This window comes from Lycorma delicatula, chromosome 1 (genome assembly GCF_047948215.1).
Source record: "Lycorma delicatula isolate Av1 chromosome 1, ASM4794821v1, whole genome shotgun sequence".
Classification (NCBI taxonomy): Eukaryota; Metazoa; Arthropoda; class Insecta; order Hemiptera; family Fulgoridae; genus Lycorma; species Lycorma delicatula.
Window position 1 is genome coordinate 226845489 of NC_134455.1, and position 72089 is coordinate 226917577.

Here is a 72089-nt window from a genome sequence, read left to right on the forward strand (position 1 = left end):
ATTAATGCTTTGTGAAAAATTTGAATCTTAATGCAAACATTATATGTAGTCTTTATTAAGCTATAATTTATTATTTAAAGCAGGAATAAAAAGTGTAAATATTTTTTTTTATACAGTTCAGTATTTTGCTGTGCAAATTTAGTAAAAAATATTAGTAAATGTAAATTTACACAGAACTACCACCTTTTTTGATTTAATCCATTCATACAATATTCCTGATATGTGAACCCTTCTATCTGTAGCCTCTTTTTTCTTAATTAAAATTATTCTATCTGAGATGAATTTTTAAACTTAAGTACCTACTTTCCTTTTCTTCTCTTTATTTGGGTACAAACCTTTTTTTACCTAATATATAAAAAAAAATAATAATAAATATGTAATAGAAAAAGGCGTTACAACTTTTCTAAACACACTGGTGTAAACATGTTATGAATGCCAAAACTAATCATTTTCTCTGATTACCAATTCTTATTTTACATCAATTTACAACACATTATAATGGATAAAAGGAAATCCAAGTTGTTTCAGTTTTTATCATATTTACAAGTATTTCATTATTACAAGATTTTGGCCAAAAAAAACTGATGTGGACATCACATGACTTCCTTGTACACCTATTAAATTGCATATACATTTTTTTTTTTTTAAGTGAAAAGTACATAAAATTCTATTTCATGAATAACTTCTGATATTTTTTAATATTTTTTTTTTATTGTTATTATTGAATTATTTATTGTAAAGATTTTTTTATAAACAGAGGTTAATAATTATTAATAAATTAATATATTTAAAGTTAAAAAAAAAGATGAAGTCAGATTTGAACTGATTTACCTTCTCCTTGTAAGATCCAGATACTTCATTTATAAAAGTTTATTTGGCTATAACCTTGGAACCAATAAAAATAATACCACTTATGATATATCATTGAGGGGTTAAGAAAAAGCCCACATTTTTTGGATTTGGGCTCTTTTTAGACACTTTTGGTCGATTGCAATGAAAAGGGGAGTTGCACAACTAGATTTTACAAGTCCTAAATCCAAAATTTCACTATCCTACGCCTAATCGTTTTTGAGTTATGTGAGATGTATACATATTTACGTACGTACGTACAGACGTCATGCTGAAACTAGTCAAAATGAATTCAGGGATGGTCAGAATGGATATTTCCATTGAAAGCTGAAAACCAAAATTTTTTGCGATCACAATAATTTCTTTTTTTTGTACAAGGAAGTAAAAACAAAATGAAGATATGTACTAACAAAAAAGGGAATAATATATATATATATATATATAAATATATATATATATATATATATATATATTTTAAAATTAATTTAAATGTTAACTGAAAATTATGAAGAAAAATAAATATTCATCTGATTAAAAATTAGTAATCTTTACTAAAATTAAAAGGTTTGTAGAAAAACCACAAACCTTTATTTATAAAAACTGGATTTGTCTGAATGCTTTAATGTAACAATTAAAGCATTTGTAATGTATCCTTACATTTCACACTGGAAAGAACAAAGGATAACTATGATCATTTTTTATGCATACGAAATGGGAAGAATTTCGTACAACTTAAGTTAAGGCATAGCAGCAGATGTATTTAGAAAAAAGTTAATCTACAGGAGAAGTTAAACATTTAATTTTGTCAAAATATACATTTCTTATTTTCTCTTTACTTTCTTTTTAATGCATCTAAAACCCTTATTTTTTTTACAAATGTTGCAGGATGAGATTACTAGTTTTACTAGTTTGCTTATTAACTTCTATAAATTAGAGAAACTCCCTCAGGACTACGTATTGGGTGTGTTGGGATGTGTATGTGTACGCCATGTTGAGTTAATGCAGGACCCCTCATTGGTCAATATATTTAAGCAGTCTCTACAGAATGAACAATCACATATGAGTGTAACTCGTCAGGTGCAAGAGATGTTATAATTTATTGCTAATTTTTGTTATATTTTTTTCAGTAGTGTCCTAATTTATTTTACAACCCTTTTTTTTTTAAATTCTGTTGTATCTTCTAAAAACTTTGAAGAGCAAAGCAGAGGATACTGGATTGCAGAACAAAGATACCAATCAGAATAAAAGTAATGATGACCTTTAAGGCCTGTAGTGATGATGGTAGGTCTTTTCTCGTCATGTGTGCAAGTAAAGAACAGGATGACACAAAACTTTTGTAGCAGATACAAAAATTTCTTCAGCTTAAAACAGTAAAATAATTTTTGAAAACTGTGTTTAAGAAATTAAAAAAAAAACATGAAATTTAGAGGAAATAAAATATATAACTGAATATTTTATTTCAGTTTATGTAGTTTTGCAATTCTGATTTAAAATGTTTGAACTTCAATAACTAGACTCTACATTACAATTTGTTTAAATCTTAACGTTTTGTAATGTTTGTAAATTAATTAAGAGATTGCAGTATCTTAATACAAACAAATTTTCTTAAAAATAATTGGTAATCAGTGGTGGCGCCTGATTACACCATGCGACCTTTCACATTGACAAAGGTAGGATGACTACTGGAGTGCTACAGAACAGTTTTTAAACATTGTTCCAGGCATTTGATATTAGACATCAGGATACTCCCGCAATATAAATTAGTTTATAACAATACTACATATCTTTGATTTTCAATGTACTGTAACTACTTTGAAAAAAAGTAAAAATGCAGACATTTAGTAAATTTGCCTTCTTTTTTTACCATGAAGATTTTAAGGCAGAGAAGAGTGAAACCTGAGGTTCAAACACAGCCCCAACCGAGGCACTGTGCTTGAACCTCAGGTTTTTTTTCATGAGACCGACCCCCTCTTTCTAGTTAAATTTTCACCATGAAAGAGTGTATCTACTACAAAAAGCACAGCAAAACATGACTCTGTCTCCTTCAATAAATCAATACATCAAACAGCAATTAAAGATTGTGCTTGAACCTCAGGTTTTTTTTTATAAGAATGAGCTCCTCTTTCTGGTTAAATTTTCACCATGAAAGAGTGTAGTAAGCACAATTCTGTATCCTTCATAAAATAATACTCATTAATTACAAAAGAATAAAAATAATTGACGTCAATGGGGAATCCCCAATCTTTTACATGTCATATATATATATATATATATATATATATATATATATATATATATATAGAGTGAATGTTAACATCAATAATACATAATTATTTAAATTTTAATAAGAATGCAAAAAACCATGACATTTGAGCGAATTGATAATGCTAGTAATATAGTATTTTGTTATAAAAATCTATCTGACAAGTATGATTTAATTACATTTTTAGATGCATCTGTAGATGAAAAATAAATTAACAATTTAATAATAAAATTGACCGATGAAAAAGATCAGTTATTAAATTTACGTAGCGAACGAGTAAGCATGTCGTTGGTATTGAGAATGTAAATAAATTATTACAATTTGATTTTTTTCTTTTTATTAGAAATGCCATGTAACTGATGATGAGTTTTTGGTTGTTAAAAACTTATAAATTGATAGAGGAAAGCATTAAGAAATTAAAATCTCTAGGATTTGAAATCGTTGAGGGAGATTAGAAAGCGTCAATAACTTATTGAAATAAAAAAAAAAAATAATTTTTTTTTATATAGATTGAAAGATAAATTATTTAAATGTTAAAAAAGTTGCATCTACAGATGAATCATTAACATATAAGCAAGTCCATAAACACACTCCATTTGAAAATAGCTTTAAAACGGGTGATAAGATTATAAGAAGAATAAATCAACAAGATGAGTATACAGTTCCGGGTGATAGTTGTATACGTATTTGTGGGAAACTTGCAGATAAAAACAATAAAAATTAATAACATCAGAATTTATAAAATAAATGGCCAAGAGGTGGCCAGCATGAGAAAGTAGGTGTGACCTCTATTATGAAAAATGTGATTTCAATAACAAACAATTCGATTCTATTGTTGGAACAAATAAAATTAATATGGACGATGATGGTGCCTTTACACTATACGAGGTGTGTGAGAAAAGTAATGAGACTGACATTTTATTTACCAAAGTTTTTATATTTTTCAAACAACATTATCCCCTTCAAAGTAGTTCTCTTGGGTAGCTGTACACCGGCGGAGTCGTTGTTCCCACTCCTGGTAGCAGTGCTGGAAGGCTTCAACTGGTAGGGCTTTGAAGTGGTCGGTCACAATTTTGAATGTTTTCCAGAATGACATCCTATTAAGACATGTTTCAATTTCGGGAAAAGGAAAAAGTCACAAGGACTCAAATCAGGTGAACAGGGAGGGGGTTGAGGAACCGTAGGAATGCGTTTTGAGGTCAAAAATTCCCTGATTGAAATGGCCGTGTGATGGGGCATTGTCATGATGAAGCATCCACTTGTCTGCAATGTCTGGTCTCACGCGAATCACTCTTTTCCTGAGCCGGTAGAGCACAGCGGTTTTCCCAAACCAGTGTAGCACAGACCGGTAGATACAGCGTTGCCATATCACTCGTAGTGTTACCAATCTAATTACTTTTCTCACACACTTGGTACATATTATTATTAATGTTGTTAGGTTTCGTTAAAGAGTATAAAAAAATAATTATAAACAACAGACAAGAATTATTATTGAAACTTACTAATGATGATATGAACACAATACTGACCACAGTTTCAGATCATAAATCTAAACTAGAAATTACAGATATTGCATGGCTTGTACCATATTTAAAGATGTCGAGTCAATATCAATTGGAATTGGCTAAATTGAGAAAAAAAATGAAGAGTTGCATATACCGTTTAAAAGTTGGGAACTTCATCAGAATCTAACAGTCCCACAAACAAAATTTATGACTTGGAACGTAAAAACATCATGATAATTAGACAAACCTCGATACATTATTGTAGGCTTTCAAATCAATAGATTAAATAAAGCTACAAAGAATGCGTCAGTATTTGATTCGTGTAATGTTAAAAATATTAATGTATTCATAAATTCAAACTGTTATCCATATGAGGATTTAGAGGGGGATCGAATGTTGATGTACAAGATGTTTGTGGAGTTTAAACAATCGTATTATAAATTGATTGATTCACCATACATATATTCAGATTATAAAATCAAATATCCCTTATATGTGATTGAATGTTCACGACAGGATGAATCGATAAAAATGGGTGTTTTTCATTTGAAAATTAATATTGAAGTTGAAGAGAATTTTAAACCCAATGCAATCACGTATTGTTTGTTAATATATGAAAATATAGCGACTTGCTCACCATTAACCAGCAAAGTAATAAAACAACCTTCATAATTAGTTTATTTTATTTTTATTATTATTTCATGAAATTTTTAATTATTTATTTATTTTTATTATTATTTTTTATTTATCTATTTTTATTTTTTTTGTAATACAGAATTGTGTATACTACACTCTTTCATGGTGAAAATTTAACTAGAAATAGGGGCTGACTCTCGTAAAAAAAAACCTTAGGTTCTAGCACAATCTTTAATTGTTGTTTAATGTATTGATTTATTGAAGGAGACAAGTCGTGTTTTGCTGTGCTTTTTGTAGTAGATACACTCTGTCATGGTGAAAATTGAACTAGAAAGAGGGGGTCGCTCTTGTGAAAAAACCTGAGGTTAAAGCACAGTCGCTCGGTTAGGGCTGTGTTTGAACCTCAGGTTTCTATACTACTGAGAAGTAAAGAATAATGCTCGAGTTATTTCATCATGATATGACCCTTGTTACTCTCAATATTTAATACTTTTTAAATAGAAGAACTTTCATGTCCCACCTGCCTTATATGCTTTGTTGTTTTTTTTCTTTTATAATGAAGACTACAATAAAAGGGTAATAATTAGACAGTCTTTTGCATAAGAAAAAATAAAAATATTTGGTGTTCTGAACAAATGAGTTTTCAAAAGTGTGTAAGCGTTTTGCATTTTTACTTTTTCAGTGAAATGAAAAAAATTGCTATGTTTTATGAAAGGTATGGTGATGCTGCATTAAGTCATTTATGTATGGCCTAATTTGAATTTGCTCATATAATCAGCTATCTCTGTGGTGAAAACACTAATACATAGCATTGTGCATGAAAGTATATATATATATATTTTTTAAATTGGAACTACATGAGAGCAGAAAAAATCAAAGTTGTGCCTTTTACATAAATATAGATTTACAACAAAAAGAGATGTTTTAATTAGGCAAAGAGAAAGAAAATAATTCTTACCTGATTGCAGCTGAAATGCTCTATAATTTTTTTTAGTAGAAAATTAATGCATATTGCAATTGTTATTTCAAATAACTTCATTTAACATCATAACTTTAAATAACATAATTTCAATTAACTTCGTATTTTATATTTCTGTCTGTAGTAATATAATATTAGAAAAAATGACAGGCTAATATTGTTTGTCTACAGAGTAACATCCATTGATATCATTAAAGTGCATTAACTATAACTGCATTATAAATTAAATTACACATTTTATGTTAAAGCTGTTATATAAAATTAATTATAATATTTCTACTTAGTTTTGATATTCTCTTTTAAGATTTAGAGAGTATCATATACGGTTACTGATATTTTCTAGGTTTTGAACATATTTACAAAAGTTTTGAATGAGGGAGAGGAAGAGGTGTCTCACATAATCAGTGAAAATGGTAATTTTATAAAATAACATTTATATTTAATTAAATGTTGTAATTTCAGCTTTGTGGATTTTTTTTGATCTTGAAGTATTAGAACAAAAGAAAGCCCAAATTAAGGTAACATTATTATGCTACTTTGTTTGGTTTTTTTAATATTATTATGTTATATTACTTTTTATATATTATTTAATTATTTTGAGTTTGTCATTATATTTAATGATTGTGTTAACTTACCTACCATTCAAATTAAATACAGGGTTTCAAAAAAGGATTTCAATATTTCTGTGTTGGTATCTTTTTAGTGAGTAGGATTTATTTTTATAAAAGTACTCAGAACAGTTTTTTACCTGTAATATGTGTGCACCAATTGTGGCATGGCAGATGTAAAAATGAGAATCTGTTTCTATTCATGGTTGCTGCATCATTTTTTGTCTGATTGTGCCAAAAACATTCATCATCATTTATGTTTTGCAAGTGGTCTAAATCATAAATTTTCAGAAAATAAATGGTATTTTTTTATATATTGGATTTTTAAAATCCAATATACTTGATTGATGGTCAGGAAATAGTCATGTAATGCCCACATCAATTTTTTGTATTGTTATTATTGAATTATTATTTATTTTACATTTTTATTATAATCAGATGTTAATAATTATTAATAAATCAATATATTTAAATTAAAAATAAAGTTAAAAAAAAAAAGAAAAGGAGATGAGTCTTGATTCAAATCAATGTGCCTTCCCCTTGAAAGATCCAAATATTTCATTAATTAAACTTTTATTTGGCTATAACTGAAACCAATAAAAATAAGTACCACTTATATTATATTGTTGAAAAGCTCTCAATGAGAGCTTATTAATAAAGTTAAAAAAAGTTCAAAATCCTTTTTTAGATTTTGGGCTCTTTGGGACACTTTTGGTTCAGCTGATTGCAATCAAAAGTTAAGGTGCACAACTAGATATTACAACAGTCCTAAATCCAAAATTTCAACATCGTATGGCTAATCGTTTTTGAGTTATACGAGATACATACACGTATGTTCAGATATCATGCCAAACTAGTCAAAATGGTTCCAGGGGTGGTCAAAATGGTTATTTCCACTGAAATCTGAAATTTTTTGTGATCACATTACTTCCGTTACTTCGTAAAAGGAAGTAAAAAGAGCTAACTCTTGATAATGTAGTTCAAGTTGGACAATTTTGTATGAAGAATATTTATAGTGTTGATTTTAAATAAAAAGAATCTAGTGTTATGCTGTGATACATTAACTGACTTGTATGATCACTGCTCATTGACATTTATTACACTAAATGGAAACATTTTTCTTGAGTATTTTTTATGAATTTATCAAAACTTTGAAGTGTGACAGTACTGGGTGTTAAGAAATAAAATAAATTTATTATTTCTGCCTATTAAATTGTCCTATGGAAACGGGAATTATGTAACATCTAAGAGTACTGTGAATTTTATCAGAAAATTTGAACTTCAGTCTTTTTGAGTGAATGCCTAAATTCATTAAAGTTGAGCTAATAGCAGACTCACAGTAAATAATTATAGTGTGTGTTGTCTTAACTAAATATTTACCAGGCTCTGGGGCATCATTTAACTACTGTGCACAATATTCAACTTTACTTTAAATCATGATAAAATCCTCCTGCAGAAAAGACAGAAGGCTGAAATGGAAGAAAGGCGGGTTCATCTTTCATCACATGTCCTCAGAATCAAAAAACAAATTATCCTGCAAATATTAGTTACAGTAGTTCTGTTGTTCAAAAATTGAACCATTTTGATAAAAAAATTGGATATATAGAATTGAGAGGAGAGTGGAAGAAGTGTTAGGAGAAGACCAATTTGGTTTCAGGAAAAGTATAGGGACAAGGGAAGCAATTTTAGGCCTCAGATTAATAGTAGAAGGAAGATTAAAGAAAAACAAACCAACATACTTGGCGTTTATAGACCTAGAAAAGGCTTTCGATAACGTAGATTGGAATAAAATGTTCAGCATTTTAAAAAAATTAGGGTTCAAATACAGAGATAGAAGAACAATTGCTAACATGTACAGGAACCAAACAGCAACAATAACAATTGAAGAACATAAGAAAGAAGCCCTAATAAGAAAGGGAGTCCGACAAGGATGTTCCCTATCTCCGTTACTTTTTAATCTTTACATGGAACTAGCAGTTAATGATGTCAAAGAACAATTTAGATTCGGAGTAACAGTACAAGGTGAAAAGATAAAGATGCTACGATTTGCTGATGATATAGTAATTCTAGCCGAGAGTAAAAAGGATTTAGAAGAAACAATGAACGGCATAGATGAAGTCCTACGCAAGAACTATCGCATGAAAATAAACAAGAACAAAACAAAAGTAATGAAATGTAGTAGAAATAACAAAGATGGACCACTGAATGTGAAAATAGGAGGAGAAAAGATTATGGAGGTAGAAGAATTTTGTTATTTGGGAAGTAAAATTACTAAAGATGGACGAAGCAGGAGCGATATAAAATGCCGAATAGCACAAGCGAAACGAGCCTTCAGTAAGAAATATAATTTGTTTACATCAAAAATTAATTTAAATCTCAGGAAAAGATTTTTGAAAGTGTATGTTTGGAGTGTCGCTTTATATGGAAGTGAAACTTGGACAATCGGAGTATCTGAGAAGAAAAGATTAGAAGCTTTTGAAATGTGGTGCTATAGGAGAATGTTAAAAATCAGATGGGTGGATAAAGTGACAAATGAAGAGGTATTGCGGCAAATAGATGAAGAAAGAAGCGTTTGGAAAAATATAGTTAAAAGAAGAGACAGACTTATAGGCCACATACTAAGGCATCCTGGAATAGTCGCTTTAATATTGGAAGGACAGGTAGAAGGGAAAAATTGTGTAGGCAGGCCACGTTTGGAGTATGTAAAACAAATTGTTGGGGATGTAGGATGTAGAGGGTATACTGAAATGAAAGGACTAGCACTAGATAGGGAATCTTGGAGAGCTGCATCAAACCAGTCAAATGACTGAAGACAAAAAAAAAAAAAAAAAAAAAAAAATATAGTATTCAGGTAAAATATTAAAGTTAGAGATAGTGTCAATGAGTCTAACTTTCCATTTTAATTCTGTAAGCTTATTACTAGTTTTTCATTCTTTTGAAACTGTGATTACTACTTAAGGTTGTTTGTATTACTCTACAATGTCTATTTTCTTGTGATTAGTTAAATTACATCTATAAAAAACACACTATTAAAATTCACAGTTAAGAAATTTGTTGTAAAGTATTGTTAATTTGTATTTGTTTTTTCTATTTATTGGTTAATGCTAGGCCAGGGTGACAAATCATATTATTGAGGTGTAGTAGTCAGTTAACAGTGTAATATTACTGAAGTGGAGGAAGAAGAGCTGCATGATTGTAATTAGTTTTTTAATGAAGTTACTAGATTAATTGCAATAGATGTCATTAGCCTCACTTATAAAAAGTATGTGGTCTTCATTGTTATAATTGGATCATTCTTTTACAGTTTGGTTAGACTTATTACATTTTTAACCTGGTTAGGTAAATCAAAATTTCTTACTTTTCAATAATTGATTAGCTTAATTGCTAGTCTACATTTTGCATTGGGAATATAGAAATAAATATTAATTTGTGTAAGGGTTTTGAAGCACACATTATTTTACTAATAGAATTTGATACTTTATTCAACCCATCTTTATTCATTATAACACTTTTGTCTGTGCTCATATTGTTTATTTAACATTAATCAACTCTAATTGCCGTTTGATGTTATTGTTTTACTTCTGGAAGTTACATAATTATGATTATTTTTTAATATTTTTAAATATAGCTGTGATTAAATTTTTTTAATATTATTTACCATGAACCCTACCCAAATCAATAGCTCTTCAATACACATGTATGTAAATATTTAATATGTAATATAATTTGATTTAAAATTAACAATACAATAATGTTTAACATTTCCAGCATCATAGTATTAAAAAAATATATTCCAGTAAACCTTAAGTTTAATTCAACTAAACATTATCATTTATATATATATATATATATATATAAAGAACAAAAAGTCACTTTATGCGACAGGTTATCCCTTATTGTTGCTTCATTCTCCTATCACTAATATTCCAAAACTTGTTGACATATGCCCATTATTTTCTGCCAGTTGCTATTGTTTTGGGAGTCAAGTATATCTGTAATATCAGCTTGTCTAAAACTATGTGCAGCGATTGAATTTTTAACAGCAGAAAAAGTGAATTCTAATGACACTCAAAGTAAACACTGGTGTATGTACATTAGAAACTAGTAAAGACAATGTTGAGGAAGAACAGATCTTTGACTGATGAGAGAAGCACTAGAAGGAGATGGATAAATGAATTCAAAAGGAACATCACATCATATAACATTGCATTGCCATCCAGATTAGTATATCAAGAGAACAAGTAGGATTCGTTATTGCACAACTGGCTATCGTAAAATCTGTTCACAATGGGTGCCATTCAAACTCACATCAAAGAACAAACAATGAAAGAAATCAGAGTCTGAAACATTATTTTGGTGAGGGAACTGCGGTGCGTCATTATGACCTAGAAGAAAAACAGAAGAGCATGGAATACCGGACTAAGGTTTTCCACAATTAGAAAAATTGAAAAAATACTCTGAAAAAAAATTTCTTGACAGTGTTCTGGGATTCCAAACATGTATATGTGATGGACTATTCAGTAGCTGGGTTTACTATAAATTCTCCAGATATATAGAACCATTAAAACATCTTAGGAGATGTGTATGACATGCTCAAAAATCCACAAAGCTGATAATTCTGCTATACAATAGTGCTCACACACATCACATGCAACTGTTGAGTCACTTATGAAGTTAAAATTTGGAACTATTCCACACCAGCTTTGGCATCCTGCCATTTTCACCTCTTTTCGCAAGTAATGAGGAATATTAAAGGTATTCATTTCACCACAGATGATGATTTGTAGGACATAGTGAAATCATGGATCAGTGAAAAACTACAAGAATGCTTCATTGATGGAACAAGAAAACTGGTTCGCTATTTTAAGAAATTTTTAAATGATGACTTCGTGGAAAAATGTAAATTTCTACACCAAATAATTTTTTTTTTTTGTACCAAATGTGTTTCATGTGACTATCTCTTTTCATTTACAAGTTATGAGAGCAATTGTGCATTATATTTCAGCCACCGTCTTGTATGTAGACGTTTAATAATCAACAATATTTTGGAAATATTATCTTCATTTACAATAATTTTTTATTATTGTAATTCCAGTTTGCATATTACATGATTATTCAATCATCATTCTCATATAATTATTACATGTTCTTCTAAATTCTATAATACTAATTACATTCTTTACTTTTCTTGGCATACGATTAAATAATTTAACCCCATTATAAGATAATGATCTTGATCTTTGTGTTGTTATTTTTTTCATTCTTTCAATCCTCAAATTTGTTTTATTCCTTAAAGATAACTGCTAACATTTTCAACTAATGTGATATATTTCATTAAGTACCCAGGAAAACCTTTCCATTTCTTACTCTAAATATTAACATTAAACTTAAGTACGATATCCTTTGCTTAATATTCATCCAACATAATATTCTCAACATTAAATTAATACTTGTAAACTGATTAATTCCAAAATTACTCGCATTGCTCTATTTTGTAACTTCTGCATTTTGTCAGTTTGGCCATCATTAGATATGTATTCAATATGATTTTTACTTAACATGTTTTTTACCTAAACTACATTTCATGGCTTGATTTAGTGCACTTTGGAATCAGATTTCTTTTTTACTGGAATGGGCATTCAGTTATTGGAAGGAATTTTATTATGAGTATTAAATGTATTTCACTTTATAAAGCCTAAGAGTTTATTTAAATAAAATATTACACATTGCTTATCTTTAATATTTTAATGTATATATATATATTTTTTTTTTTTTTCATTTCGAGACCTTAAGAATAAATAAAAGTAAGATATTGCAAAATTCTAACTTAAGATATTTTAATTTTTGACTGCTTACTCGGCTATCTAATCAAAATGTTTCTCTAACTTTTGTAAACAGTAAAATGTATCCATGAAGAACAGATGTAATAAATAAACAACATTGGGAAAGTAATTCAAAACATTTGGTCAGTTTTCTCCAGATACTGATTGAAGTGAAAAATTATAGCTATTGCTAACTTCCCTTGCAGGCACTATCATTCTAAAATATTCCTGTTGTAATAGAAGTTCCCATTGTATTCAGTGTCTAATAACCTTTTATTTAGTTAAACCTGAATATCTTCTTTATGTTAGAACTTGCTTCATGAACAGTGAAGTTTTTTATGAGGCAAAATTTGAAAATAAGGTAAAGAAATCATGTACAGCTTAAAAGATCTTGTAATTAGTATACACTAAATTTGAACTCTACTTTTAACTTGATAATTTAACATGGATATTGAAATTGAAATTGAAATAATTAGCTATTTATTAAAATAACTAAAAGCGACTTGCGTGTTTACATTCTTACTATCTATATTCTTGTTCTTGGTTTTTGAAGGTGCTTTGGGAATACTTATATGATTCAATTTACGTAACATAATATTTATTGGTAAATAATATACTGCTATTGGTCTCTGAATATAGGTTATGTTACTCAACATATGATATCAGTGTGAATTTCATTTTTTTTAATTATTGCTTAACTTATAAACTGGGATTTTTACAAACCACTTGGATCTACGTTCCTGTAAGTACAGCTGTATAATAATAATTAAAAAGTATACAAGCAATTCGCATACTTTACTTCATGTTTGATATATCTCTATTACCAGATCCTTTATATTGTATTGTGTGCATGAAGAATGTTTTGCAATCTTATAACGGCTTCAGTGCTTGATTAAATGTAGGAGATGGTTGAGTCAGCATCCGTATGGGCATTACTGATGGTGATAATTGTAGGTCTTCAGCTGATGACAAGATCATCATGTTCTGTAACAGAGTTGATTGCATTCAATTCAATTTACACCCTTTCAATAAGATAATGAATAAATTTGTTGTTATCTCCTCACAAATGTCACTTGTGTTATCCAAACTTAATGAACTGGCTACCATATCTTCTGATGTAGATCTATAAAAAACAGAGTTAGTCTCTATAAATGACAAGTTATCTAATCTTGAACCTCGAATTACTGGTTTGGAAGAGCGTCTTAGTTCCTTAGAGGACAAGATGACGGTCTTGAAATGACAAGGATGATACTGTTGAGTCCATTGCTGAAGCGACATCTGATCATCAGCGCCATTCCCATAACATTATTATGTACAATTTACCTGATGTAACAGCAAAATGCTTGCTACTAGTATTGATCATGACAACAATCTAATCTTACTGGTTGGGTCCTTCTGTATCCCTGGTTTAAACGGTACCTTCAGGTGTTTCTGAATTGGTAGGCCCTCAGCGAACAAACATAAGCCTCTTAAAGTTATCATTCAAAGTATTGTCATGGAATTTTCTATGAATTATGATCCTACTGTCCTGAATACTCTAGATCCCTTGTTTAGCAATTTTACCTTTTCAAGAGATCATATACTTGATGAGAGAAAGTGCCTGAATGATTTGTAATCTTTGAGGCAGAAATCTGATAGTGAGGAGAGTGATATCTCCATCAGATTTGTGAATAGAGTGCCTAAAATTATCAAGAAGACTTCAGTAAACGATTGACTCTTGGATACTGCAATCTACATATCTAAATGTATGTCAAACTTAAAGAAATTCAAAAAGCCATCTCTGCATATGTGTATGATGTATTGGTTCTTGTAGAGACAAATTTAACTCCCGCTTTAAATAATTCTGAGTTGGCCCTCACTAGTTTTGATGTCTGTTGGAAAGATAGATCTCTAATCTTTAGTTCTAAGAGTAGTAGTGGCAGAGTTCTTATCGCCACATTGCCTATGTTAAATGCTCAAGTTATTAAAACTTTGGCTCTTTGTACTGAATCTGTATTTGTATCAGTTGTTACCAACTCCTCTCCTATTTTAATTAGTGGCACCTCAACAACCTACTGATGAATGTAATTGCTTTTGTTGTGCTGTTGATGAAGTAATGTCTACCTGTCCCAGCCATAGTTCTGTACTTTTTATCAGCGACTTCATTCCATCCGAATTTGATTTGACTGCACCTATACTTACTACTATGAGTGGTAGATAACACAAATCATCATAGATATGGCTTCTACTTTTTAATTATCTCAAATTAATAAATCACGTAAAGCATTTAATGTTACCCTTTGGTATTCAGCTCTAACTCTCTTTGTGCTTTTCCTGCTTTGGATCCTGTCTTCCTGAAAAGCCTGCTCACCATGTGATCTACTGTGCCCTTTTGCTCCCTAAACCACAGCCTAATTTTCAGATTGCTGTAACTGATTTTCTTCATTGTGATGTCGACAAGATTTTCAGCTCACTGCATTCCACATATCCAATGTTTTGGAATATTTCGATTGCTTAATGAAAATTTTGCACAGTGCTGTACTTCAGTACATTCTTATGAAGAAGATTCATAAACCTTGATTTCCTTGCTGCTTCTCTACTGAACTTAGACATTTGGTGGTTAGGAAGAAAATCATCCATAAGAAGTTTAATATCTCATCTGATCCCATTCATTACTTTGAATTTCATCCGCTGTGATCATTGTGCAGAGAGCTGAGCTCTAAATGTTATGCTGATTACATCTCCATATTAATAGCACTATCCCTTTGAATTACAGCTATTTTTGGAGTTTTTTTAATAGAATAGAAACTTATTAATTCAAAAAGAGTCTCAAGTTTTCCTCTGCTTGATTCTGAAATTTTTTTTGATGACCATTTCTCTTTTATATACACTTGGAACAATGCTCCCATTCTTCATTATTTGTTTGAATCTTCTTTAAATCTCTCTAGATGTGTTAGTACACATCACATGATACTGATTTTGAGCGTAAACTGAGTGTAAATCGGACCTGATGAAATACCTCCACTGATTCTTAAGCACTGAAGTAGGCTACTTGCACCTCAACTCAGAATAGTTTTTAATACTTTTAGAACTCTGAATTTTACCTAATAGACTCAAGGCCAGTTAAGTAGTTTCTATGCATAAATCTTCTGATGTATGGAACTACCTACCCATTGTCATCCAGCCAGCCTTGGGTAAGGTTTTTGAGTCCCTTGTGCTTAATTACATTGGTTTCCATTGGGGTAATATCATGAAGCAAGAACAGCATGGTTTCAGTTGTGGCAGATCCATCACTACTAACCTTGTTCTTTATGAACACTACATTCATTCCTCTTTTAGAGAAGGTAAGCATGTTGATATTGTTTACACTGACTTGTCTAAAGCATTTGACACAGACAGTCTGCCATGCACATCTTGCTAAGTTAAAGGCTTATGGCATTTTGGGCAATCTTCTTCGGTGGTTTCATTCCTATCTTGCTGACTGAAACTTGTTAAATTTCTTGGTGCTTCTTGCTTCTTACATAGTTTTGTTGTAACATCCGGAATTCCTCAGGGCTTTCACATGGAACCCTTCTACTTTACCATCTTTTTGAATGATATTGTAGATCGCATCAATGTTGAATGCCTGTTGTTTGCTGACAACATCAAAATGTACTCTTCTGTTGATGATTGCAATTGGCTCCAGCTTTGTCTTGCTAAAAGTGATGAATGGTGTACACTTAATTGTATGATGGTTAATACTGGCAACTGCATTGTGGTCACTTTTCTGGTGCCCTTCTGTTAAATTACACACTATGGATCTACACTAAGGCGTGAGTTATCCATCTGTGACTTGGTGATTACTCTTTGCACAATCTCAACCCCGTAGACCACATCGATGTTGTTAATAGAGAGGCTGCTCAAGATCTGGGTCTTCTCATCAGAATGTCCAAAATGGGTGTGAGTGTGGAGCCTATGAGGATTGTTTACCCTGCTCTTGTCAGATCAGTTCTGGAGTTTGAAAGTGTTGTTTAGTCACTTCATCAGCTTGGACACATCCAGCGCCTCCAGAGGGTACAGGACAGATTTTTACCTGTTCTTGGAGTCAGGTTTGGCTTTGATTGCCGGTCTTGTGCCACTGTATGCTGTGGAGGAAGTCTTGGGGTTGGAACGATTGCTTAGGAGACTATGGATTTGAATACTAGATTGTGGATACCGGTGTTTTTTAGTGGTTGGGTTTCAATTAACTACACTTCTCAGGAGTGGTTGAACTGAGACTGTACAAGACTACACTTCATTCGCATTCATACATATCATCCTCATTCATCCTCTGAAGTAATACCTTGCGGTGGTTCCAGATACTAAACAGAAAAAGAGAGGAGATGGTGGCTGCATGATGTTATATTTCTCTGTAAAGTTCTTGTTGACAAAGTGGACTGTCTTGAATCATTTAAACTGCTTGATTTTAAAATTTCATGTCTGACTCGATCATCACATCTGTTCAACGGTCATCTGTATTCTACCAGATATGAGCTACATAGTACTATACCATGACTTCACAAGCTTTGCAACTTGATCTCTCTGCTCCATGACTCCTTTTATGATAGTGTTTATACCTCACCTTATTTTGTTGTGCATTTGCTTTTTCTATTACTATTATTGTTGCATTGCATTGTATCTTTTGTGAATTGGCATATGCTGTTGATAAATATAAATAAATAAATAGAAATAAAATAAAAATTAGCTCTGCCTTCAAAATAGTGGTGAAATAAATTTACACATTAATAAAGTTTAGGCATATTACTTATTGTGTTGACAATAATCAGGTTAATTTATTACCACTGGAATATGATTATTTACCAAGATTCCACTGTCCCAACAACCACCTCCATTTACTTATCCTCACTGTCTATTCAGTATAAAAGAGATGTTATTTAATTATGTATTTTAAATTAATGAAGGACAGTTTTATCCCTGTTTAAATTTGAAGAGAAGTTAATACTATAATGAGGAACAGTAAGGTGTTCTTTTACATTTTTCTGATCATTTTTTTTCAGCTAATGTACAAAAAAAATTAAAAGTCATGGAAGACAAGCGTGGTGAAAAAGTTAGTGAAATCATACAGGAGTTTATACCTTTATTTTTGAAATTGTATCCTCATAATGACATCAGTTTAAGGCATTCTGTGGCAAGGTTGATGATAACTATTTTGGAACATGGCATGATGCCCGTTAAGGTATGTATTAAAAAATTATTTTTTTTTTACAAAATTTTCTGCAAACTTTTCAGAAAGTTTGATGTACAATGGAACAAATCCATAGTGTCATTGAAAATAACACCAATTGGTGGCCATTTTAGATGTCTAAAAAGCATTTGACAAAGTTTGTTGCCTGGTCTTTCTTGAAATTAAAATCGTACTTGTCACTACCTTATTACTAATCCTACATAGCTATCTGGTTGGTCACTTCTCACAAGTTAACTACAATCAAGAGAGGTTTAAGTTTTTGACAATAAGTCAGGAGTTTCACAAGCTTAGTTTTGGGACCTGTCTATTTGTGGTCTACACTATTAACCTACCTAATCCATTACAGTTGCATCATATTCAGATGATATAACAGTCTTGGCGGTTGATGGTATCCCAAATATAGCCTCAGAGAAATTACAATCTGCACTGGATGCCATCAGCGTATGGCTATGTTGATGGAGAATAAAGGTAAATCTGGCAAAGTCCAGCCACATAACATTAATGATGAGAAGAGAAGACTATTCTGAAGTTTATTTAAACGGTGTCAGTTAATGTTTCATTTATTGTTGTTCTACTTGCTTACCTGATTTGATTAATGATGAGAAGATAGGTGTTAATTCTGCATTTAACAACTATATTCTCAGACACTATCAAATATTATAATGTCATTTCATAGTTCTCCTAGTTTTCTTATATTTATTCATATTAATAGTTTTTACATTCATTAAAGATTATCAATCTTTAGTTAATCATACAACTTAATTATTATTGCTTCAATATGGAGGCAAATTGCAAATAAACAAATTCAGCAAAAAAAAATTACTTTTTGTTAACTGCAGTTGTGTTCTCCTGGTGCAGAAGTTACTGTTAATGTAAGTATCTACAGTTATATATATATATATATATATACACACTTAGGTCTGTAAATAACATAATGAGACTAGTTTATTTTGGCAGCCAAAATAAACGCACACTGTGACAACAGTGTGTAAAGTTACTAGAAAACACATTGTTATATGAACAGCTGATTTATATTAGGTAATAATATTTTTAGTCTATTGTTGCCATGTGAGATGTAAACAAACTTTTCATTTAAAATAACAAACAAATGGTTTTGTTTTGTGTTATAAAAATGAATGATACTAATTATGAGCAATGTTGTTCAATCAAGTTTTGTGTCAAACTCGATGAGAATGCTTCTGCAACTTTTTCAAAATTGAAAAGGGCGTATGGAGATGATGCTGTGACACAAGCCCAAGATTTTAGGTGGTTTAAAGCATTATCAGATGGCCAGGAATCAGTTGTGAATGATCCACACTCTGGAAGACCATTAACGTCAAACAGTGTTGAGCAAATTAGAGACTTGATACGGTGCAATTGGTGATTAACTGTCAAAATGATTGCAGAAAAATTGAATTTGAACCATACCACTGTCCATCAAATTTTGATAACAAATTTGACATGAAAAAAGTTTGTGCAAAATTGGTCCCAAAAAACCTCACTGTTGAACAAAAAAACAATAGGGTGGAAGTGTGCCACAATCTTCTAGCCGAATTGAAACTGATCCTGATTTTCTAAAAAAAATGTTATTACCAGTGATGAATCTTGGATATTTGAGTACAAACCAGAAACAAAATGCCAGATCAAGGACTGACACACTTCAAACTCACCACGTCCCAAAAAAGCAAAAATGAGCAAATCAAAACCATGCTAATTTGTTTTCTCAGATAGTAATGGCATTGTCCATAAGAAATTTTTGCCTACAACACAGACTGTAAATCAATAAGTGTACCAAGAAATTCTTGAAAGACTATGGAAAAGAGTTGCCTGCATTAAGACCAGCCATCAAAGACAACTGGATGCTGCATCATGACAATGCACCTTGTAACACTGCACTCTCAATTAATGAGTTTTTTTGCAAAGAATGACATTCCTGTAGTTCCTCAACCACCTTATTTACCTGACTTGAGTCCCTGTGACTTTTTCCTGTTCCTGACTTTAAAAAAAAACCCCAAAGGACACCATTTTGGAACAATAGAAAACATAAAGAAAATGTAACCGACTATCTGAAGGATAATTCTAGTTTCTGAGTTCCAACATTGCTATGAAGAGTGGGAAAACCGTTGTGGGGCTTTCCAAGGGAACTATTTTGAAGGTGATAAAAGAGTCCATACATAATTGGATTGTGAATAAAAAGTTTTACTGAACCTGTCTCATTACTTTATTTACAGACCTCATTTATTAACTATAAACTTAACGTATTTCCAAAACACATAATAACAGATAAGTTAACTTAAAATCTAACACCAATAATTATTAGTATTAAAAAGTTGATTATAATCAATTTTATGAGATCCCGCATCATCAGTGGGTATACAATTCTATAATTCCATTAATTATTTATTAAAAAACTTAAAATTTAGAAAAACTTAAATTAACACTATTATTCCCCAAAAATCTGTTGTGATGAACACACAACTCCACTGCTATTATTGGAATGGTAATGAGAACTTAGAACGTTTTAATGATTTGTCATTTTTTTCCAAAGTTATATTTTCTATTTTAAAATTTTAAATGATTTTGTAAATCCTGGGCAAATTTTTAATGATGAACAAGATATCTTATACTTTTTGGCAACAGTTTAATTGTTGTAGAAATAAAGTATAAAAAAAATTGTAGAGCTGAAGGGCAGCAAAAATGAGACAGTACAACCCACATGTTTGTGGGATGATTTTTTTTTCCATTTCAACTGTATAGATAATCATGAATTCTAAAATGAATTTGTCATAGTTTGATGTTTGAAAGTTACAAGATTTCTGTATTAGTATATTTGAATTATGATGTAGATGATTATAATAAAATCCTGTTTGCTGCATTATAAGCATATTTTTTCTGGTTAAAATATATACCAATGTACTTTTTTAAGTAAAAATTGTTTTTGTTTGAATGTACTCTACTTTTTTTTGCATATCTGAATTTTCTTACAAATAAATAAATATATATGATTTCTTTTTTGTAAAAATAAAAATTAGGCCACTTGGGAGGTCATTGAAGTAGATGAAAATAAGGTTGTCACTATAACCATTCCCACCTACCTAATAAAGAGTAACAGTTGTTTTCTGATCAAATGGGCTAGAAAGTACTAAAACCTAATAATGTTAAATAAATGAATTCTTCATAATTATCAAATTAGACTTTTGTTAAAGAGATTAATTGATGTTAATACAGTACACAAATAAAAAACAAGTTATCGATAGAAAAGGCTGAACCTGCTTTTTGCAAAAGATTAATAGTTCTTTAGAAGGCATTAATTATCACCTTTTTGAATTGCAACTAAACCTGAAGTGAGTATAAGTATGGATGAGAGAGATTTCAAAGTGGTAAATTTGAATTTTGGCCATTTTGTAAAATATATTTTGCTAAAGAGTACAGTAGAAATTTTGTGCCTCTGAAATATTAAATACCTCCTCTCCTGTTACCTGGAACTTTTCATCCATGACTGTTTTCACTTCTGCTTCTTATCTTCATTACATGGGATCCACTTTGTCTTGATCATTGAATTTCTGCTCTTCATTGTTAGAAATTTACCACTGCTGTACATCGTCATCCTCTGGATTGATGCGCTATCCAGCTAATTTCTTTTATTAATTCTATAGCTGGAACTTCTTGATCAATGGCATCTTCAATCAGTATTCCAAAAAACAGATTTTTCTGTGATTTTCAAATTATATTCTCCCAAAGTTAAATATACCAATAAATAATTATTTAATATCTATTGTTTTTAAAAGTTCTGGGATTTTCTATCAAATCGAGTGCTTTAACAACTCACAATTATCTCATTAAACAGAAAAAAATGTTGTTATAAATTAACTAGTGATTAATGGTTAAAAATGGGCAGAATTTGACACTAATACCATGCTTGCAAAATTTTGTGGATGTTTTGTTGGAATGACAGTAAATAAAATCACTTTTCTTGGCAAACATATACCAGGTAAAAGATTTTCAACACGAAAGTACAGAGTTTTTGTAGAACATTGTTTTTTAAAACAGAATCTCCATATGCTCACTTGATTTATATAATACAATAGTAATGCATTCTTTGAAGTTGTTTTTATACTTGAGGATTTTTGTGTATACATATTTTTGGAAATATCTAATAAATAAGCAATAAATAAAAAAATAAATAAATTTAAAAATTAAAAGTAATGAAAATATTTAGTTAAATAAAAGCGTAGCACAGTTTTTATAATGATGTTTTCGAATAAGTATTTATAGACTTTTGCTGTATTTTAAAATATATTTTTTGTTTACTGAGGTTGTTTAGTATATGTATATACTTTATTTATCTGTAATAAAATAACTCAAGTTTTAATTCTTTGGTGGTTCAAATTTGCACCGAGATGACCTTTAATGGTTAATAAGATTAAAAATAAAAATTAAATTTAGAAATCTTGCACAAAGTTATTACATTTTGACGGTAATCTGAAAAATTATTAATTATTATCGTTATAATTGCAATCGTAATTATGAATTCATTAAATAAAAATTCATTATTAATTAAAATGAAACTTTTTAATGGAAAGAGTGCGTTCAATTTGGCTTAGATTATAAGCAGAATTCGAAGATGAACTTCAATGATATGAGAACATGTATAAAGAAAGCAAGTGGTGCATCTTCCCAGATTGTTACTTGTAGCTAGCCAGTCTCAACTGGAGAGGTTCCAGCAAACCTTTCCGCGTCCTCGTGTCGTTATTGAAAATGAAAATGAAGATTTAAAAAATAAATGTGTTGTTTTAAATAAATTATAAAAACTGCACCACGCTTTTATTTAACTAAATATTTTCATTACTTTTAATTTTAAAATTTAATAATTATTACATTTATTTATTGGTTATTTAATAGATATTTATATAATTTATTTTTTACTTTTCAGTATATTTTTATATTTGTTAATCTACATTTTTTTTGTTTAAAATTCTTAATTTGATTTAATTCTTATTTTTTACTTTTTAGAGGGTTCTTCTAATTTATTTCCTTTTTTTATTAATGTTAATACTAATATTAGTTAAATAAAAGCTTTTTTAAAAAATAATTTTTATGTTATCAAATATATTTTTGTAATTTTTTTTTTTTTTTTATTTCTTGAGAAGTAATATAAAATTTAACACTCATGCATCTGCATTAAATCTTACAACTTTTTAATCTGCATTAAAAAGTTGCTTTCTTATAAAATCCTTCATTTTTTTTTTTTTTTTTTTGAATTTGGTTTCAAATTCAAGTTGTATTTTCATCTGCTAATAAATTTTTTCTATAGATATTTTTAATAATATAGTTTTTATTATTGGTTTTGGATATCCTGGTTTCAGTTAGCTGTGTTCAGATAACCTTGAATCCTGGGTTACTGATAGCATTTGAAGACTATTATGTTTTGTTTGTTGTAATATAAAAAAAAAGGTATTAAGAACCCCATTAAATTTTCTGTCCCTTACTGATTAAGTAGTACAGTATTGAAAGTTTTATAGTTTATTTGTGGAGTTATTGGTGCTTTTTGGAGTTAGTTTACTATTCCAAGCTTAATCTGATGTATTATATTTTTCAGGTTATTCCAGTTTTAATAGCAGTTTCCACTGAAACTGATGATACACTTAGATCTAAAGCTGCTGCAGCTTTGCAAAAGGTAGATCCTACCATAGTACAGATGTCAAGCATGCAAGGAATTGTTCTTTCTTATAAAGTTCAGGTAATTTTTTGCTTTAATCAACAACATTTATTACACACATTGTTTTCAGGTACTGTATGAGAAAATGTGCAGTGAACTGTTAGATGAAGAGAAAAACTATTGTTATGTTTGTTTATGCACACTGATGTGTACTCTTGTTATGAACAATGGGCAATTTTTTCTCCTCAGTTTTATATTTTTATGAAAAGTTGTAGGATTCCATGAATGCCTTGCAGGCAATTAAGTGACTTGTACTTCAGACACCCTGTTTGTGATACAGTCTGTTATCTCTGAAATGACTTAGCATAACACAACTGTGAGTTCTGCTGGATCTGTAGTCATATTGGAATCTCAGGCAGCGATTGCGCTGCGCTGATCTTGTGGCAAAATAGGGCTGTTTGCAGCCTCCTTTCACTAATCATGTTTCAAATGATCTTGTCTGTTTTCTGAAAAGGGTGGTTCATGATGACTGGCAAACTAAATGGAGTGCTACCATCAACAGTAAACATTGTCCAGTTAAGAATACTATCACCGTGAAGCTCCTCATGCAGGAATAACCATTCAGAAGAAGTTACTATTTGCCGTTTGTGAATAGGCCACACTAAACTTACTCATGGACAACTCATGAATCAGACCAATGCACCTGTCTGTGCTAGCTGCAACTACCAACTAATGGTATACCACATCCTTGTAGACTGTGTCTATTATGCAGCATTTTGTCAGAAGTTTAAACTTGGGGCCAACATTCAAAATATGTTAACAATGTATTGCTATTATTGAATGTGTTATGATTTCTTAACACTGTGCATTTGGATTTAAAAATTTAATTATTCATATCTTTTTTCATCTATTATTGACATTTCAAGCATACTAGATAATAATTTTGTCCTTTTAAGTTCACTTTTAATGATATATTTCATTATGGTTTTATTTCGTTTTCTGCACACATCATAGGCATTTTCCATCTATTCTGTTTTATATTACTTTTGTTTAGACTTTAAGTTAATTTTTAATTGTTTGTTTTAATATTATTTGTTTGCTATATAAATTTCGTGTTCTGGCCGCTGATGACAACACTTTGTTGTGCGCCCAGGAAAAAAATGGTTGTTTGAGGTCATGTGAGAAGCAATTTTTGGTAAAGTATAACTGTTTTAACAGTTTATTGCTCTTATCTTTCCTGTGGAGTGATTGCTGTCAAAAAAATTATGAAGAGATTGTTTTGTATTAAAAGTAAAGGCATGAATAGTTTTAAGTATTTTTAAAGTGTTATTAATATAATTTTTTTTTTGAAAATCAAATAATGTATTAACATGTTGACCAGTGTTTTAATAAAATTTAATATTGTATGAAATATAAACCACCAGAACATATTAATTAGATAAGTTATATTTACCATATTAATTCTAGTATCAATTTTTGCAGTATCCAATATTTGCATCCAGTTGCTGGATAATAAATATATTAACATATATTTATAATTTTCAATTTTCTGAAATTGTTTTCTTTTAAAAATTCTGCTGGAATTATATTCCAGTACTGGACAGCAGAATTTGCGTATATGTTCAAAATAATTTTAAAAACTTTTGAAAGAAATAATTTCAACAAATTTACAAATTATAAATATGTTTTAATGTAATTATAGAATTCAATACCAACTGAGGATGCAGGATCCCACAAAGTGGAATTAATATGGTAAATATAACTTATCTAATTACTACTTTTTGGTGGTTTATATTTTGTATAATATTATCTGTAGTGTGTGCAATTGTTTTCTATCTTTCTGTCTACTTTAGTCTATTATTCAATAATGTTTTATAATTGAAGATTTTTTTTAAATTTTATAACTTAATGGAGTCCTTCTGTGTTGTTAGCATTCAATATAATATTAGTTATTCCCCTAAATGTCATTTCTTAATGTAGTGGAAAAGCATATCTGTAGAACACATTTTGTTGATTGACATATTTATTATTTTATGATTAATGGTGCTTTTCTCATATGGGAAATTATTAATATAATTTACTTCACTTTGGAAGTTTTTTTGTATTTTGAAGTATTACAGTTGAGGTATTTTTTTGTATAAAATAAATTTAAAAATTGATTCTTTCAATTGAATAGTTTCAAAATGATGAACATTGAATTACAGATATTCAGGTCACAGAAGTTCACGTTAGCATATCTGTTACAAGAAATGGCGAGAGAGATTTTATAGTAAATTTGTTATTATTGTATTTTCACCAAGTAAATCATTACAGTTACACCAGGAATGTTAGTTTGTTACATAATTATAAAGTTAAAACAAATATAGGTTGGTTTTATTTATTTTTTTAGGTGATTCTTAAGGAGCAATCTGTCCGGGGCTGTGTACTAGATGCATGTGAACAAATATACCATGCTTCTAATGAAACACTTTATCTAACCCTGAAAGGAAAGCAGCAACGCAAAACATTACTTCAAAGTATGATATCAACATTCAGTTCTGATTTAGAGGAATACAAGGTAACTCAGTTTATGTTATCTAGAACAGATTGATTTATTGAGTGGATAAGAAATTATGTGTTTAGTTAGGGTCATAATTTAATTATAGTACAGATTAATATTAAGGTAAGATTTAATTACAGTTAAAAGAAATTTTAATTTAAAAAAGAATTTAAATTAAAAAAAGTTTCAATTTCAATGGTTTTAATTTTCAATGGTCAGGTTTATTGTTTTTTCATATACTACAGTATTCATCTTTTATAAAATGACTGTAGCTAGGCATACGCCTGTTTTTGCTGACAAATTATTAATAATTTTTTTCATATTAAATTTAGATTAAACAATTCAAGTACAGGTATTTGTGTATTGTGCTGCTCTGCCATTATAGTATTATTAACTGGTTTTCTGGATTTTTCTTGGAGACAGACAATAGGCATTGTTAGGTGAGTGTTTAGTGGATATGTTTTGAAATTTTTACGATTTTTGGTTAACGGATGGATTTTTTATTGTAATTTTTTGTTGTTCTGACCCTATTGTTACAAGCAATAAGGATTATAGTGGAGCGTCTCTTCGCTGTACGTGATTATTCATAAAGCGATCTTGATGACAATCGCTGGCACCAACCAGAGCTGGTAGTGATGGACCACCTACATTCTCAGGCTGGAGCACCTGGGACTTTGACCCTGGTGTTTTTACTGAATGGCTTGACCTACGTGCAGTACATCAGAACTCTATGGTGGAGAAGAAGGCCACATGTCTTGCCAATTGTCTTGAAGAAGCCTGCGAAGTTCTCCCTTCTCCCACATAAGTACATCCACATTGGGGTTGTCCGCCTGCATAGTGGTGGACTGCCGATATAGCAAGGAAGCAAGAAGAATGCCACTGGGCTAGAAGGCGTATGACAATGACGTACTTGCATTCAGTGAGTCATATACGCTGAGCTGTGTATGAAAAAGAGGAGAGAGCTTGCTAAGTTTATCATACAGTCAAAGAGAAAATGTTAGGCTCAATTAATTGAGGAGGTGGAGATGGACCCATGGGGGAGGCCCTATGCAGTTCTAGTGAAGAAAGAGTAAAACCTAGAGCTACAGTTATGAGGTAAATGCAAGAAGTGCTGAACATAGTTGATGGGCTCTTCTCCTCGGGGGACAAATTACTTCCAGAGGTAAGAGGTACGGCTGGGACTGCACTGCTGTTTACCAATGCAGAACTGGAGGCTGTGATCACGTGAATATCGTCGAATATGTGTGCCTGGCCCGGATCTCCTGCCTAATATGGTTATCAAGGTGCCAGCATGAGCTGAGCCAGTGGCATTTTTGGAGACATACAACGCCTGTCTTAACGAGACAGTTTTTCTTGGCCGATGGAAGCATCAGCGGCTGGTGCTAGTTCTTAAACCGGGGAGGTATTTGGCACTTCCCTCTTCGTACCGGTTGCTGGCGATGATTGATGCACTAACAAAGGTACTGGAACATATGCTTTAGCAAAGGATAGTTGGTGTACTGGAAGAGCAGGGTGTGCTGTCTGCGAATCAATATGGATTTTGCTGGGGTAAGTCCGCTCATGATGCTGTGGCTGCTATCTGCGACATGGCGGGAAGAGCCTTGAAGAGAGGTGATGGTGTGTCCTAGTTACACTGATGTACGAAACGTGTTTAATTGCATTCGCCACTCAGCAATAATGGGAGCAATGGAGGACCTTTGTGTCCCTTCTTACGTGCAACAGATGGTGTGAAATTACCTCATTGGACATCAGATGATCTTTAGACTGCATGATGGGTATGTTAAGAAGAACCTCGATAGAGGGGTGTTACAGGGGTCATTCCTTGGACAGACCCTCTGAAACATGGCTTATAATGGAGTGTTTTAGGTTGTTCTCCCACAAACAGTTGCATTATTTGGCTAGGCAGATGATATAGTGTTGCTAGTGGAGGCGGAAATAAGGTGTGATGCTGTAGGCAAAATAACTGAGTCGTATACAAGGAATAGTGGTGGATGGCCAACTCAAGTCCTTGGACTTGAGTTGGCTCCTGAAAAGATGGAGATAGTGGTGATCTCTACCACCAGAAGGAGGCCAACTTTATATCTCATCCTTGATAGCAGAGAAATTGTATCTCAGGTGGCCATAAAGTACTTGGGAATCTGGGTTGACTCCAAACTAAGATTTAGAACTCATGTACTCCGATCTTGTGAGAAGGCGGAGAAAACGAGGAGGCTTATTGCTAGCCTACTCCCGAATACAAGAGGTCCCTCCCAACATAGGAGGCAATTGCTTACTGGTGCGGTCTATTCAGCCCTGCTATATGGTACCGAGTTGTGGGTGGGCATTGTTAGATTTGCCAAGTACAGGGGTAAATTGGAATCCATCCATAGGAGGTGTTGCATCAGAGTAGCAGCCGCCTATAGGACAGTGTCCAGGGAGGCGGTTGAGGTGATTGCTGGATTCCCACCTATAGACGTGATGATAATGAGGCATAGCAGAACTCTGAGAACACTCCCATTAGAGGAAAGGATGGGTTTTGCTGAAGAACTAGAAAAAGAGATTGCACAAACATGGCAGGAGCGGTGGGATTGCAGCATGAAGGATAGGTGGACTCACCACCTTAATGGAGACATTAGGAGGTGGTACCGGAGGACCCATGGCACGCTGAGTTTTGAATTAACGCAATTCCTGGCTGGTCATGGGGGATTCAGGTCTTTGTATAGATTTAGGCTCGATCAATCTGAAAATTGCCCGGAGTATGAGGTGAAAGAGAACCCCCCCCAACATGTTTTCATTCTGTGTCTGTGATTCGCCATAGAGCGTAGAGAGATGCTCGGCACATGTTTCTGAAGATACTCTACGAGTACTATTAAAAGGTGAGGCATACTAGCAGACTGTGGAAAGAATTGTCAGGACGGTCATGAGGAAGCTCCAATTATATGAGGAGTCCCGCAGAGGAGAATGATGCCGGAGGGCGCAGGGGCGAGAAAGTCCTCGGCTGAGTGCCTAGGGGGCCCCCATACATGTGGGGGTTGCCTAGATTCAATGAGGCCGGGGACACTCTGCTCGTGCGTCTGATGGTGGCTACTGGTAAGTGGTGTGACTATTTAAGATTTCTGTCTTGATGGCTGTGTGGGTGTGTAACACATGGGTGTTGTGGATGATAGTAGCTTGTCCTGTTTTCTGCAGGTTCTTGTGTGTTGTTGTTGTCTGTGTATGTATTTTATGTGCTGTATGTGTTGCTTCCAGTAGTGTTGTTTATATGGTGTGTGACATTGTTGGATTGTTATGAGTGTGTATGTGTGTGTGTGTGTGTGTGTGTGTGTGGGCAATCCCCCTTCTTCTGATGAAATGTTTTTATAAGCAGTCCCAGGAAGGGGGTAGCCAGGGGTGGAGGTTTAGTAGTCAGTAGTGCACAGGTATACATATGCCCTTGGTTATAACTGGCGGAACCTATTAGCAAGCCCGACACTGCTTAGGCGCCCGTAAATGGGATTCCTCCACCTCTTTAAAAAAAGGAATTTCTTTATTAATTGACATAATTGTATTTACAAATAACATGTGATTCATACTTATTTACAGTATTATATATGGATAATTTGGACGAAATGATTCCGGAACCGATTTAAACTTTCTCCATACTTAAAATCTCAATTAAAAAAATCGGTTTGCGCCTCCATGTTGGTTCGTCTGGATAACCAGTTAGAAACGTGGAGATTTCTACTGGTGAACTAAATCGGAATCACCTCTCTGGATCACATCCAGAGTTGTAACTCGGGAATTTATTCCCACCCAAGGCTGACTTGCCTTTGAAAGTCAAATATGGAAGGTCTTTTAAGAAAAAATCCACCGTCTGGTAAATACCAGAGAAGGCTGCACTCGGATCCGGTGGGCAGCTGCTTAAAAGATAACAATGAATCGGAGCGTTTGGAAACACCCAAAAACAACACAACTTCAAAATTGAGGATAAGACACAAGCAAATAAACTACATTGCCACTCACAACATTAATTCTCTAACTCAACCCGGCAAACTAAAAACTCTAACAGACATAATGGACAAACAAAATATCCTAATCAGGATATTCATCCTAAGCAGGACTTCAAGAAATGAGAAACACCGATCGAGAGCCATTTGAATCTCAGGGTTACAGAATTTACAAAGGAATCCCCAGGAAACGGGTGATGAAGAATTGCCCACAGTTCGGAACAGGATTTGTAATCAATCTTAAAATAATTGATTCAGTCGTAGAATTTAAGTCTTACTCCCCCAGGATTTCAACCTTAACCCTAAAATCAGCCAATAAATTCTACACCATAATAAATGTCCATGCTCCCACCAATGACAAAAACAATCTTAAAAAAGATAGAGAAGAGATGGACAAATTCTGGGAACTTCTTGACCAAACTACAAACAACACAAATAAGACCCACACGAAGATTTTAATAGGGGACTTTAATGCCCAACTTGGTAAAGGACGAAGATATTGTGATATTATCGGAAAATGGCCTGCCCAAAAGAAAACTAACAAGAACGGCCAAAGACTTGTCGAATTTTGCAGAAACCATAATATGATCTCAAAATCCACCTATTTTATGAGAAAACCAAACAAATTGAACTTGGAAACACCCAGATTGGAAAAAAGGAGAATGGCAACTGGATCATGTTTGCATGGACCGGAATTATCACAAGGAGATTTATAATGTAAAAGTCTTGAGAGGAACAGATACTGGATCGGACCATTACTTAATTAAAGTTAAAATAAAATTCACCCCGCATAAAAAGAAAAAATCCCAACCTAAAAACAAAAGAGCTTATGATCCACATAAATTAATAAACAATGCCATCTTTGAAGAAACAACAAAAAAAATCAAATTAACTAATAATTTAAAATAACTGACATCCCAACTGAAAGAAATAGCTGAAGAACTAGCCCCTATAAACCCAAGAAAAAAACACCAATGGTGGAATGAAGAATGTGACAAAGCAGTCAAAGACCGACACCGGGCTTGGATCAACCACCAAACCCAGAAAACTGAAGAATCTAACCATGAATTCACCAAACAAAGGAAAATAACTCAGAAAATTATAAGAGGAACCAAACGACAAGCCCAAAAAAACTTGATTCAGCAAATAGAAGAAAGTTCCAAGAAAACTAATTTCCGAGACTATTATAAAATTTTTGGTCAGGCTCTTCAAAGATATGAACCACCCACCCTTATGCTGAGAGGAAAAAAAGGAAATATGGCCCACACCAATAAAGAAAATGCTGAAATTTTGGCAGAAACCTTCAATAGACTCCTCAACTGTGACGACCCCCCAGGGCTTTTTGAGATTGACACTGAAACTCCAGTTAAAACTTCACCAGTAAATATCAACCCGCCAACAATTCAAGAAGTTCTCGCAGCCTTAAATGAAATAAAAAACTACAAAGCAAGCAGAGAAGACCAGCTTTTCGCAGAACTCTGGAAACACTCATCAGTTTATTCAGTCAAAACTTCCCTACATCTATGCCTCGTGAAAATATGGAACGAAGAAAAACTTCCAGAACACTGGACCACAGCCCTCATCCATCCATTACATAAAAAAGGGGATAAAACTAATCCAGAAAACTACAGAGGCATATCTCTCCTGGATTGCACATACAAAATCCTGTCGAGAATCATATACAACCGATGCAAAGACCAACTTGAACTGGAACTTGGGGAATACCAAGGGGGATTTAGGCCATAGAGAGGTTGCCCGGAGCAAATAATATCCCTAAAACTTATGATGGACTTATATAAAAGACTGAAAAAACAACTAATAATCACCTTCGTCGACTTTAAAAGGGCCTATGATTGTATACACCGACCATCCATGCTGAATATTCTGAGAAACCTGGGCCTTCACCCTAAACTCGTAAACATGATAAAATTAACTTTAACCAATACCCAGTCCAGAGTGAAATTCAGAGGTGAACTCTCTCAACCCTTCTACATAAAAACTGGATTGAGGCAAGGAGACGGCCTCTCACCCCTTTTTAACTGCGCCCTCGAATTTGTCATGAGAAAATGGTATGAAATAAATCCCAAAAATATAAAAATGGTTACTAAGAAAAACTCCATCACACTAAATTGCCTAGGATTTGCAGATGACCTCGCTCTTTTAGCAAATAATATTCAAGAAGCCAAAACACAAATCATGAGCCTTCAAAACCTAGCACAAAAGATAGGGCTTCATATCTCTTTCGAAAAAACTGAACTAATGGCCATAGATCCTCTGGTAATAGAGCACATTACGGTAAACAATCAGAAAATTAAAATAGTAAAACAATTTAAATATCTAGGGGAAATAATAACTTATAATTTAAATGAAAAAGTGACATGGCAAAACAGGACAAATAAAATGATTAAATCCCAAAAATTAACTCTGTGAACATATAACAAAAAATGCCTTTCTGCTAAAACAAAACTTAAACATTATAAAACTGTAGTACAGCCAGAAGTCACCTACGGAAGCGAGACCCTTTTCAAAATCACTCAGGAAAACCGAATTGAAAAAATTCTGAAAATAGAGAGGAGAATTGTCAGAACGTGTATCAATAAAAAACACCAAAAAGAAGGCCAATGGTGGATTGTGCCAAATGAGGTGGTGTATCGAGAAATAGAGCCTGTTACTGGATACTATGCGGAAAAAAAGAATCTCTTTCTTCGGTCATCTCATAAGGACACCGGAAACAAGACTGTCAAGAAATATCATTGAAAAGCTCTGGTTCCAAAAGCTAGAAGTAGGATGGATCAAAGAAATTAGAGAAGATATGAAAGAATTGGGAATTTCCCTGACTGACCTACAGAATAAAACTGGAAAAATTACAAAGCTAAAAGATAAAAGCATTAGATTTAAACAAAAGACAGACAAACGACAAAATACAACGAAGAGGGTGTTTACGGATGAAGAAAAGAAAGCAAGATCTGAACGGATGAAGAAATACTGGGCAGCTCGAAAGAGTAAAATAACACGCTTTTCTCAGAAAAGATCCAACTAAAATTGACTTAAGTGGTCCCATGTTGGCCGTAAAAGCATAATAAAAAATAATAATAATATGGATAATTCAATACAGACCACAACTAAATTCTTCATTAATTGTTTTACAGTAAAGAACAGCAAAATACAACAGTTAACAATGATTCACTTCCCAAATGTTTAAAATTATACTACTTTTATGTCAGTACAAACACAGTTCACCAAGATGATTTGATTTAAATAAATGTGTAATATTTATAGCTGTATACAGGAGATAAAAGGCACAAAGACTTTTTTTATATTTAATTTTCACATGCTGTTAACTTTACATGGAGTTTTAAACGTATAAATTCTGTCTTTTAACAGTTGATATTTACCCATTTATTTTTTAATAAATTAATTATTATTGATGAAGAGTTTCTTTTTTGGTATTTTAAAGTATCATGTACAAAATTATAGATGTTAATAAAAACTCAGGTTATTAGTGCAATGTACCCATGTACTAGTAAAGCAGGAACATATTTTGTTTTTTAAAAATTTATTTTGAAGGTAATAGTTTCTGAGAAGATATAAGAAAATTTTTCATATGAAATCTTACACTCCTATAAATATTTTTTTCCTTTTAGAAACAGAATCCAGAACTGGATGATATTTTAGATCTTATACAGTTTTTACTTTATAATGCCACCCATTTTATAGAAGCTGCACACAAATAATGCAGCAAACTTTCCAGGCAAACAAGTAAAATATTTGTATGTAGTCATGCATCATCTCACGAAGATGTAATGGAAAAATTCTTAAATATTTAAAAAATATTTTTTAATTGTATTTTTATAATTTCTCTATATTGTAGTACTATGAATTTCATTATTAATTTTCTGTAAATGAATATAAAGATTCTTATACAATGAAATTGATCCCATGAGTTTATAGTTAAATTTTAAATTATTTATATGGATGTTTTAATTTCTAGATGTTGTTTCTGTGTGTATAATTTGTAAAAACATTCTTTATCTTTTTTATGATTATCTTCATTTTTCCTTTGAAACTGCCTTGGATCAAATCTATGGCAATGCTTTCATTAATCGGTCTAAAGTCATAAAACATTAATGTATTTTCCTGATGTTGCTGCGAAAAGACTTGATGAAATATTTCTGTAAAAGTCTTATTCTGCATGTAAAAAATAAAAAAATTAGTAATGTGTTGTAGTCATACATTTTATTTAAAATGATGGTTGATTGCTGGACTGAAGGGTGATGCATTCTGGTGGCAAATAGTAAAACTATAAAAAAAGAAATGAAACTAAATGAAAGGGAAATTATTAAACTGTCTGGGGGAAAGGGGCAAAAAAGCCTCATCATTCAAGAATAAATTAGGAACATTTAGAAATTAGTAACCAGAAAATTATTCTGAAATTTAATAGACTAAAGCCAGTGTGAATATGCTTAATAAATAATAAACAGAAAATATTTTTTAAATTATTTTGGGATATGCTTTATTTGAAAGTTTTTAAAAAAGGAAATTTTCTTTATGATAACACTTGCATTATTGCAGAATAAGGAAAAAGTAAGTTTTCTCAATTTTTTGTCCCTTCAGTCTAATGCAATGTTTCTCAATCTGTGGGGCGTGATAACACTAAATACTAAATAACACAAGCACATTGAAAAAAAATATTTAAAAAAAAAATTTATTAATTTACTGGAAGGAAAGCAAAACAAAATACATTCTGACATAATACACTAGTAAAATACACTTATCAATAGGATTGTATCAGTACTACACAATATCTTATATATATATATATATATATATATATATATAAAAATGAATGTTTGTTTGTTTGTCCCGCATGCATTCCTATAGCATTCATCCAATTGTGATGAAGCTTTGGTGAGTTGTGCGCACGCCTGCAAAGGTTTCTGAATTAGTTGGGACTCGCTAGGTTCAAACTAGGGGTCAAGATATTTGGAAAAATTATATTTATGTTCCGCTTTGGCTCATATTCAAAATATATATTAGTTACATGAAAAGAAATATTTTTGCGAAAAATGGAAAAAAGGAAATAGGAAGGAAAGGAAATAGGAAAAAAGAGAAGAAGAGAAAGAAGGAAATTCAAAAAAGGGAATAAATAAAAGGTTAAATTTTGTGAGGTTTTATAATGTTCAGTTTTTTAAAGTTTTATCAAATTTTCATTTGTGTTCGTTTAATGTATGTATATACTCAAATCTAGCAATGAAGAAACTCAGATGGGTCAGCTAGTAATTAATAATTAATTTATCAATACTAAATTTAAAACAAGTTTAATAATTATTAGTGAATCCCTTGAGTCTGTCCTGCAAAGCAAAGTTTTTCAAAGGAAGATTTAATATTAGAAATAGACACTAAGTTATTTTTCTATATTTTGATGAGATCTAAATTTTGTCAAAATCAGCCACAGCAGAAAATCCAGTTTTGCAAAGGTAGCATGTTGAAAATGGTAATAGTATACAAAATTCTCTTGTTTTCATTGTAGTAAGTTTATCATCCATCCTGCCCAAAATTCAAAGAGTGATGTATTACTAAATTGTCTTTTGATTTCGCCACTTGCCGAAAAGTCCATGAAGATTTCTTCTTCGGCAGTTGAGATCCCTTCAGAAGTAATTTGAAATAGATCCGTAACTCACTCATAACTTGCTACCAAGTTTTCAGCAAGAAAATACTTTTTAAAATTCTTGCCAGCATGGGTAAATGATTTTCAGTGGTTACAAAAACAACTTTCACATGTTGCTCTTTAGCATTGTAAGTTTTTAACACATTCATCAACATTTGCAAACATTTCCTAGGTTTATTTACTTTAAATTTCTGCTCCATAATTTAATTTTTCTACAAAAAGCATTAACTTTATCACTTGTTTCCAATATATCTGTATTTTTTTTTGTGGAGTTAAGGATTCAAGGTATTTAATTTCATACGTCCACAAAGTAGCTCAATTCCATCATAATAAACAATCTTGAAATGTCTTTGTTCCAATAGGTTTTCCTCTTCAAGAAAAAATGGTGATTTCATCTCTTAATTCATAAACAGATTGTTGATTTTAGGGGTCTCATTTTTATATAACTTAATACGGTTACAACGTCGTTAGCACAATATTCAGTTCAGGATTCATTTCTTTGGTAGGCAGAGCTTCTCTGTGGGTCATGCAATGTGTCCAGATACACTGTGGAGATTTTTGTTTCACAGGTGCTTGTTTACTTTGGAAACTTCCACACATTGAACGAGCACCATCAGTGCATATTCCGAGGCAATTTTTCCACTGTATGTTTACCTCATTTATAAAATAATTTAAGATAGCAAATAATGTAAGTGCTGTTGCTTTGAGTTCTATTGATGTGCAGAAAAGTAGTTCTTCTATTGCTAACATACCATCACAAAGTCAAACATAGGTAATGAAATGAGCATCTTTATTGCTATATGTTGCCTCATCAAGCTGAGTTGAAAACAATTTGTCATGCATATTCCTGAAAAACTGATGCTGTACATCTTCAGCTATATCGCCAATTCAATGGGCAACATTATCATTTGATAGAGGTGTGGACTGCAGTTGTTTGAAAAAATTATCTACAAACGTAGTTTTTACAATCCCAATTGCAACTGGCAAAATAAGCTCTTCACCAATGGTCTAAGGCATTTTACATATGGCTATTTTATATGAAAATTTGTAAGAAGCAAGTAAAGCTTTTTCATTCACAAAGTTTTTTTTAAAAATGATGTTTGCTTTTCATATGATTTTAATTTTAATTTGAAGAATTCTCGGGGTTTCTTACATACTCACTATGAAGCATCTCCAAATGTTGAAGTTTCCAAAATTGAAGTATTCTTGAGAATATTTTCTTGATTTTATTTTCGGAACCATGCTCATCTGTGCACTTGTTGATGCTTCACTGTTTTCTAATGCTCGCTCAAACCCACTTAAAAACTTATCCATGATTGTGTATAAATCTACTGACCTGAATATTTAATATTGTGAATTGCAAGTAACATCTAAATTACAACATACATATTCACCATAGATTCGATAGCGACAGAAGGATCAACTCAACTGAGACTGGCTAGAATTAAATGAGGTATAGCATTTATACACATTTGCACAGACGGTCACACAGACGTTCCAGAATTTTTGAGACAAATCTTATTGTGAAGCCGCAAGAATGTCCAGTATGGTAGACAGAGAGCAATAGAGAAGGATTGATTCTCGTTTTGTCAATGCAACGGTTGGTGTTACCAAGTATCAATAAATTTGAGATATTCTTGGTAATTTGTAAAATTTGCAATTAAGGTTATGTAGCTTTAGAAAATACATTATTATTGTATATATTGTTACTTATGAGAGGGTCATGTGATGAAAATTATGAATTGAAAATTGGGTTGCAAATACTTAAACGTTGAGAAACGCTGGTGTAATGGATTATTGTGACTCAAACTGTGGAAGACATTGTGTGTTGTCCTTCATTTAGAAATAACATTTTTTTAAATAAAGTGTACAGATTTGGTTTTAAGCATAATTATGTAGAATGCCCTAGTCTAGTCTGTGCAGTTTCATGTTAAAATCATCTGAAATTTTAGGAAAAATTCAATTTTTTTTAAATTCTTTTCAGGACCTATATTTTCTTTCTTACATTGCTGATAATCTGGCATATTTCCCATATGATTTTGAAGAGCTCCATTATGTTATTGAAAAAATTTATTTGAACTCACAAGGTCCTACACTTCTTACTTATGTTAAAAAGGTAAGTTATGTGTAATGTATTTACAGTAATGTGTAATGTATTTTACAGTCTGATAATGTTTTCTTCCTATATGGTATAGTTTCTTACGTGTTTTTTTCTACTAATAAATATTAAATTAGAATATAGTAATGACATTATGATCAGATTATTAAAGATGAAGAAAGATGTGAAATCAGTTGACTGTTAAAACCATTATTATTCATTTTTTTTCTTTTCACCTGGTGTGGATATTGTCATTTTGTTTCTCTAAATATTTGACTAAGGCAGTTATTTTTTTTTCCTCATATTCATTTGAAATTGTTTTGTTTTTTTAACAGTATAAATTGAAAAGTTTCATCATTATTTGTATAATTCCAATGTTCTCTACCTAGAATATGGTTAAATGACATCTATTTTCTATAATTGATGAATTATTGCAAAAATCTAAGAAAATTAATGCAGTTTATTTATTGCTGAAAAGTTGTGTTAAATTTTTTTTATTATGAAGTATGAAGTAACAGTAGTAATTTGTAAATATTCTCATAAATATAATTTTGAAAATTCATTGTTTTGAACTTAAATTTTCCAAAGAATTTGCCCAACAATTAGCTTAAAATAGCTAATTGTTTAAATTTTGTAATCATAAAGTAGTTTTATGATAATAACTGCAAAATCATTGAGAAATTCAGATAAGATGGTCCAAGGTCAACAGTTCGTAGTGGTGAATATGTCTTTGCAAATCAGCTGATTTTGAAGTTGAGCATTCCAACATTCAAATCCTAGTAAAGGCAGTTTTATGCACATTTGAATACTAGGTCATGGATACCGGTGTTCTTTGGTGGTTGGGTTTCAATTAACCACACACACATCTCAGAAATGGTCAACCTGAGATTGTCCAAGACTACACTTCACTTACACTCATATATGTCATCCTCTGAAGTAATACCTGATGGTGATTCCTGGAGGCAAAAAAAATAAATAATTTTTTTTAGTTAAATTTTAGTAACTGCTAAAAATTAAACTACTTATAAAGAATAAAGTTAAAGGGAACTTTTATGTTCAACATTTTCAGTAACTAATTATTAAAGATTTATAAATGTACATATTGACAATTAACAGTCCAGTCATTGAATGATATGTGCTGCATCTGATTAATCATCCTTCTATTATAAAGAATATTGAATTCTTCAGAATTACCAGTTACCTTCAACAGTTACCAGAATTACCAGTTAGTTATTTCAGAATTATTCAGTTTTCAAAAGTTACCAGTTTTCATAGTAACTTATGAAAACATCATGACACTCTTGAAAAAGTTTTAATTGGTGAAAGTAAAGTATGGTTATAAACTAATAGCTCCATGTTAAGCCTTACTGACATAAAAGAAACTAAGTTATTCATAAAAGAAGAATTAAAAAAAAAGGGAAAGGAAGATGCACAGGAATAATAAGAGATAAGAAAAGAAACAAGGAAGATGATTACAGTTAAACAAGGAATTTATACAAATGTTTTAACATAATTTTTTAAATGGGATAATTCATCCTGTTGACTAGTGAAGAGGTTAACTGTTGGTTTTAGGATGGGATATAAAAATTAATTTGTTTCAATAAGTATGGAACATTTAACATGATATTCAGTAATTAAAAAATTAATAATAATAATACACCCTATCTATAACTCGATGATTGAAAACCAATCAGTTCTTAAGTCTGCAGTGCAGATGAAATTCTTTTTTTGTCTTCAGTCATTTGAGTGGTTTGATGCAGCTCTCCAAGATTCCCTAGCACGGAACTCTGCTCCTAGAGCCTCTTCTGCAAAATAACCAAATCTATTGGCATTGCACCCGCCTGAACTTCAGCTGCCTCCTTAGAGACTGTTCTATATGCTGCTATGACAGACAGCATTGTCTATGAACCGACTCTACTCTTCCATGATATTTTGCAAATCTTGTTACATCAGCCCAAAGTTCTGCCCCGTACAGCATTGTAGCATTTGTCACTCTTGTTAATAATTTCCTCCAATGTATAGTCGGCCCACCAGTATTAGGTAGGAGGCCGCTATTAATCTTGCAGTCCTCTGCTTTATTAGGTGCCTCTATTGCTTGTGTGCTAAATCTTAATTTGGTATCTATCCACATGCCAAGGTGCTTTATTGCCAGCCTCGATCGACACTATTCTCCTATTCTCTAATGTTACTTTGAGGATTGGTCTCTTCTTAGCCACGGAGATCACTACCACCTCCGTATTATCTGGAGCTAGTGTAATCTTCACCTTCGCCATCCAGTCTTTTATTATTGTATATGCTTCTCTTATTTTGTCAATGACCTCTCTCTTGTATTCGCCTTGACAACCAAAGCGATGTCGTCGGTATAACCAAACATTGTTATGTCCTGCAGAAGGGCAACTTGAAGAACGCCATTGTAACTCAGGTTCCAGAGAGTTGGTCCAAGCACCAACCCCTGAAACTCTCCTCTATGTAGGTTCCGCATAACTGTTTCTCCTGATACCCAATACTGAAGCCTGCGTCCTGATAAGTAGGAATGAACCATTCATCGCAAATACAAAGCCACTTCATGTTCCTCCAAGGCCTGCATTATGGCGACATGTGAAATGCATTTAACTGCATTCCTCACGTCTAGAGTGACAAGGGCAGAAATTCCTTGCCGTACCCCTCCTGGAGCTCTATCAGCCATCTTACACACTGCCACCACAGCATCAAGGGTGGATCTTCCCTGGTGAAAGCTGTACTGACTAGCGAAAGTCCATCCCTCCTCCACTCAAGCCTGAGATATTCTGTTCTGGATCACAGGCTCCTGTATCTTGCCCAGCACATCTATCATCACCAGTGGCTGGCAAGAAGAAGGGAGCATTAGAGTCCCTCTAATATTAAAGCGACTATTCCAGGATGCGTTAATATGTGGCCTATAAGTCTGTTTTTTCTTTTAAGTATATTTTTTCAAATGCTTCTTTCTTCAGTTTGCCACAACACCTCTTCATTCATCACTATCCACCCATCTGATTTTTAAAATTCTCCTGTAGCACCACATTTCAAAAGCTTGTAATCTTTTCTTCTCAGCTACTCCGATCATCCAAGTTATGGCCATATAACGTTATGCTCCAAACAAATACTTTCTAAAATGTTCTGGTGTTTCAATTAATTTTTTATGTAACCAAGCTATATTTCTGACTGAAGGCTCATTTCTCCTGTGCTATCCGGCATTTTATATTGCTCCTGCTTTGTCCATCTTTAGTAATTCTACTTCCTAAATAACAAAACTCTTCTACTTCCATAATCTTTTCTCTTCCTATTTTTATATTCAGTGCTCATCTACTACATTTCATTATTTTTGTTTTGTTCTTGTTTATTTTCATGCTGTAGTTCTTGCAAAGGACTTATTCATACCGTTCATTGTTTCTTCTAAATCTTTTTTACTCTCAGTTATATCATCAGCAAATCATAGCATCTTTATCTTTTCACCCTGGACTGTTACTCCAGATCTAAACTGTTCTTTAACATCAGTAACTGCTAGTTCTATGTAAAGATTAAATGGGAATAGGGAACATCCTTAATGGACTCCCTTTTTTATTATGACTTCTTTCTTATGTTCTTCAATTATTACTGTTACTGTTTGGTTCGTGTAAATGTTAGCAATTATTCTTCTGTCTCTGCACTTGAACCCTAATCTTTTTAAAATGCTGAATATTTTATTCCAGTCTATGTTATCGAATGTCTTTTCTAAGTCTATAAATGCCAAGTATTTCGGCTTGTTTTTCTTTAATCTTCTTTCTAATATTCATATGAGCACTAAAATTGCTTCCCTTGCCCATATACTTTTCCTGAAACCAAATTGGTCTTCTCCTGACACTTCTTCCACTCTCCTCTCAATTCTTCTGTACAGAATGGATTATAATACATAATGGAAATTGATTATAACACATAATCAATAACACTCAAACATTGTGAAACTACATACATCACAAGATTCTTTTGATAAGTATAGCAGATTATTAAGTCATACTCTTCAACTTACTCCTAACTAGAGATTAGTACTAAGCTACCATCCAAATCAGGTTATTAAAAACTTGAAAATGTTTAATAACAAAACCAAGTGATTTGTTGGCTCAATTCTTTATTAATTAATGTGTTATTTGTACAGAAATGCAGAATCAATTTGACATGTTTAGATATCGTGTGCTCTTTCAACGAGTATTCTCGTACAATAAATAATCACATATGTCAAAAGACAGCTGTATAGTAAAAATAATAAATTTATATTTCTTCACATTTAATCTCTTTACTTCTCGATAATATTCCAATGTCATGTGCTGTCAAGAACCCGTGATAGCTGATCTGATAAATCAACTCATTTATAGATGTTTAAGTTATTTGCTTACAGCAGATACTTAAAAATTATTTACACAGCTTGGAAGGTCATTGCTAGCCAGTAAAAAGGAAGAGGAACCAAAATACTGTTTAGGTACTTTAGAAATGTTTAAAAAATAATCTAGGTTGAATGTTATTATACATGACCACACTTCTGCTGGTTTGGGTACATGATAACAATTCAACTTCATTTTCAGAAAAACTAAAACTTCAACATATTTATAAGAAAATTGTAGTTAAACCCTGTTCAAAAAAAGTCCATTTATATTTATTATTGGGAATAGCAAACAAATACAAGCTTGACATGGAATAACAAGGAAACAAAGAATTAAGATTTTAAAGGCATTTTAATGTAAAAATGAATTGCCATGTATAATTGTGTCTAGTGATTATTGCTTAAAAATCATTGTGACACTGATTTTAATTACAACTTTTAATTATAGTTTTTTCTAAATGAATAATTTTATTTTTATAAAATAAATTTTTTTAAAAATTCTTGAGACCCAACCTCTACAAAGTGTACAAAAGATTAAATATGCAATTAAGTGTTTTTTAAAGTTATTCGTGATAATTTAAGCTAACAGATAATTTTTTTACTGAATGTTGGGTTTTTTTTATTAGAAATGGGATATAGTTGATGATGAGCAAGATGATGACTGTGATGAAGATGTTGATCACATGGAAAATAAAGATGAAGACTTGCTCAATAATGTTGATTTTCATTTCCTTTTATGGAAAATTGAGGTGTCTATTCTTCTTTTATCTTTACGAAAATTTCTTATTGAATATTATGGAATTAAAGACATGTAAGTAAATGTGTGTTTTTTATTTTAATTATCTTTTTATTTTAGAATGTATAATATTTTAATACTTAATTACATTTATAAAATAAAAATGTATTTATTATTATTGGATTAAATTATGTATAAAAAAATGCACTTGACCCAAAATTTTGCTTGATTAATCTGTGTTTTTGATACAATGAAAAGATAAAGATCTTAACTAACTTTTCTCTTTCCAAGTTATTTTATATTTAGAAAAAATGAAATTTTATTTTTGATTATAAATTCATAAAAATAAAAAATTTGTTAAAGTAGAATATCCATCAATGTTAATTCAAACATATGAATTATTGTGAGGCCTGAATTTACCTGGAAAACACTTTAACCATGAAATTTGTGCAATCGCAGTTAGGAAAAAGCCTTCATACAATTAGCAGATGAATCTCCCACCAATTCCTCCAGAGGCTACATCAGCTACCGGAGCTTGCATTTTCGTCATTGATACAGTGCTACACATGGAACTGAAAAAGGAATCAAGAATAAAATAAAGGAGTAGATAATGAGAAAGGAGATCCACCCATGGAGGAACTGTAATGCAACAGAAAAAATTCCGCCTAGAAGTAGCTCATGGCCTACTCCAGATAGAGGCTTATTCTGCCTAAAATTTCTTGGTAGACAGGCTATTTTTTTATCCAGGATGGAAGTTGTGCATTACTATTGAGTGATTTTGGATTGATCACCTTAAAGCAGTTTTTTCAAACTGCTTTCCCCAGGAATTCAAGAGGTTGACAGTTTTAGCTTTCCCTAACGGAAAACTTTGCCCATCCCTATTACTTCATAGCATATATGGTAGTAACAACTTCACTAAAAAACGTCCACTCAGATTCCTGCTGGAGGTTTAATGCTTACTTATGTGGCACCGGGTATAAATCGGCATTACCTGAAAACATTTTGAATGCTTAATTAAAACATTTTTTACTATTATACTAAGTAGTTGATATAACGTGTAATAGATAGAAATGCTACTAGAAGAAGAAAGAGAGAGCATATAAAAGCTAGAAGCTAAAAAAGAATTCTTTCTAGAAAAGAACTTATAGAAAATCATAGAAGATGTGCAGGCAATGAAAATTGTTACGCTTGAAAGGTCAAAAGGAAGGTTGCCTACATGTTTTGCAGGCCAGGAGATATAAATACTACTGGGGACCAGCAGAGTAGTTTTTCAAGTTCGAGTTTTAGTTTGAGATAAAAGCAATTATGGTATTGGGAATATTCAAAGTAAGTGTTTGATAAACGAATGGAAAGTGCGTCTCAATTGGGACTGGTTGAAAACAAGAAGCTGTTTGGTAAGTTTTGTGAACAGGAGTGAAAGTGACATTCTATTTATTTATAAGGTATAACGTAGTTGTTTTATAAATAATAAAAATGAATGTAATAGTTGCATAAAGTGAACTATAGATATTTCGATTATCTTATTGTAGTTCAATAATAGTTTTTATTAGTTGTTAAAAATGTTTTTATTTTAGTAAATTGAAATTATATTTAACTTTAATAATTTAATTGTTATTAAATTAAATTTTATGTCTAATCTGAATTGCTATTTTGTATAAGAGTAAAAACTGTATTTGTAAGAAAAACGTTTTACATGTGCTTTCTCTCGGTATCCTTGTCGAACTGCAAAAAGTGACAATAATGATGATGTTTATTTGATATATTACTAATACTCTTTAGATTTAAATGTTGGTAATTCTATATAAGGTGTATTGGAAACATCTAGGCTACTATGTCTGCTGCTTTGTATATAGAAGAATGCTTGCATTATGTTAACCCAATCCTCTAATTCAGTGGTTCTCAAAGTGGAGGGTGTGAGGAAGGTTTCAGGGAGCACAAAGCACAGTAACGAATGACAAATTTGCTAAAGAGAATATAATATTGAGCTTGAGTGCTCAGTGATACAGAGTTGCTGGACCGAAGGTACAACCATATTGGAGAGTTATCTGTTGAGAGCCAGACTGAGGAATGATTCCTAAAAGAGGGCAGTAGCTCTTTTAGTGGTTGTTAAGGGTGTAGGACTTAAACAGCCATATCAGCATAACTCAATCTTCTTAGTACTGCGCAGCTGAAATCAATGGAAAACTAGAGCTGCTTTTTTTCCAAGAAAATATAATTCTCTGCATTTTCATAATGAATTTGGAGGCACCTTCCTTGGTAAAATATTGTGGAGGTAAACTAGTCTCCCATTCGGATCTCCAGGCGGGGACTTCTAAGGAAGCGATCACCAGAAAATTAAAAAATAACATTTTATGAGTTGAAGCGTGAATGTTAGAAGTCTAAAAAAGGTTGGTAGGTAAGAAAATTTAAAGAGGGAAATAGATAGATTTAGATGTAGTAGAAATTACCGAGGTTCGGTGGGAAGAGGAAAACCATTTTTGGTCAGGTGATTTTTAGAATAATTAACTCAGCTCAAATAAAAGGCAGGAAGGAGTAAGTTTCATAATGAACAAGAAGTTAGGGAAGAGAGTAGAGTATTTCAAAAAGCTTAGCGACAGAATCATTGTAATAAGGATAAAATCAAAACCTAAGCTGACAACGATTGTTAACAAAGTGTGTATACAAAGAAATTGACAAAGCATTTAAACACATAAAATGGGGTGAAATTTAATAATAGTTGGAGATTGGAATGAAAGCATTGGAGAAGGCATGGAAGGAAATATTGTGGGTGAATATGGGCTGGGCAAAAGGAATGAAAGAGGGGACCAAACCTTTGAGTTTTGCATGAAGTATAATTTAGTAATTGAGAAACACCCAGTTTAAAAATCATAATAGAAGAATATATGCATGGAAAAAGCCGGGTGATACTGCAAAGTATCAGATAGATAATATCATGGTTAAGCAAAGATTTAGAAATCAGCTCGTTCAAGTGTGCAAGAAAACAATTTGTTCTCTTGCACACTGCTATTCCTGTTGATTTAATTCCACCACTGCATGTGAAGAAGTATTTGACAGAGAGTCGTTTACAGCATATGGTATTTTGTAAGTGCACTGTGCCCTTGAGCAGTATCCCACCACGTCTCAGACATTGCTTCTGTCTGCCCACAATTGCTTATTCAGTTCATTCCCTTATTTATTACAGTTTATTCCTGAGGCCATCATACTAAAGACCTCTTCCCTATCTGCAGCCTGGAGATGTGCCCTAGGTGCTCTCTAGCCTGCAGCTAAACTCCCAATCTTTAGAGCAGAGTAATTGTTGATTTTATTATATGGTTTATTAGATATATTCAGCATTATTGGAAGTGGCAGAAATGAAGCAGATATTACTGAAGCCCCCTTAGAACCAACTTGACTTGGTTCTTGTTTATTAGTACAATTGTGAAGCTTCTACCTTAATATTTAATGGAAATATGAAACTGAAAAATATTTTCTTTCGAACTATTGAATTATATTGTAATTTTGTACTTAACTTCTGTATAATATAAACTGCACTTAGTAAAGATTATTATTGTTATTATTATTATTAATTTTTATCATTATATGTTTATATTGTAGGGAAACAGTGCAATACAAAAAATGTAAGAAAGCTGTAAAAGCACCTATTGGCAGAAAAGGGAAGAGGTTTTGCTTCTTTGAAATTAAAAAAAAGCTTTCAGAAGTGAAGACTGAAGAATTTCAGCTGGCCAAATTAGCTTATTCATTGGTGAGTGGTTTTTTTTTTTTTATTTTTTGGTACCATCTTGCCTTTCATCCTAGAATCCAAACTGTTCTGGATTCATATTTTTTCCTTGGCAGTGGCTTTGGTCAGGCTTGGTAATTTTTCACATATCGCAAAATTCACTTTTTATCATCACCATACAAAACTAAGGTAACTATAATTGGATATCGGTTTATTCTTTAGTAAATAGATAAACATAATAATAATAACTATGTATTTAATTAACTATATGTGAAGGATGCAGAACCCAAGTTCATTGTAGACATTCTTGAAAATACAATATGTTATGTGTAACATAAAACAAAAGAAAAAATGCAATTTAGTGCAGTACAAAATAATCTTATTCAATTAATTATGGTAGTAATAGTAAAAATTTTCATAAAAAGAAAAATAACTTAGGTGATAGATTACAAAATAATATGTTTACTAACAATATTGAACTGTAGGAAAGAATTGTCCAGCTGCAAAGTCAAAAGGTTAAAAATGATAAATAAATAAAACAGGCAGTGGGATATTTTTTTCTTGATCATTTTACAACAAAGCTTGAAACTTGTTTTCATAATAAATCAGAAAAAAAATTACAGAATAAAAATATTTCAGTATCTTATGGTTAATATTACTTCAACAGAACTTTTAAATATCTCTTATTTTACTATTAAATAATTTAAGATTTCTATTGACCTGATAGAAATTATAACAAAAAAAAGATTAGTCTTCTTAAATAGACAGTTTTTGGTCAATAGAGGTTTCAAGGAATATATATTCCTTGTTATTCTGTTTTACAGAAAACACTAAAACAGTTCCAGAGCGAATTGTCAATATAATTAGTCCAGGATATTTATTATTCTCAGTTTGAGAGTGCATCATAATCACATTCTTTATTGCTTTTACAATTATAAAATTTGTAATGCAAAACCTGATCAAAAGAAAAGAAAAAGATCCCTTTTATATTCTCCCACTAAACAACACACCCCTACTAATGTTTCATAAAATTCTCATTGATCAGTTCTTAATCATACATATACTCAAATTTTAATTTACATTTCTGTATTAATTTTTAAGTATGTTAGAAAATGTAAAAATGATGACTGGACATGTGCTATCATTGCTGCACTAAACAAATGGTTAAGAGTTTTTTGTTTATTCGTCTATGTTCAAATTAATTTTTTCTTATACTGCTTTGTAACTTATTACATTGATCTTTTATGTACCATATCTGCTCTAATCAAACTTTTACCCAACCCATTCTCATAAAATAATTTGAAACTGTAACAATAAAGTGTTGTACCATTATTTTTTTTTTTTTAAAGAAATTGCAACTAAAGCCAAAAAAAGTTTCTTTTTAAATTTTTGTTATACCTTTGTACAGTGTATAGAAGTGAGGAAGATAAAACTACCTTGTTTGACAGTTAGTGGTGCACAAGAGAGCCATGTGCACAGATCAATTCTTGATCATCTGGTTTGTGGTTTGAGAAATCTGTTACTGTTGTGTTATTTGGGAAGTCATTTATTATTTTGCAAATATTAAGTAATTGTGCCAGATTTGACTTGACACCACATGATTAGAAGCTTTTCCTCAACTTTTTAAACTTTGGCTGTTATGCTTATAAATTGTTACAAACCTCAAAAATAAATTTATTTTTAAAGTTTGACATGTGAAAATTAAAATGTGAAAATTAACATTTCCCAAAACCATTCTTGTATTTATACAACCTTTTTGCAAGTAATATACAGTTATTGTCTTAACATATAAAATAAATCAATGTATATTAAAGATTTTGAGAAAGATTGGAAAAACTTTCTTTTTTTAAGTTTTTGTTTTGAAAACTTATTAATTAAATAATAATAATAATAAACCTGAACTGCATAGAAAACTAATACCTACTAACAGAAATAAATAAGACGTATGAGTCTAAAGGATGATAGAAAAATCTGGAAATGACTCCTTAAAGTAAAATTGAGTGTGAGTGGATGGTAGAAACAAATGCAGTTGTGTAACATGTCAAAAATACTGTTATAGTATATGAAACCACCTGCTTTAATTCAACCTTTGATTATTTACATACAAGATGTATAATTCTTGCTTAGGAAGATTATTAAGATTCTGATACATGATTTTTATGAAATATTTGATGAAAAAACATAATTTTTCAATAATTACCCCTGCTTTTTGAGATATAAGCTAAATAAAATTGCAAAAAATCACAAAAGAAATTAAATGCATAAAAAATTCTGTTGGAATTCTTTTGCTTCATCTTCAGGTTGCATCAATAACTTTTTTTTAATAGCAGTTACTTCAACCCAAATTTAAAAAACCATTTGATATTTTATTCAGTAACATAGCATAAATGTACACAATTACATATATTCTATATTAATACAATACTAAATAATAGATTTTTTAAGGTTATTTATTTGGAATTGTATTTAAAAAATAAATCAACAGTGTAATATAAATTCAATTGTTAGATAACTGTTATTGTTAAGAGAAAATCAAATCACATAGAAATCATTGAAGTAAAAGGTATGAGTTTACTAACAGTAATTGCTATTCTTGAAATTGAAAAGTGTGATCCCTTCTTTCTGAATAAAATGTCATAAAGGCAAGTTATACAACATCTAAAAAAAAATAGCAACAAATTTGTAATGCTTGTAGACTGTCCTGTCCATGACAACTGAAACATTAAAAAAAAAAAACCATTTAAATGAATTTTATACAAAGTATTGTTAACATTCTTTCTTAAGCCTACAATGACCGTAATAGTAATATAAGTTTATAGAACAGATAAAATGTACATAGGACAGATTGCATTTGTATAAGACAAATAAGTTATAGTTTAAAAGTACACAGTTCCGTTTAATAATTTTAATAATAATCAACTACTTTTCTGTAATAAAAATACAACTCAACATTGAATAAAAAATTTATTAAAATGCCGTAAGATAAGACATTGGTTTTATTCTCATGTTAGATTTTTTTCATTAGTAGACAACATGTGAAATTCATATAATACAATTTTATCTTATAAGATAGCCGTGTGACTATTCTTTGCAGTATTAAATTTTACTAGTTAGACCATGAGAGACATATTCTTTTATAAGCAGTAAAATTAATATTGTCATTTTCCTTAAAATACTAGCTAAAAAATTGTAAACATACATGTTAAAATTAAGTTATGCATAAAAAGAATTTTCAAAGTTTAGAATATGCACAATGCCTACATAAAATGAAGCTATTATTTACCATTAATCATTTATTTTGCTACATACTTAATCATAAAAATATTCTACACTTATTTAGATGCTCACTCCCATCAAGAAAATTGTATTGTTTTAACGTATAAAAATTTAATGAACTTAGTTTCAATTTAGTCACCTTATTTTCCCTAAAACCATATTGATTTGTATTAAGTATATAATTATATATGTATGCAATAATTTGGTTTTTTTATTGCTTTTGAAATGACAAATCAGACTTTAAAATTATTAAAAATTTTTTTCTCTTTAGAGTAAGTAACAACAGTTTTGAAATAATCAGGAATGTCATCCAATCTGAATTTCATATATTAACAATCTGTAAAAATTCATTTAAAGTTAACATGAAATAATAAAATTTGAGATTTCTCTATTGTGTGATTGTTTTTTTATTTGTCTGGTTGTTGGTATTGGATTTAAGTAAGTCCATAGTGATTTCCTAAAAATCGAAGAGCTGCATGGAAAAACTTCACAAATTTTGTTTAGTTGTGCCTGTTGACACTAATCAATTAATTTTCCAACCTTATTTGTAGAGTATGTTGGAGAAAATTTTATTGTAAAATTTCTCCTTATAAAAATACATTTTTCATAAACTTTTAACAGTTTATTATTTCAGTTTTGTTATGCGAAGCTTTATTTTATAATTTCTCTAAGAAATAATTATGTTGTAGGGATCTGAGAAATAAATCTAGATATTAACATTTATTTCTACATCCTTCTCTTTATAAACTTCAGTCCAATTTCTTTCTCTAGGCCATGTTTTACTGTATCTAAATTAACTTTCTTAACATAAAATAATCTTATGTCCTTTAATCTTTCAATTGCTTACCAAGCTAAATAAAATATGAAAATCTCACGGTATAGTGTCACATTACTATTCCACAAACAGATTAGTGTAGTATAATAGTCAGTATTGTTATCTATACTTGTGGCAGAATTAATTGTTCAAATGCATAACTCCAGAAGCAACTTAAGCCAAAACTATGGAATAAGTTTAGTGCAAGCTTCAGTTTCTTTTAACATATCCTGTTATAGTCCTCCACATTATCTTTTCAAAACTATTCTAGACATATCCAAATTTTTGTAAAATTGTCAAAAATTACATATAATCTAGATCCAGCATGTCTTTTATTATCAGTAGTAATTTTAAATATCTTATTGTTGTTACAAAAATCATTGTCTTGCATATTCTAATATTTTTTAAATATAATATTTCTCCATGTTTTTTAGATCAGTAATGTTTTTTGCACCCTGTCTGCGTTACAAACCTCCTCTATTAATAGTCCTTTTTTTTTGTATCATATACAAGATTAAATTCGTAATTCCTAAAACCATGATGTATTTTATTTTAAAATGTTCTCTTCTGCTTCTTAATTTCTGTATTAGAACAAACATCCAACAATATAACATACTTTTTTACAGTTTTGCTACAAAAATCCTTTCCAGAACTACTTTTAAGGTTGCTTTTTCTGTAAATATCTAAAATGTTTGGTTAAAGAAACCAATTATTTTAGATTTATGTAGACTACATTTTTTGTTTACTAGTAATATATATCATTAAATTTAAACATAAATATTAGTTGAGATTTTTTTCAACAGCAAGGTCTTGAATAATAATAATAGGTTAATTAATATTGTAGTTTTTCCTAAAATCAGACAGAAAATTAGGGTATTGCCAAGGGAGCTGTTATGACTACGGTAATAAGAAGGGTAGCTTCAGTTAATAGTTTCAATCAGTAAAATACCTTTAATTGTAATATTATAAATGAATTGTTCATACACTAAATTGTATCTTCAGATAAATGAGAAATCTATTATTCCTGTAATTATTTAAGATAAGAAATATTTTTCATCTTACATTATAATATTTTAAAATTAATAAAAATTCTTGCCTTATCTTTCTATACATACTGTATTAGATTGTATGTTATAATAATTTAATAATAAATAAAAACATAAATTTTTAGTAAAAAAATTTACTAAAAATTTACTGTAATTTACAGTTTTTTTAGGCAAATCTTTGAGAACCATCAGCACTTCAAAATTATAACATGGCCAATTCATCATTTTATATTTCCTTGTACAGAGTAAAGAAAGTATTGTAATCGTGAAAAATGTTGGTTTTAGATTTCAACAGAATTATCCATTTTGACCATTCCTGAATCCATTTTGATTAGTTTCAGAGTGATGTCTGTACAGACATATGTATGTGACCATGTATCTCACATAACTCAAAAACGTTAGCCATAGAATGTTGAAAATTTGGATTTTGGACTGTTGTAACATCTAGTTGTGCCCCTCCCCATTTGATTGCAATCAACTGGACCAAAAGTGTCCAAAAAAGCCCAAAATCCAAAAAAATGGATTTTGAACTTTTTCTTAATTGCAGTAATAAGTCCTCTTTAAGAGCTTTTCAAGATATGTCATAAGTAGTACTTATTTTCATTGGTTCCAGAGTTACAGCCAAACAAAGTTGTTAATTAATGAAATATTTGGATCTTACAAGGGGAAGGCACTTTTCATTAAAAAAAAAAAAAAAAATGTGTATATATAGTTTAACAGGCGAACAAGGAAGTCATGTGGTGCCTAAATCAGATTTTTTTGTGTGCACATTGCTAAAAAAAGTATGACCACTAAAAAAATTCTGTAAAAGCCTTTCAATTGACAACCCAGTCATTTAATGCACTTAAATAATAGTAGAAAGTATATTATTTTATAATTAATCTTAAAGAAAATAAAATAAATGTCATAAATAAAAAACTTAACTATTACTGTTACGCAAAACATGAGATCCATTTAAATAAATTATATTATGTGATTGATTAATATTGCTGGCAAATTAAGTAAACCTCTAAATTTTAAATATGAATTAACCCTTCCGGGAATTAGTAGAACTTAGTAGTTTTACAATATATCATACTTTATAAGTTGATTTAAAATTGTATTTTATGTTGAAATATTCGTTACCATGTAAGTAACACAAAGTATTGTGTTTCTGCTGCATAAGTGGCTTCTGGTTTTATAACTCTTTCCTAGAGTCTTATTTTTATGTTTATCGATATGCATTTTTTATTGTAAGAATAATTTAATTAATTTTTGAGCTGTTTCTTCTTATCTGGATTGAGGTTTTTTTTCACTTAGGTTATTGTTATTATTTCTCTGAGGTATTTAAATTGGCTTACTATTTTAATTTCATTACCATTTACATATTTTAATTGTGTTGGTTTTTGGGGCATAATTTCTGTCTTTTCAAATGATATTTTGAAAAAAGTTTTATTTGCCATGTTTTGAAGTTCTAATATCTGTGATTTAACTTCATCATTGTCATTTTCTGGCAGTGTCAAGTCATTGGCGAAACCAAGATAGTTTGTTTCAATTTTTCAGCATTATTTTACCTTTGGGAGCATTTTTTGAGCCATTCCCTCATCATTTATAGAGTACAGTTGAATATAACTGTGAGAGCCTATTGCCTTGGCACAGTCTTGTTTTGATTTCAAATGGTTCCAAGAGCTCGCCTCTAAATTTTACCTTTGATTTAGTGTTTGTGAGGGTCAGTTTTATCATTTTAATTAATTTGGTATATAGTCCAAGGTGTCTTAGAATTTTTAGTAGAGATTCTCTGTAGATGCAGTCATAAGCTTTCTTGAAATCTACGAGTGTTTCACCTTGTCTCTGTTATGTAATCCATTATTAGCTTGAGACTCATGATCTGGTCTGGACAGTTCCTCCAGGGTTTGAAACCTTTCTGGTGTTCTCCTACTTCTTTCTCAAGTTTTGAATGAACCAATCCTGTTTAGGATGATTCTTGAAAGAATTGTATACGCTGTGTCTAGGAGTGAAATTTCTCTGTAATTGTTAAGATCTGTTTTGTCCCCTTTTTTGTCTAGTGGATGGATGAGGGCTGTCTTCCAGTATTCTGGTAGTCCTTCCTTGAACCAGATGTTGACAAGTTGATGAAGGCCAATTTTTGCTGATCTTCCTGCCCCTGCACTTTTCCAGATCTCTACAGAATTGGCCTTCTCCCACTGATTTGTAGTTATTCATCTCACTCAGTGCTTGGTAGACTTATTTTATTGTAGGACGGTTGATGTTTTCTGGTAGTGTTGTTGTTTTTAGGGTGTTTGTGATGAAGTTTAGGAGGTCTGTTGGTTCTTCTTAATTTAGGAGTTTGTTGAAAAATTTATTTAGGATTTCCGTGTTGTCTTTATTTTTATGGACCAGTTTACCATTTTCATTCTTTATTAGTAGGGGTTGGGGGTTCTTATTTTTGGACTGATTTTTGAAGGTTTTGTAGTAATCTCTCGACTGTGTTTTATCAGATTCTTCTGTTGACTTAAGTGTGTCTATGTTGTTGTCTTTTTATTCTTCTTAGAGTTCAGATGGTTTCTTTTCTCTGTTTACTAGATTTTGAAAGAATGTTCTGATTTTTGGAATTAGTGAAATAACCATGCTTGTTATCTTTTCTCCACTGTTTTGTCACATTCGCTGTTCAACCACTAATGTTTTTTACAGGATTTTATTGGGACTAATTCTGTGATTTGTTTAAGGTTGTTCACTAGATCTTCAGGTTAATCCATGTTTGTGATGTTTTCAGTTACTTTTTGATAATTTTCATTCTTGATTAGTTGGGTAGGGTCCATTTTTCTTTTAGTTTTAGGGGCTTCATTTTTTTGCTTTATTTTGGAAGTAAATTTAATTTTAATTTTGGCAACATAGTGATCTGAGCCTGTGTCACCTCCTCGGAAGATTTTTACATTGTAGAACTCCTTGTGGTGATGTTTGTCCATGAAGACATAGTCTGGTTGCCATGTCTACACAGGAGTATACAACTGAGATTAGGTTGTGGTTTCTGCAAAGATTGATGAGTCTCTGTCCATTGTTTATTTGTTATCTTCTGGGTGGGCCATTTTGTGATGATGTCGCGGTATGTTCTTTCTCTGCCTAATTGAGCATTTAAGTCTCTGATTAATTGTTTGACATTGTTTTTGGGGGTCAGATTGAATAGATCCCAGAACCTTTCTGTATCTTAACGGTCTGTTTGAGAGTTATTTTTATTATTAGTAGGTACATGGGAGTTTATTATAGTGTAGATTTTATTAGATGTTTTTAGGGTGAGTGTTGAGATTCTTGGGGATTATGAATTGAATTCATATATAGAGTTTATTATTTTGAGGCTTACTAAAAAACATATTCCAAACTGTGGGACATTTTTCATCACTTTCTTCCCTGGTATACTTTTGTAAAATATGTATCCTTTAGATTCCATGGCGTCCTGGTCAGTGTTCCTTATTTCCTGCAGAACTATGATGAGAATTTTGTGTTAGTACATTAGGCAAGTTATTATTTTTTAGTTTACCAGTCTGCATGTGCGAATTTACATTCTGCATGGAAATGTAGGTGATTTGCTTTGGTTTGTTATCGGATGTTGTACTTTTCTTGTTCGTGTGTGTAGTGTTGGGTATTCCATTGCTTCCAATCACATATTATCTTCTAAGTGGCAGCCCACCATATCCAAATGCTGGATCTTCTCTGAACTCTGGTGTTGCTTGGTTCAACCGGTGGAGTATTCCTGTTACAACTCTAGATGTGATCTAATGAGGTGATAGTGAGTTGTGATTTGATGATAAATGAAGCTGTGAAGTTTGTAGATTCAGTTCACCTGACAAATTTCTCCTATTTGTTCCAGACATATCCAGGTGCAACTTGTGGAGGCTGAATCCTACTTTTGTTAAAGTTCTTATTTTGAAGAAAAGTTACAAAGTCTGATCTTAAACATTATGCCCGTATATATATATATAAATATTAAAATTTAGCAAAAGCAATTCTTTTGCTACTGTATTTGCCCATATTCCTCTCTGTACTTATATCTCAAAGACAAAAGTATAAAAACTGTTTACCACCAAAAGTACAGAATTCAATAATGCTTCTTACCTTACGCTTATTATTTTTTTCTAATAGCGCTTTTGAGGTTTTCCCTCATCATCAGTTAAATTTTTTCTCCCAAATCACACATTAGATTCAAACCATTGAAATTATAACATATAAAAATATGTAGTTTTAATATTTATAACTACATAAAATATAAAATAAAAAAATTAAAATTTTTTTTTTATTATGTGGCTAGCCACACATATAGAGTATAGTACTCACACATACAGTAATGCACTATATTTGTGGCTAGCCACATAATAAAAAAAATTTTTAATTTCATATTTTTTTATCAATTATGACTAAATATTTTTATATGTTATAATTTTAATGGTTTGAATTTAATGTGTGATTTGGAAGAAAAAGTATAACTGATGAGGGAAAATCTCGTAAGCACTATTAGAAACAAAATAATAAGAATCAGGTAAGAAACTATCGAATTCTGTACACTTGGAGGTAAATGGTTTTTATACTTTTGTCTTTGTATGTATATACATATCTAATATCAGTGGTGGGGAACCTTTTTACCATTAGAAATCAAATGCAAATTAGGCAGTAATAAAGGAGGCTGCATAAGTTGATATATCTGTAAATGCGACTTTTGTGAAATTATTGTAGTTTTTGAATAGTTTTATCAATTTATTACATTATATAGAAATAAAAAAAAAAAACAAAATCATTAAGACATTTATTTATTTCTGAGAGAAGATTAAAAGATTTATTATTTAAATTTCTATCAAAGCAAAGAACAGGTTTATATTTCTTATTTCATTAAAAAGTATAAAACATTTTTAAGTATAGTTGATAATGATTTTGTTCTTTTACGTCCTGTTAAAAGAACAAAGTTAAAAGAAAAGTTAAAAAAATGTATAAATTAATTGATGATTAGCATATTATAGACTTTTTCAATAGGAAGGTGAAAAGTTTTAGGAATACAAATGCTTTTAAGAAGAGTTAGAAAGTTAAGAGAAGAAGAGTTAGAAGTAGGTTTTAGTCGTTGGTTTGTTTAATTTATAAATTTAACAGTAACTACAGTCTAGAACATTTCTATAGAAATACATTATTTTTATATTTTTAAAGAGGTGTTCATTAATGAGATTTTATGATTAATAATTTTTAGCATAAAAGAAGCACTGAGCTTGTGTATAATTTGAACCCAAAATCTTCTACTACTACTGCTACCACGTTCTGCCTGATGAAAATGCTCTACTACTCTTCCACAGAGCTCAATTTTACTTTTACATAAACACTTAAAATTAAATTACAACTCATTTGTATGTGCGTTAATATTACTTGAGAAAGAAGGTATAGCAGCTACATTTGATACTAAAATATGATAAACATATTTACCACCCTTATAAATTTAAATGTGTCTGTGTTTTTGTGAAAAAATTTGGTTTTGAATCTGAACTTAGATTATTGGAAATTCTTTTTCACTTAGGTGAATTAAAAGAGGGGTTCTAAGTCATGCTGTATGTTACTGACTAATCACACTTATTTTTCTAGTTATTTCATGTAATTACAGTAATGTTTACTTGAAAAAAGACACATTTAATGCAGTTCACTGGTAAATATTATTCCTTTGTTCTGCATTTTGAATATTTATTTTTATTTTGATCTATTTATATTTGTTTGTCTGCATGACTGTCAGTTTAGGCAATTTTTTATAATAAAATTGTTGTTTTATAAAGGTTTTGTATTTACTGAGATTTCTTGAAGGTTTTATAAATGTATACTACTTTGAAATTATTTTCTCAGCAAGTGAATAACAAAAAATGTCCATGTCATCATCCCTATTTCTGTTAAAGATGAAAAAGAATAGTAACAAGTATATTTGCTTAAATTATATCTCTTTCATTGAAAGTTTTGCTAAAATATATGTAATGTGTAAATAAAAAATAAAATATTTTACAAATAGGTAGCATGTAAATTTCTGTTAGTAAAGTTATATTGACTGAGATTATACATAACCACAAATTTATTTTTCATTGTTAAGGACAGCCTGCTGTTAATTAATTCAATAGAAGTTATAGTGGAATAGTAGTGTTCAATTATACACTTTCTACATCTCGTTAAAGTTCATTCTGGAAGTTTTGTTTAAACATCTTTTGCTTTTTGCTTTACTTGTGTAATCCTATGCAAACAGAAAAGTAGACAGATAAACTTAATGAGTAAATTGGTAATTCATTAACTCACTGAGAACATGATGAAGAGTGCAAATTAAAATAACTGAAGCCTGTTCAATTTTGTAACAAATGTGGTTATGATAATATGAAAAAAATATATATTATTAACAATTTACAGATAAAACTTAAATTATATTTGCAATTTATAATTCTGTTACTATTTTTCATTCAAATAATAAATATAAGAGAGTGCAATGATCTATGAAATTTCTGCCAACTACTTGTAGGTAATATTGATAAATGAGAGATTCACACTGCCTTTAACATTTTTGGTTTGTGTTAGTCTGCTTTCTACCTTCCTTACTTTTCCCATCTTTCATTAGTAAATCCCAAAAAACTGAAACTTCTATTCTGTTTTTTAAAAGATTATATTATTCTCATTTTTTTCACATTTTCAGTACATTTCTTTTATTTGTGTTAGTTCATAACACTATATCATTTACTACTAACAATCCATTATTATTTAAACAAAGTAAATAATAATTTTATTTTGTTTCAACTATTACTCACTGCAAAATTTTCTTATAGTGCTTTTTAATGGAGGCTAAGCTGTAACCTTTCACTTATCTCACTTTGCTGTCATTACTTTCGTTACTGCAGATTTTCTTTTCTGTCTTCTAATTATTATTGCTACCTGGCAGTGAATCAGTAGAATTATTCCTTCTTATCAGTATTTCTGAAATAGCAGCTTGTAATGTTGAGCAGTTAAATAGAAAAAGTGATTATTTTAATGATTTTTACGTACAGCAATATATTAGATTGTATTGTAAAAGTTTAAAAAATTTTATTTACATAGGTACTAAAATTATACAGTTTTATTGAGTGCATTTGAGAAATTTTGCAAAATAAAGATTACTTTGCTTTTGCATTTGGTTTGAACAGAGTAACTTAAATTTGGCTACGTAAAAATAGGTTATATATTTTCCAGTTAGTAGCTTTAGTGTTTTGAACGTAAAACTATGTTTTACAAAAAATATATATATAATTTCTCCATCTGACTGGACAGTATGGAATTCAAGAGTCAGAATTGAAAGGATGACATTCATTTGTTGCTTTAAATCATCTTTCTCTCTCTTACGTATGGTTGTATTAAATGTAAGCATCTAAGGTATATGAGGAATCTGTCAGTTGCTTTCTCTGAAAGTAATTATGTTTACTATGCAGGTAGTTTCTCTAGTGAACTGAATATTAATGAAGGTATCAAAATATATCTGAATTTTAGTGAGCTTGACTACTAAAGTTCAACAGGGTATTATTCGGCTCTGTGAGGAAGACAGTGGAAAATTCTCTTCACTTTTCAGTTTACTTGTGAAGAGTGTGCTATTTTTAGGTGTCTATGTAAGGTCCTCAGCAGCTGTTACAACCTAATAAACTATAAGATTGATTTAATAATATAACATCAAAATTAATGTAATAGTTTTTCATATCAATTTTTCTCAAATTATTAATTTTTGTTTCAGATTAAAAGTGAAATGAACATTTGATTTACTATTACAGAAGATATTCAGTACTGTACTTTATGATCTATCTATTTGATAATAATTTATGAATTCTGTTAATAATAATTAGATTTTTATTCATTAAAATGTATTTATTTATTATTGGTTGTGTTGTAGTTCACCCATTATTGTGCAGCAATTTCAATACACAATTTGTGCATTGTTCTTAGAAAATACTGCTCGTATGTTTTAGATGTGATAATGGCAAAATGAAATTTATAAATAATCCTGTAACAACTAAACCACTATTTTTCTTATGTGTTTAACTTGAATAAAAGGGAAATGAATCTTGTGTAAATTAACATTTGTTGTAAATATAAATTAATTTTGCTTATATGGGGATTGAATTAAATCACAAGTTAACATCAAAATCTCAGACATCATTAAGTATTTGTAAATTGTATGGTGTCAGATTTTACATTTCTTTCTTAAGTAACCATTAAATTAGTAGTAATTTAAGTACTACTAAATTGCTGACCACCAAATTTACCCATTACCATACAAAACAAAACTTTGTAATCAGTTTATTTAAACAAAAAACTAAGTGAAAATTCATGTGGAATTTATAAAATAAAATGTGACCATTATTATTAAATACAATAAAAATACACAAAGTAAATTTACTCATAAAAAAAGTTAGAGCCTAATATTTGCAGATATATTTTTACATTAAGAAGACAATGTCGCTTCTTAAAGTAACAAGGATCCTTTTGGTTTCGACTATTTTTTTCCAAAAACAAACCTAAAAAAAATTAATTTTATCACATTTTATGCTGCTGGATGTAATAGAAACTAAAAATAAAATGTTTTAATAATAAACGTAAAAATATTTTCATGGACTTAAAACATTTTTAATTGGATATAAATAAATATTGAAGTTCATAAAATATGGTAACCCTTATATAACTTTTCAACCTCTAAAATGAAATTTAGTAAATAAATGCTCCTATGAAAACCTTGACAAAAAACAAGGGGGGGATTATTTAATATTTTCCACAATAGTTTCAAAAGTGGTATACACTACCTCTTAAGTAACTGTCTAGCAGTGAAACATTAAAAAAATTAATTTTAGCAAATGTTCCTATCTCAAAACAATATACTTTACACATCAGACCCCTGTTTGAGGTGTGCTGTAACCACTTTTGAAACAAATTGTGAAAAACATTAAATGTCCATCATTTTGGTTCGAGTTGCAGTCTGAAGTAAAAACATATTTACATAAAATATTTCTTTCAATGCTCTTCTAAATGTTGGGCCACAATCATACATATGATTTCCATTTAATATTTTTGAGCTACCTCCCTGGATGCTTTCTCAGGTCTTATGGCATCACACAAGAAATAGATAGTTTTGAGGTAGTTACATTTACTAAATTCCACTTACTCTAATGGTAGAAAAGTTTCAAGGTAGTTGCATTTACTTACATTTCATAGTTGGCAAGTTATTTTAGGATTGCTGTATCATATGTGGAAACTGATTATATTTTAATATGCAATATATATAAAATATTTATTATAAGATTATTAACTCATAAATATACCTTGAATATCTATAATTTTAATAGTTATTTATTTATTTATTTACTGTTAGGTTATTAATCCATATACATATAATCTAAATTTATAAAATAAAAATATTACGCATTTATTTTAAACATTTTTTTTTTTAGTTTTATTTAACTTTTTATTCATATTACTAAAACATCTAGACCCTGTAAACATCACTATCCACTAAGTTGATCTGTTTATTATTTTGTTAGACTATAAAAAACAATATTGAGTTTTAATGTCATTTAATACCTCTTTGCTTTGACTTAGAAGAATGAATCACAAATAAATGAAAGAGTAATTCTTACAGTTTTTCTCACAAGTGTTCAATGTGCAGTACCTTCTGTCATGTGGTAATTTTCCAACCAATAGAAGAGTTCATCCCGATACTTCAACCAGCTTGTCTGGAAGGATCATGTAACCTTAGAGGACACTGCAAACAAGCTCTGTCATCAAATCCATGCTGACCAATCCAGCAGTTGGAGAAAATTTCAACCATTCCCGTATAGAATTATGCCAGTGAGGAGGTGCACCATCTTGTTCCTAATAAAATTCTTTAGTCTATCTTTCAGTATAGAAAACATTCATCTTTGCAGCTTATCCTAAGAAGCAGCACCTGTTACACTTTCCACCAATAAGAAATGTTGTCTTATCATTAAACACAATACAACCAAGAAAATCATCATCAGCATTGCCAGTTTGTGGCTGGCCTGCCAAACAAATTTTTGAGGACTTTGCTGGAAAGATTTGCTAAAAAACATTCAACATTTTCTTCAGACACTGATTGTACTGTATTTTTCTCTTTACGGCAGACATTCTTTTGTTTCAAATTTATTATCCTATCAAAAATGTTATTGTCACTTTGAGGATCATAATTAAACTTTTTACAGAACACATGTTGTATCTACAGATTAACATTTAACAGACTATAAAGTACAGAAGGCTTTCTGTTCAGGAGTCACCATTTTTTCTAGTAGTGTCAAGTGAAAAGATAGGAAATAAATCTACAGCCATGCACGTAACCAAAATTGTAATTTTTGCTCTTTGACTCTAGCCTAAAATTAATCATGTTCACCTCATCAAAGATATATTACAGCAAATTAAAACTCCAATATTTATTTTTTTTTTACTCCTGGTGTATTTTTATACAGTTTGTTACAAGAGTACCTTTTAAACAGTTTGTTGTTTTTGAGAGCTGCAGAACATTTAGGCACCTCCACAAGTACCACCCCTATCACCAAGTCAGCTGACCACACAATGCTCCCACCCCAGCAGCCCCTCCATTTGCGAGTATATTTGAGGCAAACAGCACAGTGAGAGCTATTCTGTTGGGGACCACCAGGAGCAGAAGAAGTTCTCTGGCTGGCCGACTGAGGGAGCTGCTGGTTGCTGTCAAATCACATAATCACACCTTTTTTTATATCATAACACTGATTCACAGATATTAATTAAGAACACAATAGTCATATTATAGCATGTGTTCTGTATTAATGATTACATGTTTTAAGTGTTATATTTGTAGGCATTACTGTTCATGTCCTGTGTAGTTTCATGTCTAAAGAATAACCATTTAAAACAATAATACATATTAACATAATTAAATATAAACAGCTGGGTAACCATGCCAGCTACATAATAACAAAATTGTTTATATTTATTGAAAAGAATAGTAAACATCTTAATATTGAAAATAAAGAAGGAAGAAAAACATATGGGACTGACTATACTGCCCACCAAAAAATCGTACGATGATTTTTTCTTCCTTTTGTTTTATAATAAAAATTTACAAGTAATAATAACGGTAACACAATATCAACAATTTTTGAATTGAAATTTAAATTGAATGAAATAATATAATTGTACATATTATACCCTACAGTGTAGACAATAAAGCAACATAAAATAAAATCTACACAGTACCGTATGTTAATAACAAGTTACAATTAACAAAAAATTTAGTTACATTATATAATTGTACATAACTTATCAAGATAACAAAGTTACGAAGTGCATACTGCCACAATATCGTAATGGAAATAAATGCCTAAATTTATTTTTAGACCAAATTACGATCACTCGCAAATATACAAATAGTATGTAACAATTATCTAATTATATAATAAATCATATGTTCAAAACATATAAATTGTAATTACATTAAAAAAATTACACTAAAATACAATCAGTTATATGATAATCATAAAGCTCATATGTAAATTAGTTTATGTAACAGTCTTAAGTAACTACATAACTCAATAAATAGTCTGACTATCTTAATCATTATGTACCTAGAATTGCACGAATCTAGGATTTCTTTATTGTTTGTGATACTTTATGCATTATGATGTATCCATTGACCAGAGCAATCATGATGCCAATGGCAAATTATACCTAGATTTCTTTAACAGTGTTGTTTGTGAAGTCTTATGTCTCAAGGTGTACAAAACCTTGGGAGTACAACATGGCTTCTGCATAGATCATGGATGTTCAAATCATCCCATTCAAAATGTGAATTCATTGAACTTATATCAGACCGATGGTCTATACTTTTCAATAATTTGTGGTTTCAAAAGGTATAATTTATTTATTTATTTACATAACAACAGCAGGCTTACGTACTCTTACAGTTACTAATCGTCTCACAAAACTGTGTAGCAGATACAAATACGAATTCAACATGTATGAGTAATATCTTAGTAATGTAAGTCGAATCATTCTGTCACTCCCACGAGCAAGAAGTTAAACATTTTTTAATTTTTTGTTATTGATATTTATTATTAACGATAACATCATTTGTAATGATTCATATCATCATGTTCAGTGAAAGAAGTACTCCAATTTATATTACCGTGTTACTCTATACGGCACGATACAGTTTTATAGTTAATTTTTGTAACGGTTTTATTCTATGTTATTTTCATTAATTTTAATTTACTGTATTTTTGTGTCCTTGGGGTATTAACAGAGTGATTTTGCCGTGAAACATAAACCGGAAAAACCTAAGTAGCTATCAAAAAAAAATCATTAACGTTCGAGGTCTCTTCAGAAAATAACCAAACTTTATTTTTTTAATTTTTATTATTAATTTTACAGATTATTGGTCCTTTTCCCCTTCAAAATACTTCTCTCCCCTATTCACACACTTTTTCCAGTGACGTCTTCCCTTCGCAAAGCAGTCCTGGACAGCTTAATTTGAAATGGTGTTTAAGGTCTGTGACGAATTTTCTTTAATGGTCATCAATACTCTCAAAACGGCGTTCTTTCATCACTGATTTTAATTTCGGAAATAAGAAAAAATTACAAGGAAACAGGTCTGGCGAGTAGAGAGGCTGAGGGAGGACAGTCAAATGGCAAATTATTTAATTATTTTTGGCACGAAACATTGACAGAGTTGAGTGCGCATTGTCGTGGTGAAGTAACCATGAATTGTCTCGCCACAAGTCTAGTCTCTTTTTGTGGATCGTTTCATGTAACCGTTGTGAAACGCCTTGACGGTACGTACAGTTCACTCTTTCACCTTGAGGGAAGAATTCCAAATGCTCAGTTCCGTTAAAATCGAAAAACAGTGAGCATTAGTTTGACATTGGATTGAAACTGATGTGCTTTCTTGGGGCGTGGAGATCCTTTGATTCTTTATGATCAACGGATCTTAGGAAGATCTTATGATCTTCCTAAGATCTTCGTAAACGGGATTTCGTTATATCTCGATAACTGGATCCCGTTATGATCCTTTGCATGAATGTTTTATCGTCATTGGCTTGTTCAAGAAGTTTACGACAATCATCCATTCGATGTTCTTTCTGCTATCTGTCATCGAACGAGGAACAAACTTTGTTGCAACTCGATGCATGTTTAATTTTTCAGTCAAAATGTGATTGCATGATCCAATTGAGATCCTAACCTCTTCTGAGGGCCGGCTCAAGCGTTTTTGCCGCCGTAGGCAAAGCATAACCTTGGTTAGTGCAGAACATTTACGGGAAAAGGTATGAGTGAATAAAGAAATAAAGGCGCAAAAGACGCTTTTATTAAAGTATTGTTAACTGGGACGAAAACCCTGGCTGGAAAAAGTAAACTATTAATAGTGATGCATGTAAGAAGTAGAAATTGGTTTTGAACGATGGTTTACTTGTATTTGAACCCAGATCTTCCCAAGAGTATCATGATAAAAGGAATGATAACAATTTTATGCATGTTTTAAAAAAAATTGTCGAAATTGTTGCTGAATAACCCGTTATAGTAATAAATAATGTGCCGTACCATTGCTTGAAAACTGAAAAAATTCTAAACGCTTCGACCCAAAAATCAGAATTTCCGAATGATTAAAATCGAAAAAATCGCGTACACTGAAGACACAATATTTAAGATTGTGATCTAAAGATTTTATTTATAAAACCTGTTGTTAGAGTAGACGTAAATGCTTGGAAAATTGTGTTCAACGTTTAATCATAAAAGAAGAAAAACTGGAAAGCGGACAGTTTGTATGAAAATATTATTGAAGATATTGTGATAAATTTAGGTAACGATGATAATCGTTCAACAGACAGCGGCTTATTAGGTACAGAAGAAATACACTGAGGTAAAAAAATATTTCTTTTTTTTCTGTTTTACTTGAAATTTTGATGTAGAGATATCATACTTTCTTAAAATTTTTATTTTTGTTTTAAATATATTATAAAATACCGGTATAACGGAACTGAGTAACGGATTCCTACCAATTAAGAAGAAAGTAGTAGAAAATATAATAATGGGAGAAATCCAGGAAGGGGCTAAAAGAGACCCTTTTAGTAAAGGTAACAGATCTGTTTAACAATGGTCCTTTGTAATACTGCTACTGACACATAATATACCAATGTTTATTCCGTGAGCAGAGTTACTGGACCAGATTAAGGAATGCATGGAACAACCGGGCTCGGTCAATCATTCTCATCTTCCGAGCTGGGTCCGGTCCGGCTGGTAAAGAAGATAGGAATATAAACTGCCTTCTGCAGTTCCCAGCGATTTGAATTGAGTGCTTTAGCAATGGTAGCATCACTTTTACTTAAACCTGTCAATCTAACTTGTTCACGCAGTGCAAGGCGATATTTGTTCGGGCACCCGCCTCAGCACGGCGATAAGGTGGCAACGACTCCTGATGTAAGTCCCCGTAACGGGTAAAGGGTACGTCCTTAGTCCTACTCGCGTTCTTTTAAGAACGAGGGCCATAATCCGTGGGTTCTTGCCGTACGTAGTTTACGTATTGCATTTAATTAGTTCAGTTGCGGCGAAGAGGTGCGTAGTGTGATAGGAGAATATTTGAGATCTCCGGCTGCCCGTGTTCGCTGCGGGCAGTTGTATCGTTTGTGGGGTTGCTCAATTCAGAAGTAGGAGGAAGACAGTGAGAATCTTGTTTAGTCTTGCAGGATTAGGGAATCTTCGGCCATGGAAGGTTTCCAAGAGGTTAGGAAGTCCAGGTGGAAGAGGAAGCCGGAGCCTGTGCCTTCGAGCAACTCTGACAACGAATCGAATGCGATGGATACAGGGACAACCACCCGGATCATGCCGACCCCTGTAGTCGAGGCGTTCAAGAATGTGAAGGGCAGTTCTGCCCCGCTGGCCAAAGTAGTCAAGGAAGACCTGGATTACTTTCCCGGTGGGGACGAGGAAGATAATCCTTCCCCGTCTTACCAAGATCAGAAAGACGTTTTCTGCTATTGCAGAAGGATTTGAGACCTTGGCCTCCCAGCCCAAGGAGGTTAAGGGCGATCCGAATGTGGTTCAGTCCCCAGCGCAGCCCATGCGCCACGCTGATGTACACTAAAATCTAAGCGAGAGGCCAGCAAGACTGTTAAGAAGCCGGAGGTGATCTTCGTTAATAAGGCAGAGGGCTCGAAGACCACGAGCAAGGACCTTAAGCGAGATTTCCAGGTTGCCCTTCGTGACAACCGGAAGCAGCTGAAGATTAGGGATATCAAGAAGACCAGCAAAGGGCTGGTAGTGGTCACTGAGAACAAGGAGACGGTCCGCGTCATCAAGGAGTCTCCTGCCGTCCAGAAGCTTGAGGTAAAGGCCAACCCCAAGCGTTTACGTAGGCCCCGCGTCATTGTTTATGACATTTAGCGGAGCCTCTCTGACGTTGAAGTTCTGTCTCACATCCGAGAGCAGAACACTGACTTGGACGAGGCCTCTTCCAGGGAACATTGTAGGTTGGTCTTCAAGACTGATAAGCGTGATGCCCGACGGCATCACGGCGTGTTTGAGCTAGATGCTGGTCTCCACCAGAAGTTCGTGTCGGAGGGACGAATCTTTGTGGATTTTGCATCCTGTCAGGTCAAGGAGTAACTTGACGTGCAGGGTTGCTTTAAGTGTTGCAGGTTTGGCCATAGGGTAAGGTCTGCAACTATGCTTCGGTCTGCGCACATTGCAGTGAGGAGGGCCGCAAGTGTGACGATTATCCGCAAAAGAAAGAGGCTTCGTCTTGCGTGAACTGTAAAAGGTTGCACAAAAATCATAGGCACTCTGTTGATAGTAAGGAGTGCGGTTGCTACTTAAGAGCTGCTGAGATGTATTTCAACTCTCTTGATGGTTAGGTTTGGTCAACTAAATGCCCAGGGTGCCTATGCAGTCCAAGTCGAGTTGGGTGAGGTTGTTGAGTAACGGAGCCTCGATTTTCTTCTTCTGCCACACCCGTACGTGGTTAAGGGTGATCTGCCAGGTTTTTCAGGTTGGAATAAGTTTTTCGTTGGTGACAGAAAATCCGCCGGTGCAGTTGGTTTGCGGAGGGCCTTCCATGGTACCAACATTCATGTTATCATTGATAAGGATATTCACGGTAGGATTCTGAAGTCGGTAGACGATGATTACGAAACCGATCACAGGCTAATATTTTTTTGATTTGGTAGGTGGGCTGCGCGATGTCTTTAAGGGTGATGTTTCTGGTCAGCAGGGGCGCTTCCTGCACAGTCGTGCGGATTGACCAAGGTTTTCAAATATTTTTGCGGCCAGGCCTCGTATTTTTGCTCGAAGTCTAGACGAGGTTCCGTTAAGCAACCTGGCAGAGAATTTTTCTTGTGCGGTAGTTGAAGCCGCTGAGCAGTCTATTCCCAGAAGCACGGTTTGGGAGAGGGTAGCTGGGTGGTGGACACAGGACTTGACCACGATGAAGCGGACTGTGGACCGGCATAGGAGAGCCGCTCTGCGTGAAGGTGTTCCTGATTGGCGTGCAGTCTTGACTGCGGATTATCGTCGGAAGAAGATCGAGTATTTTCATAAGGTTAGGTCTTCTAAACGTGATTCCTGGCGCTGTTTTGTACAAGAGCAGGGAATAAAGACCCATGAGGTGTTGTCTACAGAGTACTTGGGCATAAGCGGAAAAAAGACATTCTTCTGTCGGCTCTCTCGACCCAGAATGGTGTTGTAATAGATAAAGATCGTGTCCTCACTCATCTGCTTCCAGATGATACCGAGGTTGGTGAAACCTCGGTGTCATCGACGTGTTCGCTGAGAAGTTGCAGGTATTCACTCTAAGAATTTATCTTTAGAAATTATTGAGGCGGAAGTCCGCCAAGTAATTTGTAGCCTGGTTGGGAATAAAGCCCTCGGATATGATAGTATCACAGTGGAGCTCCTTGTTCGCACGTTGCCGGTGATTCTTGGTACTTTGACTAGGGTTTTTAATAGGTGCTTTTTGCTAAGTGTTTCCCAGCGTGTTGGAAACGTGGTGTGCTGAAATTGCTCTTCAAAGGTGGTGACAAGAATTGCGCTGTAAGTTCTTCTTACCGTACTCTGACGCTCTTGCCTGTAGTAAGTAAGGCTTTCGAGAAGGTCTTGTACCTCCGCATTAACAGTCGGTTAACTTCTAACCTCATGCTGATGGACGAACAGTATGGTTTCCGCCCTGGCAAGGGCACAGAAGACGTACTTCTTAGGGTAATAGATCTGGCATCGTCCAGCGAGTGCAAATATGTACTCGGCATGTGTTTCGACATATCTGGGGCCTTCAGTAACTTGTGGTGGACCTCTGCCTTGTTTCAACTGCAGCAGCGTGGGTGCACGCTAAACGAGATTAGGACTCACTCGAGCTATTTCAGCGACAGAACTCTCGTCCTTCGTGAGTGACGGCAGCTGGGAGGTAGGAAAGACCCTGTCTAAAGGTTGTACGCAGGACAGTGTTCTAGGTACACTCGTGGAGATCGTTGAGTCGATTCTCTCATGCGATTGCGGATGTCCAGTGGCATCTGCATCGTGGCTTATGCCGACTATGGGTTGCTGCTGGTCAAGGGCAATTCGCGTGCTGAGATAGAGCTCAGAGCGACGCAGGCATGAAAGGTATTAAGGTTGTGGATTCTTCAGCATAAGATGGTTTTCAGTGCGGAGAAAACCATTATGATGTTTCTGAAGGTTCGACTAGCCGCAACTCGTCATCCGCGGGTTGTGATGGACGGTCTTCCAATTAGGTATGTTACCGTTCAGAAGTATTTGGGTGTTATCCTTGATGAGAGGCTTCAATAAAAAGAGCACCTCCAGTTTGTTGCGAAGACGGCCATCGATGCCTTCTTCGGCGTCCGTAGAGTCATCCATCCCGATTGGGGGTTGAACTATCGTACCATACGTATTCTTTACAAAGGTGTCTGTGAGGCCATAATGTTTTACACTACGCCCGTCTGGGCTCATCGTTTACAATTCCAATGTTATAGGGATATTCTTTTGCGAGCCCAGCGTCTTCTATTGTTAGCTGTTTTCGTTGATTACAGAACTGTTTCGAGAGAGGCAATCACTATGATCGCCTCCATGAAACCCATTGACATTTTAGCTACGGAACGTAGCAAGCGTTACATATCCAAGAAGGGAGGCCTTCTTACTTCAGGGCGTTTGCGAGAAATTGAAGACCGAGGTTTTGACTCTTGGCATTGCTAGGTGGAACGATTCTATTACTGGTCGATACATGCATGGTATTTTTCCAAATGTTAGGGAGTTGCGAGCAATTAGTTGGGTTTCCCCCAGTCGGCATATGACTCAATTACTTTCGGGACATGTTGCCTTTAGGAATAGTTTGGCTAGGTTTGGTTTTGTTTACGCTGGCTTGTGTCCGGACTCTAGGGTCGATGATACTGTGGACCATGCCTTGTATGGTCCGGTACGAAGCTCAGCGTACCAGAGTTGTTAGGGAAGTTGATAGAGTGAAGTCCTTCTTTGAACTGCAAGTCAACTGAAAGACTCGCAGAGACTGGACAATTGTGGCTGTCTTTTTCCGCTTCCTCGCACTGTGCAGGACGGCTGAGGGGATTTAGTAGAGTATAATATCGGCTGACTAGGGACCCCCTGGGCAGTTGATTGGCCGAAGGTATGCGTGTTGGCAGCGAGCCGCCGTTAGTTAGAATTGTGGTGATTGTTTAAACTGTATGGCTGTCGGCGGAACGGCGACTGCGCTGCCGAAGGCATGGATGTCATGCAGCTGTGAGGAGGGGTAGCGGCATCTCAACGATGGTTGAAGCAAGTGAATGTCACGCGGGACTGTGCGATGGAGTTGAGTGGAAGTAGGTCTGTCCACCTCTCCCTTGTAGACCAGACCGGAGTCCATTAATTAACCTAAGTCTGGGATGTGAACTAAGTCGAGTTCAGTAAGGGAATTAAGACTAAATTTCGTTGTAGCAAACAACATTTTTGGTGATATGATGTGTTTAAATTGCCTAGAATTTTGAGACATTCACAAAAATTGGCTCAATAAAGTAGAACTAGGCGCGAGGTTCATGTTTCTGCGAACTCGGTTATCTAGTTCAGAGGGAAACAAAGTAGGACATTCAAGATGTCTGAACAAGTCCTACAGCAAAGGGAAAAGCTGAGTTAAATCACTGATGTAAATGTTTACTGAGGCACTTGCATCGGTGGCATCCCAACGAGGCCAAGCTTATTACTATGAGATGTAAAAAGTCAGAGGGCGAGAGATGACTCCAGTTAAAGCCCATCATGGCTAGTAACAGTGGGGGTGGTGTGGTGACTGGAAGCATCACAAGGTGAGTGTCTTCCCCTATGGGGTTGGGATGATAACACAAATCAACAAATAATTAATTACAAATCAAAATTTATTTAGTATCTTTATTACTGTTTTTTTTTTCGACTAGGAAGTAATAAGTGTTTTTGTAGCATCCATTTTAATGTTAATAGTTTATTAATTTAATTATAATTAATTAAGTTAATTCAGTTATAAGATTAATTTTTAATATGATTTGTCATTTTGTACAGCACTGTCACTTATATTTGATAAAAATCTTGTTAGTTTATATCCATTTTCCTCTCTGCAAACCATTGTTAAGTACAGAACATTTGTATCTTAATAATAATGATGGCATTCAACAATCATTCTACTTTTAAAGTGGTGATAGCTTGTATATGTGTACTTTTAATATAAATTAAATACCCATTTCACAAAACAATAATGTGAATGATTTGATCACATACATTATAAAGGATGGTAGATGTAAGAAAAACATTAAAAGAAGGGTAGAACAAAGAAAAGCCTTTATACTTTGAAAAAGAATTTCTTACATACAGTTAAAAAAAGCATTTGTTTTAATATTTGTATTTAGTGTAGAACAGTATAGCAGTGAAACATCATCAGTAAGTAGATAAAAGAAGAATGGTGCTACAGTAAAGTGGGAGTTTAATATAATTTGAACTGTTGTCAATAATGTCTCTGCACAAACAATCTAGTAGCACTTTTATACAACAGTCATTCTAAAAATTAGTTTGGTGATTCATTAATTTTTTGTTTAAATATTTACAATTACTCTGTTACATACATACATACATACAGTAATATATATATAAGAGTTGTGCGAGAAAAGTAATGAGACTGATGTTTTACTTACCAAAGTTTTTATTTTTTTAAACAGAAAATATTATTCCCTTCAAAGTAGTTCCCTTGGGCAGCTATACACCGGCGGAGTCATTGTTCCCACTCCTGGGAGCAGCGCTGGAAGGCTTCAACTGGTAGGGCCTTTAACTGGTCAGTTACAGTCTTTTGAATGTTCTCCAGATTT

At 32.1% G+C, this 72089-nt stretch overlaps 1 protein-coding gene across 1 annotated transcript; it reads left to right on the forward strand.

The window, feature by feature from the left end:
* The first annotated feature begins 17703 nt into the window (after window positions 1-17703).
* LOC142317769 (nipped-B-like protein scc-2) lies at window positions 17704-59512 on the forward strand. Its single transcript, XM_075354319.1, has 8 exons — window positions 17704-17856; window positions 23465-23605; window positions 25914-26081; window positions 37681-37812; window positions 42793-42977; window positions 46497-46644; window positions 48029-48118; window positions 59489-59512. The coding sequence occupies exons 1-8, from the start codon at window positions 17704-17706 to the stop codon at window positions 59510-59512; spliced, it is 1041 nt and encodes a 346-aa protein (XP_075210434.1).
* Window positions 59513-72089: the final 12577 nt, after the last annotated feature.

Bases quoted from the DNA above. Each gene is read 5' to 3' on its own strand.
- LOC142317769 (XM_075354319.1), top strand. From the start codon at position 17,704: ATGGAAGACAAGCGTGGTGAAAAAGTTAGTGAAATCATACAGGAGTTT. The intron at 17,857-23,464 runs GTATGTATTAAA...TATATTTTTCAG, and splicing joins ATGGCATGATGCCCGTTAAG to GTTATTCCAGTTTTAATAGC. The intron at 42,978-46,496 runs GTAAGTAAATGT...TTTATATTGTAG, and splicing joins TATTATGGAATTAAAGACAT to GGAAACAGTGCAATACAAAA.